The sequence below is a fragment of the Sander lucioperca genome, chromosome 20, assembly GCF_008315115.2.
Source record: "Sander lucioperca isolate FBNREF2018 chromosome 20, SLUC_FBN_1.2, whole genome shotgun sequence".
NCBI classification, from domain to species: domain Eukaryota; kingdom Metazoa; phylum Chordata; class Actinopteri; order Perciformes; family Percidae; genus Sander; species Sander lucioperca.
In genome coordinates this window covers 1,955,001-2,012,500 of record NC_050192.1, presented here as the reverse complement: position 1 = coordinate 2,012,500, position 57,500 = coordinate 1,955,001, and the positions used below count along the sequence as shown (strand labels likewise).

At 38.4% G+C, this 57,500-nt stretch overlaps 3 protein-coding genes across 8 annotated transcripts in view; 2 read left to right on the top strand and 1 right to left on the bottom strand.

Annotated features, from left to right (window-relative positions):
- Positions 1-13,896: 13,896 nt before the first annotated feature.
- On the top strand, positions 13,897-29,422 carry LOC116042104 (histidine ammonia-lyase-like). Of its 2 annotated transcripts, XM_031288236.2 has the most exons (20): positions 13,897-14,196; positions 14,284-14,317; positions 15,400-15,427; positions 15,557-15,631; positions 16,246-16,318; positions 16,408-16,474; positions 16,637-16,674; positions 16,934-17,059; positions 19,000-19,139; positions 20,178-20,225; positions 21,085-21,232; positions 21,768-21,863; positions 22,591-22,649; positions 24,030-24,110; positions 24,624-24,689; positions 25,814-25,979; positions 26,556-26,690; positions 26,773-26,881; positions 27,831-27,900; positions 29,170-29,422. In XM_031288236.2, the coding sequence occupies exons 1-20, from the start codon at positions 13,962-13,964 to the stop codon at positions 29,224-29,226; spliced, it is 1,851 nt and encodes a 616-aa protein (XP_031144096.1). In that variant the 5' UTR covers positions 13,897-13,961; the 3' UTR covers positions 29,227-29,422. The 2 variants fall into 2 exon arrangements, with proteins under 2 accessions (XP_031144096.1, XP_031144097.1); XM_031288237.2 differs by lacking the exon at positions 16,934-17,059.
- nfyba (nuclear transcription factor Y, beta a) lies at positions 29,294-40,751 on the bottom strand. 4 transcript variants are annotated; one of them, XM_031288238.2, is made up of 8 exons: positions 40,591-40,751; positions 39,075-39,168; positions 37,781-37,911; positions 35,846-36,043; positions 34,394-34,468; positions 32,417-32,495; positions 32,170-32,249; positions 29,294-29,875 (listed from the first exon to the last, which is right to left on the bottom strand). In XM_031288238.2, the coding sequence occupies exons 2-8, from the start codon at positions 39,166-39,168 to the stop codon at positions 29,843-29,845; spliced, it is 690 nt and encodes a 229-aa protein (XP_031144098.1). In that variant the 5' UTR covers positions 40,591-40,751; the 3' UTR covers positions 29,294-29,842. The 4 variants fall into 4 exon arrangements, with proteins under 4 accessions (XP_031144098.1, XP_031144100.1, XP_031144099.1 ...); XM_031288240.2 differs by having other exon boundaries at positions 34,394-34,465; XM_031288239.2 differs by lacking the exon at positions 40,591-40,751 and adding an exon at positions 40,290-40,557.
- A 9,781-nt stretch (positions 40,752-50,532) lies between these two features.
- The window catches only part of chst11 (carbohydrate (chondroitin 4) sulfotransferase 11), a 94,825-nt gene continuing 87,857 nt past the window's right edge, over positions 50,533-57,500 (top strand). The window contains exon 1 of one of the 2 annotated variants that reach the window (XM_031288232.2): positions 50,533-50,762. In XM_031288232.2, the coding sequence (XP_031144092.1) occupies positions 50,660-50,762 (103 nt within the window). In that variant the 5' untranslated portion in view covers positions 50,533-50,659. Of the gene's footprint in view, positions 50,778-57,500 lie in introns of both variants that reach the window. The other variant, XM_031288231.2, reaches the window with a different exon arrangement.

Below are 57,500 nucleotides of genomic sequence, written 5' to 3'. Positions count from 1 at the left end.
CGACATACTATACTATGGCTGTTTTCGACATACTATCGTATGGCTTTTTCATCACTTTTTTCGACATACTATACTACGGCTTTTTTAATCACTTTTATTGACATTCTATACTATGGCTTTTTTAATCACCTTTTTTCGACATATAGACTATGGCTTTTTAATAACTTTTTTCTACATACTATACTATGAATTTTTTAATCACCTTTTTTGACATACTAAACTATTGCTTTTTCAATCACTTTTTTCGACATACTATACTATGGCTTTTTTAATAATTTTTTTCGACATACTATACTATGGCTGTTTTCGACATAATATACTATGTTTTCAATCACGTTTTTCGACATACTATACTATGGCTTTTTTAATCATTTTTTTCGACATACTATACTATGGCTTATTTCGACATACTATACTATGGCTTTTTTAGTCACCTTTTTTGACATACTATACTATGGCTGTTTTCGACATTCTATACTATGGCTTTTTAATCACTTTTTTCGACATACTATATTATGGCTGTTTTTGACATACTGTACTATGGCTTTTTCAGTCACTTTTTTCGACTACTATACTATGGCTTTTTTCGACATACTATACTATTGCTTTTTTAATCACCTTTTTTAACATACTATTCTATGATTGTTTTCGACATACTACACTATGTCTTTTTTAATCACCTTTTTTGACATACTATACTATGGCTTTTTCAATCACTTTTTTTGACACACTATACTATGGCTTTTTTATCACTTTTTTCAACATACTATACTATGGCTTTTTTAATCACCTTTTTTGACACGCTATACTATTGCTTTTTTTATCACTTTTTTCGACATACTATACTATGGCTTTTTTAATCACTTTTTTTGACATACTGTACTATGGCTTTTTTAATCACGTTTTTTGATATACTAAAATATGGCTTTTTAATCACTTTTTTTGACATACTATACTATAGCTTTTTTATCACTTTTTTTCGACATACTTTATGTATGGCTTTTTTCAACATACTATACTATGGCTTTTTCAATCACTTTTTTCAACATACTATATTATGGCTTTTTTCGACATACTATGCTATGGCTTTTTTATCACTTTTTTTCGACATACTTTATGTATGGCTTTTTTCAACATACTATACTATGGCTTTTTCAATCACTTTTTTCAACATACTATATTATGGCTTTTTTCGACATACTATGCTATGGCTTTTTTAATCACTTTTTTGACATACTATGCTATGGCTTTTTTAATCACTTTTTTCGACATACTATACTATAGCTTTTTTATCACTTTTTTGACATACTATACTATGGCTTTTTTAATCACGTTTTTCGACATACTATACTGTGTTATTTTCGACATACTATACTATGGCTGTTTTAATCACCTTTTTTCACATACTATACTACGGCTTTTTAATCACTTTTTTCGACATACTATACTATGGCTTTTTAAATCACTTTTTTTGACATACTATGCTATTCTTTTTTATCACTTTTTTCTACATACTATCCTATGGCTTTTTTAATCACGTTTTTTGATATACTATACTATGGCTTTTTCAATCACTTTTTTCGACATACTATGCTATTGCTTTTTTATCACCTTTTTCGACATACTATACTATGGCTTTTTTAATAACCTTTTTTGACATACTGTACTATTGCTTTTTTATCCCTTTTTTGACATACTATACTATGCTTTTTAATCACTTTTTTGACATACTATACTATGGCTGTTTTTGACATACTATACTATGGCTTTTTCAATCACTTTTTTCGACATACTATACTATGGCTTTTTTAATCACTTTTTTCGACATACTATACGATGGCTTTTTTAATCACTTTTTTGACATGCTATACTATGGCTTTTTAATCACTTTTTTTGACATACTGTACTATGGCTTTTTTAATCACCTTTTTTGACATACTATGCTATTGCTTTTTTTATCACTTTTTTCGACTACTATACTATGGCTTTTTTATCACTTTTTTCGACGTACTATATGATGGCTTTTTTAATCACTTTTCGACAGACTATACTATGGCTTTTTTAATCACTTTTTTCGATATACTATACTATGGCTGTTTTCGACATACTATACTATGGCTTTATCAATCACTTTTTTCGACATACTATTCTATGGCTTTTTTAATCACCTTTTTTGACACACTATACTATGGCTTTTTAATCACTTTTTTCGACATACGATACTATGGCTTTTTAATCACTTTTTTTGACATACTATACTATGGCTTTTTCAATCACTTTTTTTGACACACTATACTATGGCTTTTTTATCACTTTTTTCAACATACTATCCTATGGCTTTTTTAATCACTTTGTTTTGACATACGGCTGTTTTTGACATTCTATACTATGGCTTTTTCAATCACTTTTTTCGACTACGATACTATGGCTTTTTTCGACATACTATACTATTGCTTTTTTATCACTTTTTTCGACATACTATACTATGGCTTTTTTAATCACCTTTTTTGACATTCTATACTATGGCTTTTTTAATCACTTTTTTCGACATTCTAAACTATGGCTTTTTTCGACATACTATACTATGGCTTTTTTAATCACCTTTTTTGACATACTATACTATGGCTTTTTTAATCACTTTTTTCGACATACTATACTATGGCTTTTTTCGACATACTATACTATGGCTTTTTCAATCACTTTTCTCGACATACTATCCTATGGCTTTTTTAATCACCTTTTTTGACACGCTATACTATGGCTTTTTTAATCACGTTTTTTGATATACTATACTATTGATTTTTTATCACTTTTTTCGACATACTATCCTATGGCTTTTTTATCACTTTTTTCGACATACTATACTATGGCTTTTTTAATCACTTTTTTCGACATACTATACTATGGCTTTTTTAATCACTTTTTTCGATATACTATACTATGGCTGTTTTTGACATACTATACTATGGCTTTTTTAATCACTTTTTTCGATATACTATACTATGGCTGTTTTCGACATACTATACTATGGCTTTATCAATCACTTTTTTCGACATACTATTCTATGGCTTTTTTAATCACCTTTTTTGACACATTATACTATGGCTTTTTAATCACTTTTTTCGACATATGATACTATGGCTTTTTAATCACTTTTTTCGATATACTATACTATGGTTTTTTTAATAACTTTTTTCGACATACTACACTATGGCTTTTTTAATCACTTTCTTCAACATACTATGCTATTGCTTTTTTATCACTTTTTTCGACATACTATACTATGGCTTTTTTATCACCTTTTTTGAGATACTGTACTATGGCTGTTTTCGACATATACTGTGGCTTTATCAATCACTTTTTTCGACATACTATCCTATGGCTTTTTTAATCACCTTTTTTGACATACTATACTATGGCTTTTTCAATCACTTTTTTTGACACACTATACTATGGCTTTTTTATCACTTTTTTCAACATACTATACTATGGCTTTTTTAATCACCTTTTTTGACCTACTATACTATGGCTGTTTTCGATATATTATACTATGGCTTTATCAATCACTTTTTTCGACATACTATACTATGGCTTTTTTCGACATACTATACTATGGCTTTTTCAATCACTTTTCTCGACATACTATCCTATGGCTTTTTTAATCACCTTTTTTGACACGCTATACTATGGCTTTTTAATCACTTTTTTTGACATACTGTACTATGGCTTTTTTAATCACCTTTTTTGACATACTATGCTCTTGCTTTTTTTATCACTTTTTTCGACATACTATACTATGGCTTTTTTAATCACTTTTTTCCGACATACTATACTATGGCTTTTTTAATCACGTTTTTTGATATACTATACTATGGCTTTTTAATCACTTTTTTTGACATACTATACTATGGCTGTTTTTGACATTCTATACTATGGCTTTTTCAATCACTTTTTTCGACTACTATACTATGGCTTTTTTCGACATACTATACTATTGCTTTTTTATCACTTTTTTCGACATACTATATTATGGCTTTTTTAATCACCTTTTTTGACATTCTATACTATAGCTTTTTATATCACTTTTTTCGACATACTATAGTATGGCTTTTTTCGACATACTATACTATGGCTTTTTCAATCACTTTTCTCGACATACTATCCTATGGCTTTTTTAATCACCTTTTTTGACATGCTATACTATGGCTTTTTAATCACTTTTTTTGACATGCTATACTTTGGCTTTTTAATCACTTTTTTTGACATACTGTACTATGGCTTTTTTAATCACGTTTTTTGACATACTATGCTATTGCTTTTTTTATCACTTTTTTCGACTACTATACTATGGCTTTTTTATCACTTTTTTCGACATACTATATGATGGCTTTTTTAATCACTTTTTTCGACAGACTATACTATGGCTTTTTTAATCACTTTTTTTGACATACTATGCTACTGCTTTTTTTATCACTTTTTTCGACATATTATACTATGGCTTTTTTAATCACTTTTTTCCGACATACTATACTATGGCTTTTTTAATCACGTTTTTTGATATACTATACTATGGCTTTTTAATCACTTTTTTTGACATACTATACTATGGCTGTTTTTGACATTCTATACTATGGCTTTTTCAATCACTTTTTTCGACTACTATACTATGGCTGTTTTCGACATACTATACTATGGTTTTTTTATCACTTTTTTCAACATACTATACTATGTCTTTTTTAATCACTTTTTTCCGACATACTATACTATGGCTTTTTTAATCACGTTTTTTGATATACTATACTTTGGCTTTTTAATCACTTTTTTCGACATACTATACTATGGCTGTTTTCGACATACTATACTATGGCTTTTTCAATCACTTTTTTCGACATTCTATCCTATGGCTTTTTTAATCACGTTTTTTGATATACTATACTATGGCTCTTTTAATCACTGTTTCATACTTTTTTACGACATACTATACTATGGCTTTTTTAATCACTTTTTTCCGACATACTATACTATGGCTTTTTTAATCACGTTTTTTGATATACTATACTATGGCTTTTTAATCACTTTTATCGACATACTATACTATGGCTGTTTTTGACATTCTATACTATGGCTTTTTCAATCACTTTTTTCGACTACTATACTATGGCTTTTTTCGACATACTATACTATTGCTTTTTTATCACTTTTTTCGACATACTATATTATGGCTTTTTTAATCACCTTTTTTGACATTCTATACTATAGCTTTTTATATCACTTTTTTCGACATACTATAGTATGGCTTTTTTCGACATACTATACTATGGCTTTTTCAATCACTTTTCTCGACATACTATCCTATGGCTTTTTTAATCACCTTTTTTGACATGCTATACTATGGCTTTTTAATCACTTTTTTTGACATGCTATACTTTGGCTTTTTAATCACTTTTTTTGACATACTGTACTATGGCTTTTTTAATCACGTTTTTTGACATACTATGCTATTGCTTTTTTTATCACTTTTTTCGACTACTATACTATGGCTTTTTTATCACTTTTTTCGACATACTATATGATGGCTTTTTTAATCACTTTTTTCGACAGACTATACTATGGCTTTTTTAATCACTTTTTTTGACATACTATGCTACTGCTTTTTTTATCACTTTTTTCGACATATTATACTATGGCTTTTTTAATCACTTTTTTCCGACATACTATACTATGGTTTTTTTAATCACGTTTTTTGATATACTATACTATGGCTTTTTAATCACTTTTTTTGACATACTATACTATGGCTGTTTTTGACATTCTATACTATGGCTTTTTCAATCACTTTTTTCGACTACTATACTATGGCTGTTTTCGACATACTATACTATGGTTTTTTTATCACTTTTTTCAACATACTATACTATGTCTTTTTTAATCACTTTTTTCCGACATACTATACTATGGCTTTTTTAATCACGTTTTTTGATATACTATACTTTGGCTTTTTAATCACTTTTTTCGACATACTATACTATGGCTGTTTTCGACATACTATACTATGGCTTTTTCAATCACTTTTTTCGACATTCTATCCTATGGCTTTTTTAATCACGTTTTTTGATATACTATACTATGGCTCTTTTAATCACTGTTTCATACTTTTTTACGACATACTATACTATGGCATTGTTCGACATACTATGCTATTGCTTTTTTATCACTTTTTCGACATACAATGCGATTTGCTTTTTTATCACTTTTTTCGACATACTATCCTATGGCTTTTTTCAACATACTATTCTATGGCTTTTTAAATCACTTTTTTCGACATACTATACTATGGCTTTTTTAATCATTTTTTTCGACATACTATACTATGTCTTTTTTATCACTTTTTTCAACATACTATTCTATGGCTGTTTTAATCACTTTTTTCGATATACTATACTATGGCTGTTTTCGACATACTATACTATGGCTTTTTTAATCACTTTTTTCGTCATACTATACTATGGCTTTTTAATCACTTTTTTTGACATACTGTACTATTGCTTTTTCAATCACTTTCTTCGACATACTATACTATGGCTTTTTTAATCACGTTTTTTGATATACTATACTATGGCTTTTTTATCACTTTTTTCGACATACTATACTATGGCTTTTTTAATCACCTTTTTTGAAATTCTATACTATGGCTTTTTAATCACTTTTTTCGACATACTATAGTATGGCTTTTTTCGACATACTATACTATGGCTTTTTCAATCACTTTTTTCGACATACTATCCTATGGCTTTTTTAATCACGTTTTTTGATATACTATACTATGGCTTTTTAATCACTTTTTTCGACCTACTATACTATGGCTGTTTTCGACATACTATACTATGGTTTTTTTATCACTTTTTTCAACATACTATACTATGTCTTTTTTAATCACTTTTTTCCGACATACTATACTATGGCTTTTTTAATCACGTTTTTTGACATACTATACTACGGCTTTTTAATCACTTTTTTCGACATACTATACTATGGCTGTTTTCGACATACTATACTATGTCTTTTTTAATCACTTTTATCGACCTTCTATACTATGTCTTTTTTAATCACTTTTTTCGACATACTATCCTATGGCTCTTTTAATCACTGTTTCATACTTTTTTACGACATACTATACTATGGCATTGTTCGACATACTATGCTATTGCTTTTTTATCACTTTTTCGACATACAATGCGATTTGCTTTTTTATCACTTTTTTCGACATACTATCCTATGGCTTTTTTCAACATACTATTCTATGGCTTTTTAAATCACTTTTTTCGACATACTATACTATGGCTTTTTTAATCATTTTTTTCGACATACTATACTATGTCTTTTTTATCACTTTTTTCAACATACTATACTATGGCTGTTTTAATCACTTTTTTCGATATACTATACTATGGCTGTTTTCGACATACTATACTATGGCTTTTTCAATCACTTTTTTCGACATTCTATCCTATGGCTTTTTTAATCACTTTTTTCGACATACTATACTATGGCTTTTTTATCACTTTTTTCGATATACTATACTATGGCTGTTTTCAACATACTATACTATGGCTTTTTTAATCACTTTTTTCGTCATACTATACTATGGCTTTTTTAATCACTTTTTTCGATATACTATACTATGTCTGTTTTCGACATACTATACTATGGCTTTTTTAATAACTTTTTTCGACATACTATACTATGGCTTTTTTAATCACTTTTTTCGATATACTATACTATGGCTGTTTTCGACATACTATACTATGGCTTTTTTAATCACTTTTTTCAACATACTATACTATGGCTTTTTTATCACTTTTTTCGACATACTATACTATGGCTGTTTTCGACATACTATACTATGTCTTTTTTATTCACCTTTTTTGACACACTATACTATGGCTTTTTAATCACTTTTTTTCGACATACTATTCTATGGCTTTTTCAATCACTTTTTTTGTCATATTATGCTATTGCTTTTTTATCACTTTTTTCAACATACTATACTATGGCTTTTTTAATCACTTTTTTTGACATACTATACTATGGCTTTTTTAATCACCATTTTTGACAAACTACATACTATACTATGGCTTTTTTATCACTTTTTTCGACATACTATACTATGGCTGTTTATTAACTTTTTTCAACATGCTATACTATGGCTTTTTTATCACTTTTTTCGACATACTATACTGTTATCTGTTTATAACTCAGAAATGATGTTTGGACACTTCAAAGATGACGACCAGTCCGATGAGTTCAAATCAAATGCATCTTTATTCATGTTATGGTTTTGTACATTTTCTGTTTTTTGTATTGTACATTTTCTGTTTTTGTGTACATTCTGTATATTTCTGTTCCCTGTTGTGTCGTTGTATCTTGTTGTGTCAAGTCTCTGTTTAGTTTATTTCATGTTTTCTGTCTGTTGTTCCTGTTTCCTGTTTTATCTTGATAGTCTGTTTTCTGTCTTGTCTTGTCTAGCTTTACTTTGTGTTTTCCCTCCTGTGTGATTGTCTGATGTGCTCCACCTGTTCCCCAGCCCTGGTGTCACCTGTCTTGCGTCTTCTCATTACCCCATGTATTTAACCTCTGTGTTCCCTTTGTCTCTTGTCAGATCGCTTTGTGTCTGTTTGTGTTCCTGTCCTGTCAGCGTGTCGTATCCTGTGCCCTTGTCTTTGGATTCCCTATTCTGTTTTTTTTTGTATTTTGGTCCTTTTTGCCTGTGCCTTCAGGACTTCCTTCGTTGTTTGCTCTCCTCATTTTTTGTTCATTAAACCTGTGTTTAACCTTCGCCTACCTGCCTGCCTGCCTCTCTCTGCGTTTGGGTCCTCTTTCCTCCGCCTCTCCGTAACAATTTAAACAGTGAACAGACTCTCATGACAATGAAACAACTGTGAGCATACAAAAGTGTGTGCCCAATGGTGACTAACATAAACATCAAAATGGATCCTTTTTAAACTCTTTTTTTTGTCCTCACATAGTTCAAGCTATCTATTTTAGTGGAACAATTGCTTTCAAACTACTCCTTTCATGACCGATGCTTCTAATTGATTTACACATTCTAGTCTATTTCTTTCTGTGAGATAATGTCAGCTGAAACACCAATCCTTATATAGAAGATCCCTAAAATAGTTGAAATACTTTTGAACACATGCATGCTAAACCTATCAATCCTCCCTTTTTTTTTTTTATCATGGTTGAGGTACAGTCTAACATGCAGTACACTGTGATAGGAAACAATCTTAACATATGGAATACACATGCAATACATATTAAATGGTGATTATACAATAATATATTAGTTACAGAGTACATAAAATAATAACATTGCTTGATCATGGCAGAGGCAAAAACCTGGTGGCTGTTTTCTTTACCAGGACAAAATTCCTCTGCGATCCCCTCATTACAGAATGCTGCCAGCCAAATCTTTGTGGCGATCACCAGTGTTGGGAAGGTTACTTTAAAAAAGTAATTAGTTATAGTTACTCACTACTTGTTCCAAAAAGTAACTGAGTTAGTAACTGAATTACTCTATGATAAAAGTAACTCGTTACCAGGGAAAGTAACTATTTGCGTTACTGTAAAAAAAAAAAAAAAAGCTTCTATATGTCAAAGAATTTGGATTTTTTTTTAGCAGTTTTTTTTGTCGTGAGGCAGAAAGATCTATCTTTTGCTGCTTGGAGGACTTTACTCCGAGTCCTTCTTTGGTAGTGGATGGCGAGCTATCATCTGTGGTGGAGGTATCGCTGTTTTTGGCCACTAGCTTTGTAGATGCGTGTGTCGTTGTGAGATGCTTCATTAAATTAGAGTTGTTTACAACGGATGTCGACAAAGTCTTCTCTCCTGGACATAATGTACACATTACATGCACGTTCTTGCCTTTGACCACAATGAATTTGAAGTAGTGCTTATATCTCCACCTTGAAAATGCCAACTTTTCATCGGATTGCTCATGACTCGCCATCTCTGCTGCTTCATCGAATCTCTGTTTAGCTGTTGTGTGTGTGTGTGTGTGTGTGTGTGTGTGGTGCGTGCTGGCATGTGTGTAAAAACACTGGCTCTGATTGCCTACCATGAAACATGACTCTGCCTTAGCCAATCATAATCGCTTACATCGTTATTAACCCAGCTCCTCACTAGCTGTGAGCCAGGGGTGCTTTCGGATTACACAGTTTATTCAATCAATGCATAGTAACGCACCGTATTTAACGTCCAGTAACGTTAACGGCGTTGTAACGACGGGAAAAGTAATTTGTTAGATTACCCCGTTACTGAAAAAATAACGTTGTTACCTAACGTCGTTCTTTTAAACGGTGTTATTCCAAACACTGATTAGCTGAGTGGACATGCACATGATTAACCGGATTCTGTACTATTGAAATGTTAGTAACAGACTTTGATATTAAATTTCTCAAGATCGGAAAACAACATCCTAACACGAAAATGACAACCAGGAAGAGAACACATGCATGCTAAAATATACCAAACCTATCATATACTATAGCTTTTTAATCACTTTTTTGAACATACTATATTATGGCTTTTTAATCACTTTTTTCAACATACTATACTATGGCTTTTTAATCACTTTTTTCGACTTACTGTACTATGGCTCTTTCGACATACTATAGTATGGCTTTTTTCAACATACTATACTATGGCTTTTTAATCACTTTTATCGACATAATATACTATGACGTTTTGATCACTTTTTTCGACATATGTCAAAATATATTTAAAAGTGAGAAAAGTATGGCTTTTTTCAACAAACTACGCTATGGATTTTTCATTTTTTTCAACATACTATACTATGGCTTTTTTAATCACTTTTTTCGACATACTATACTATGGCTTTTTATCACTGTTTTCGACATACTATACTACTGCTTTTTAATCACTTTTTTATCACTTTTTTCGACGTAATATACTATGACTTTTTTATTTTATTCAACATACTATACCATGGCTTTTTATTCACTTTTTTCAACATACTATTCTTTGGCGTTTTTATCACTTTTTTCGACATATGTCGAAATGTATTTAAAAGTGAGAAAAGTATGGCTTTTTTCAACTAACTATACAATGGCTTTTTTCATTTTTTTCAACATACTATACTATGGCTTTTTTATCGCTTTTTTTAACATATTATTCTATGGCTTTTCTCAACAGACTATACTATGACCTTTTTATTATTTTCTTCGATATACTATGCTATGGCTTTTTAATGACTTTTTAATGACTTTTTTCAACATACTATACTATGGCATTTTATCACTTTTTTCAACATACTATACTCTGGCTTTACTCAACAGACTATACTATGACATTTTTATCATTTTCTTCGACATACTATACTATGGCCTTTTAATCACTTTTTTCAACATATGTCGAAATGTATTTAAAAGTGAGAAAAGTATGGCTTTTTTCAACAAACTATACTATGGCTTTTTTGACATACGATACTATGGCTTTTTTATCACTTTTTTCGACATACTATACTGAGGCTTTTTAATCACTTTTTTTGTCATAATATACTATGGCTTTTTAATAACTTTTTTCAACAAACTATACTATGGCTTTTTTGACATACTATACTATGGCTTTTTTATCACTTTTTTCGACATACTATACTGAGGCTTTTTAATCACTTTTTTTGTCATAATATACTATGGCTTTTTAATAACTTTTTTTGACATACCATACTATGGCTTTTTTATCACTTTTTTCGACATATGTTGAAATGTATTTTAAAGTGAGAAAAGTATGGCTTTTTTCAGCAAACTATACTATGGCTTTTTTCATTTTTTTCAACATACTATACTCTGGCTTTATTCGACATACTATACTATGGCTTTTTTCATTTTTTTCAACATACTATACTATGGCTTTTTTATTGCTTTTTTAACATATTATTCTATGGCTTTTCTCAACAGACTATACTATTACGTTTTTATCATTTTCTTCAACATACTATGCTATGGCTTTTTAATCACTTTTTAATCACTTTTTTCAACATACTATACATGGCTTTTTAATCACTTTTTTCCAACATATTTCGAAATGTATTCAAAAGTGAGAAAAGTATGGCTTTTTTTTAACAAACTATACTATGGCTTTTTTAGACATACTATACTATGACTTTTTACGACATACTATCCTATGGCTTTTTTAGACATACTATACTATGGCTTTTTAATCACTTTTTTCGTCATAATATACTATGGCTTTTTAATCACTTTTTTCGTCATAATATACTATGGCTTTTTATCACTTGTTTTTGTCATACTATAGAATGGATTTTTTTGACATACTATACTATGGCTATTTTATAACTTTTTTTTTAACATACTATACTATGGCTTTTTAATCATTTTTTTTAACATACTATACTTTAGCTTTTTTTTTCTTTTTTTTCAACATATGGCTTTTTTTCACCTTTTTCTATTTACCATTCTATGGCTTTTTTATCACTTTTTTGATGTACTATACTATGGCTTTTGTAATCACTTTTTTCAACATACTATACATGGCTTTTTAATCACTTTTTTTCAACATATGTCGAAATATATTCAAAAGTGAGAAAAGTATGGCTTTTTTCAACAAACTATACAATGGCTTTTTTATAATTTTTTTCAACATACTATACTACAGCTTTTTGTTCACTTTTTTAACATACTATACTATGGCTTTTTAATAACTTTTTCAGCACACTATACTATGGCTTTTTTATCACTTTTTGTCGACATACTATACTATGGCGTTTTTTTATCATTTTTTTCGACATACTATACTATGGCTTTTTATAATTTTTTTCAACGTACTATACTATGGCTTTTTTTATCATTTTTTCGACATACTATAGTATGGCTTTTTTTGACATACTATACTATGGTGGTTTTTTTAAATTTATTTCAACATACTATACTACGGTATGGCTTATTGTCTTGAGATAACTCTTGTGATGATCTGATACTATAAATAAAATTGACATAAATTGAATTATGGCCTGTTCATTTTATTCAACATACTATACCATAGACTTTTTATTACTTGTTTAAACATACTATACTATGGCGTTTTTATCATTTTTTCTGACATACTAATGTCTTTTTATCACTTTTTCATGATTTTTTTCCAACAAACAAAATTTGACTTTTTTTATTACTTTTTTCTTAAATGCCTATACTACACTTACTAAAACTATTCCCACTTTTCCAACATTCCTCACTACTTCACCTTCTTCTTACGCAATTACACCAGCAGTCCAGCTTAGCTTTAGCAATTTAGCTTTTTAGCATTTACAAGCATTTTCTGCAGGAAATGCATGTTCTAGTTCTGTGGTCATAGATAATTCTACAGCTTTGTTGTGAACTTCTGTCTCCACTCTGCAGTAAATAAAACTCATTTGAACCAGCCACAGAGGACCTGAAGGAAGTTCCCCTCAAATGTAAAATCTCCACACTCACCTCAAGCTTTTCTTGCTGTCCTGGCTGTTTCCGTGGCTGACAGATAATTTACCTAATTTACCTAAATCAACGGTTGAAAGCTGCCTCACCAAGTTCTTTCTACCTTCAAGCTCTTGAGAAATAGCCAATTTGGCAAGACACAAAAAAATACATGATACACCATTTATCATAAATTATATTTATATAAAATGAAAATGTTATGGTTGGTGGTTTGGTAGGCATGTGTGAGGAAAAAAAGAATTGTGTCTAAAATTAAAGATTGACAACATGTGTAAGCGCAGGTACAACATTTACATGAAATGTTAATAAGTCAGAGAGGGACTGAGGGAATTTGCTTCCAGAGAGAACCAGTTCGACCTGTCATTGTTGAAGAGCCTATCTTTTTATCATCCAAGATATTAGTGTTTCAGCCTCAACACCTGTGAAGTCCTTTGCAACTCTCTCTACACGATGCGCGTGTCTCTGTATGTTCGGGGTGAGTGGTTCAGGGTGCCCTTTGGTGGTCCCTCGGCCTCTGTCCGTTCACTGGGGTCCGAGGCCCTACGGCGCTACCATCAGGCCAAGAAGCTAGAGGATGGAGACAGGGAGAGGGAGTTCAGCATGCGGCGGTGTCAGGGTGGAGAGCTCCTTCACCCTGAGGACAGGGCAGAGGACGTTCTGGAGGATGAAGACTTTGTGCAGATGGGTAAGGGTCTCCAGCTCATGTAACTGCAGATCACTGGAAGCTGATTTTCTGAGAATCATATGAATTTTCTTTTGTTTGTTTTTGGAGTCTTTGCAGGAGAAAATCCCATGGTAATGGCACTGTATCCTTCCACTGACTTTTACAGTAATTGAAATAGACACATTTAATTACATCCGATCCTGTGGATTTCATTTACAGGAATCTTTAGTAGATAGGCTATTATTTCATTGTGCAGTATTCTAAAAACTAGAAGTAAGTGCCATGTGGGCACTCTTCTCTCTACACTCTCTATTCTCTGCTCTTCCAACGTTTATACACAGATATGATCATAAAAATAATGCTCCACAATTAATAAATACATTTTTATTGAAAAATGAAAAGAAATTTGAGGAAAAATACCTAAACCCCGCCACATATTAAGTCTTCCACAAACCTAGGGAAAACACTGAATGTGTATTGTATTCGGATATGCAATTTGTTTAAAATGAAAACAAGTGAAATTCATAATAAATGTGATGTTTTATTTAGCAGAATAAGAAACAATAGCAATAAGTCCTCCCATCCACACGACGAAATGGGTTCTTCCTACCACCCTCTAGTAAAACCCACAGTAGCATTTTCTGCTCTCTTATCTAAACCAGACAATTTGAACGTAAAGATCGCGATTTTAAACACGTCTTTAAAGTCATTAGGATTCATCCTCTGGGAACCATGAATGTCTGTACAACGTGAAGTGCATTTACTAGATTTTGAAATGTTTCACTGGATCATTAGGCAGTGTTTCCTCTATGTTGATTTTGTAGTGGCGGCCTGCCATGGCAAAATTTCAGCCACCACAGTATCAGAAATAGGGCAGAGGCACAATGTAGTCACGGTTGCCTTTTAAATTATCCTGCCAACATAATGCACCTTTCACATTGCAGTTTAACATTAACGTTTGCTGTTCAGACAGACCTGCCCCCACTGCTAAAAAAAAATCCTAAAGGAAACGCTGTCATTAGGATTCATCTTCTGGGAACCAGACCACCTAAATGTTGGAGTTTCATGAAAATCCATCCAGTTGAAGTATTTTTTAATCTGGACCAACCTGACCAACCTGACCAACATCTAGTTGCAAAAACAGTCAACAGCAAAATGTACGAATGTGCTTTCAAATAATTGCACAAGCACGTGTTCACCTTTCCTTAACCCTGGTGCAAATAGGCAAACCTCTTACAAAGAGCCCAAAGAGGTGGGTGTATTGCTCTTTGTTATGCTTTCAAATATTGCAATTAAAAAACAATTAAAAAAAAAATTACCTGAGCGGAAAGCTGTTATTCTGTGCAGCTAACTGTTACCTCTCGTTGGTTTTTACTACCAGTACATTTCCCTGGATGGCAAAAGTCTGACTACAGCCGCTCTGGTCAGCTTGGGTCAAGGCTTGTTCAAAATAAAGGTGAGAAAAGTACCCTAGATAGATAGATAGATAGATAGATAGATAGATAGATAGATAGATAGATAGATAGATAGGTAGGTAGGTAGGTAGGTAGGTAGGTAGGTAGATAGATAGATAGATAGATAGATAGATAGATAGATAGATAGATAGATAGATAGATAGGTAGATAGGTAGGTAGGTAGGTAGGTAGATATAAAGATAGATAGATAGGTAGGTAGATATAAAGATAGATAGATAGGTAGGTAGATATAAAGATAGATAGATAGATAGATAGATAGATAGATAGATAGATAGATAGATAGATAAGCCGGGACCGCTATTTTCCTTCGACAAGGCTCAATTTAAACACACATTTAAAACATACAAAGCAGCAGCTGTGCAGTGTCTATTTTATGTTGTTCAGGGTGGCTATTGTAGAGGGAATGAAGGTTATCTTGTAAATGTTTTTTTTCAGGCTAGTGGCACTGTGTACAGTCTGCCTGATGGTAATAAAAAGAGGTTTTGTTTTGTGTTTGGTGGTGAGGAAGTTGGTACCAAGATGAAATGTTGAACACTTTTTTTTTAAAGTGAGAGAAAACGTGGAGACAAACCGATTGTTGTTTCCTTCGTCCCAGCTAACCCCTGAAGCTCAGGGGAAAGCCATAAAATGCCGAGAGGTTATTGATGCTTTTATAAGAGAAGACAGAGGTATGTATGGCTGTTGTTCTGCATTTTAAGAACTGAAACAGATAGCTCGTTTCAGATACTTCAACAGTGTTTGTGCTTTTTCATTGCAGTTGTGTATGGAGTCAACACTGGTTTTGGAATGTTTGCACGCACACTCATACCAAAGGAACAACTTGCGTAAGTAAAGTAAAGTAGTTATGTAACTATGGGCTGGCAGAAAACAACACCCAAACTGCGCCTGATTGAACACACAGGTTCCCCCCCTGAGGTGTTTCCACATGTCGGTATAATTATTTGATGCATGTGTAACAGTTTGCCTGCACTTTTCTCCCCCTTTAGGCAGCTGCAGGCGAATGTGATTCGCTCTCATTGCGCTGGTAAGTTATCACACAATACCTGTTTAATATAAACTCAAAGAAAAACATCTCTTTCCTCATGGCTTTCAATAACTGTTTTAAAGGCATGTACAAATCATTGCAAAATGTTTACAGTGGTAGTTATACATTTATAAATGTTGGCAGCACTATCACTATCTCAAATGCCTGTGTGTGTGTGTGTGTGTGTGTGTGTGTGTGTGTGTGTGGGTGTGTGTGTGTGTGTGTGTGTGTGTGTGTGTGTGTGTGTGTGTGTGTGAAGGAGTGAGTGCCCCATTGAGTGTAGAGAGGACCCGCATGCTGCTGGTTCTGAGGATCAATGTCCTTGCGAAAGGTTACAGCGGCGTCTCCAAGGAAACCATTGACGCTATGATCAAGGCTTTCAATGGTATACCACTACATTTTATTCTATTCTACGTTGCTACAGTAGCACTTTACTTGAACCCCCTTTTTAGCATTTATAAGCAGAATATACACTAGGCAAGGCAGCATTATTTGTAGAGCATCTTTCAAACACATGGCAACTGTAAAGAAAATGCATTAGTATATGGTGTATATAAACACTTATATACACACATACAACCACTGTATATAAATATAACACTAAAGTAAAGTAAGCAGATATGAGGACATTTCCAGGTGTTGATTTTTCATCACTTCTAACTTCTCCTACGAAGCAACCATAACTGGTTTATTAACAATTAAGGAATGACTGATTACACAATATAATGAAGCTGTAATCATATTTAATGTTGAATAAATGTACTCAAACTAATTCGTTCAGTTGCATCTTCTGGCCTTCATCAACAAATAGTTTGCTCAGTTTTAATCATAGACTGTAAAAATAATGGACCAAGCTTCCGGGCCTGAAGAGGGAAGCCAATACTTAAGTGCCTTAAAGCTGCATTCTGTCTAATTTCCAGCAGGGGGCGACTCCACTGTTTGCAAAAAGAAGTCAGTTTCTATAGAAGTCTATGAGAAAATGAGCCTACTTCACACTTGATTTATTACATTTAAAAAAAAAACTCCTGAAACACCACCACAGCCTACAACCTCTCTTAGTATAGCCACTGTAATTCTGCAGTGTCCTTGGGTTTCATGAAAGGCGTTATAGAAATAAAAGTTATTATTATTACATCAATTAACGTTTTCACACAACGCTTCTTTCAAGTCTTTTTCAATACAACATGATGTTTATTTAGTATATTATGGTCCCATTTATTTTAAAATGGATAAAGCAGGGGATGCTTGATGGTGGTCATCATGGCTTGGCATGGCTTGGGGTGGTGATGGCGCAGTGGACAGTGACACATGCCGTTAGTGTGGGAGACCTGGGTTTGATTCCCACTGCGATACATCAATCAATGTGTCCCTGAGCAAGACACTGAACCCATAGTTGCTCCAGAGGCGTGCAACCTCTGACATATAAAGCAATTGTAAGCTGTAATTGTAAAGCTTTGGATAAAAGCATCAGCTAAATGACATGTAATGTAATGCTTCATGGGCTTGGCTACACAAGGATCTGTCAATCATGACAGAGGCCTAGCAATGCTAACCATGACACTGTGTACATTAGAATAGCTGTTAACTTGTTTTCAGGGAGTTGTACGTGCTTAATCCTAAATTCTGACCCTCTCACTGTGTGTTTTCACAATTAATGAAAGTGAATTGGAACATTTGGTTGCCTTAAAATGTATTATTTAGCATTATGCCAACCAAGCTAGCTAGTTTGGGCTAGTGTTAACTAGCTGGTAACTTTTTGGGGGAAAGTTTGCCAATTTTCTGTACTTCTGTACATGCAGATGAATGAGGCAGTACTTGGAGGTCCGTGCTCTCCACTGGATGACTCGCTTCAGCCGGTTGAAAGTCTGTAACTCTCTTATTAGTGTTTAGCTTAGCGCAGCGCCATTGCAGCCTTAAACAACACTGGCTTGGCAGCTCCATACTCTCTCTTTTAAAATCGTCACAACCGTTTGCAAAAAAAAAACAAGAAGGCGACGCCCTTCTCTCCAAACTCGAGACTTTAAAACGGGTGATGTCATTGATGCTACGTCTACAATTTTTTTTACAGTCTATGGTTGAAATGGATAAGAGTTATTTATGAATTAATAAATATCATTCATTATATATATTCATTCATAATTTCTGCTATATTAATAACTATAACTGCACTAGATTAGTGTTATACTGAGTTAGGCCTATATTAGTCTAAATACAGTGAGTTTTGTAAATTGATTACATACTGCCTAATACTAAATTGTGTGTGTGTGTGTGTGTGTGTGTGTGTGTGTGTGTGTGTGTGTGTGTGTGTGTGTGTGTGTGTTCCAGCATCCTGTTTGTCCTGGGTACCTGAAAAGGGTACCGTGGGAGCGAGTGGAGACTTGGCGCCCCTGGCCCACCTCACCCTGGGCCTGATGGGAGAGGGCAGGATGTGGTCACCACAGAGCGGCTGGGCTGATGCCAAGGCTGTGCGTTTCATACTATGAAAGCCAAGCTATTTTTTGTACCACTTTTCTAATATGAATTCATATATTGTAACTATTGACTTAATTTATGGCCAATAGATGCTTTTACATGTCTGCAACAAGTCACAAGAAAGAACAACTTCTAAGTTGCCAGGTTGAAAAAAATCCTTAGAATTCATTGTTATGGCTTATCCAACCTGTTCTCACTCCCAACTCGTAAAACACTGACGCTTGGTCAGTGGCTCTCAGCGTCGGATACGACACTGAATGGAACGCAGCGGGCAGAGCAGCAGCTCCGCTGTAAGATGACGTAGTGATAAGAGCGACAACAGTAGCGAGTGTGCACGTATAAGGATGTTGGTTGGGGTGGGTGGTGGATGGATGACCGGGGTTCATGTCCCGTTCTTGTCCCGCGTGTCACTGAAACGTACATTTTATTACCCCAGCCACCATCTTTTCCTAAACTGTTCCGTTCTTGTGCTGCATGCCGGTTAAACGTACGTACCAACCCAGAGCGTCAAAAGTGACGTCAAGAGTCCCGACCAACGCCAAAGGCACATGCCCAAGCTTCCGTATTTTACACAATGGGAGTGAGAATGTGTTGGCTTAACTTAGTGAAAAAAAACCTCAACCCTTTACTTACTAGATACTTAATGACGAATGAACTGAAGGGTTTTTTAAAAGCATGTCATTAGGAATGCCACAAGAACAGGTTGTAATAAATGCCTATAAATCATTGGCCAATGTTTCTTTATATGTTATTAATAAACAGATTTTGGTATGGTTACTCTGCAGCTAGTTTTCAGCAGGTTAGTTGTCAAACGGTTCTTCGTTGGGATCTTCCTGATAGTTTAAAGACCTATCTAAAGATATAGAGGAAGACACAAAGTAGCTAAATGTTTTTTTTTTTGTTTTTTACAACCTAGCAAACTAAAAAGTTATTTTCTTTTTGATTTATTACTGAATTACAGCCGTGAAGACAGCTAGTTACTTACCCTTACAAGTACCTAACTATGTCCATCGTGTCATTTTTTTTTACAGGTGTTGGAAGGCCATGGGCTCAAACCTCTCATACTGAAACCAAAGGAGGTACTATTATTCTTAAGGGAAAACTACTGTTTATTAAAACTATGACCTACAAGGCAAAGCTCCGGGGACTGACAGAGGGTAGTCAAGCTAGCACTATCGCTAGCATGCTGATTTGCTAGCATGCTGATTTGCTAGCATGTTTACGGCAGGCTGCGGGCTGCAGGCTGACCATTATTGGCTGTACGAGCTACTACTATTTCAGGCAACAAGTACCTGTTCACCCGTCCAAGAGGCTCGAACAAGGGTGTAGGATTGGTTTCAACATTAGGGGGGACACATTACATTCCGTGCATTGTCTTAGATAAAAAGCAGCCATTTTCCTGGAACCCCTTGCACGTCTGTGTGTCCGACACTGGAACATATAGCCGAAATTTGACTGTACGTTTGGAGTTCACGTGACGTAAATCTTGTCATCAAGGGGTATACACGTAGGCTTTGTGCAGATCTTCGAGTACCCTCAATACAAATAAAACCGATAGTATTAATCAGTCAAAATTCTCAATATTGGTTAACAGCTAAACGGTTATAAAAACCCCTAGTTTAAAAATGTTACAATGGATGCGATTCAGGAACTGTCGATTGAAAATTATGTTTTCAGGCGCGCTCACTTTTGGTTTTACCTCCAAATAAAATTGTTTTCACAATCTGAAGTATGGACTTGTTCATACATCTGATTGTCTAACAGCTTGTAGATCTCAACAGTTATTTTGTGGAGAACATTGTTGTTATGATCGCTAATATAATGCCCAAACTACAATAAACAGTGGTTATGTTTAGTTAGTTATGCAGCTTTACAGATGTGTATTTAAAGTTCAGTTGATCAGTATGGATTTTTTGGATGATTGTGGTTGTTGAACAGGGAATCGCTCTGATCAATGGGACTCAGCTGATATCCTCTCTGGGTGCGGAGGCTGTGGAGAGAGCTCTGGGCGTGGCCAGACAAGCTGACATCATTGCTGCCTTGAGTTTCGAAGCCCTGAAAGGCACCACAAAAGCCTTCCACAGCGGTACCTAAAGAAGACTTTTAATTTCCCTGACTGTTACATGAAAGGCAGCCAATCATGAGCCATTTGTCACTCGTTCTGTCATAGAAATAGAAAAAAAAAAAAAATATATATATATATATATATATATATATATATATATATATATATTTATTATTATTATTATTATTTTTATTTTTTTTACAGCTGTTCCAAGCTGCCCCCAAGTGGCCAAAAGAATCAATTAATACTGCTTTAAGGAGGGAGAGCTGCCCTTTTAGACCATTAATATTCAGAGAACTCAATTCATGCCACTACATTTAAAGGATGGGCCAAGTAATCAATATGGCAATATACTTTTCTCAGTGTCCAAGTACTTTGAACTTGGCTTTTTTTTGAACATTTGAATGGTATCGATGACAGTAATTTCTGTTTTCTATTATTGCCTTTTGGTACACAGATATTGCAACTGTGTCTTTTAGAATCCCTGCTCATGTGCACAGGCACACTTGAGCACACTATAGACCACACAATTGTAATTAACATACTTGTGTTGTAGCCATCCATGCAGCGAGACCTCACCCCGGTCAGATGGAGGTGGCTGCGAGGCTTCGCTCTCTGTTGGACTCGGACGTCTTCCCTTCTCAGATCTCAGGTAGAACCCACATGACTACAGTGCAATATTGACCCCTGGCCTTTATGAATTCAGCGCTGACAATACAACACATTGACACATATTTGTCACACAGTTGTGTGAGGTCCTTTGTTACCAGCAAAACAAGGCATTTCCACTTAAGTTCCACAGAATGGTTTCGTCAATGTAGTTTTTTAAAATCAAACCGGTTACTTCTGCACAGCAATAAAAAATGACAACAACTCTCCTAAAAACACAATTGTCCTCCAGGAGGTCACATCAGGGATTCTCTTTCTTTGTCCTCCTTTTTCCTCCCCATGCACCTGTTTCTCATCCACCTTTAACAAGCACATCATTAGATCCTGTAGCCAATCATGAGCTGTGTGTGTGTGTGTGTGTGTGTGTGTGTGTGTGTGTGTGTGTGTGGGTGTGTGTGTGGGTGGGGTGTGTGTTGGTCCAGGCAATCACAGCTGCTTCTCATAATCCTAATTCCCAGTCCAACAAACAATTAAAAAAAACAGCAAATCCAAAAAAACATGCAAATAATAACTGTTTAAACATGCAAAACATCTACTAATAAAACCAAATGAAAAATACACACTGCTAAAAGTCAAACTGGGCAATTAACCAAAACATGCAACGTTGGGAACAAAATGAAAAGCTGCCTAAAGTCACATTCTGACATATTTTTCAAATGTTATTTTGGTGGTTTCCTCTCTCTGACTTCCTCATGATGTTCTTCCTGTAGAGAGTCATAGATCATGCGATCGTGTTCAGGATGCCTACACCCTGCGCTGTATCCCACAGGTATGTGTGTGTATGTTAATTCAATTTGATTCCATTTATGGTGTCAAATCCTAACAGACATTATCTCAGGACACTTTACAGATATAGTAGGCCTAAGTCACACTCTAATAATTTACAGAGACACAACAACTCCCCCCAAGAGCAAGCATTTGGTTCTCGGACAGAACTTAGCTCTTGGTGGGCAGCAATCTCTCACAACCAGTACGGATACAATGAATACAGAAATTTGACTCATAGTTATAGCAGTTGGAATAATAGAATGACATGATGAACAGTGGCAATTATAAAAACAGTAAAGATAATAAAAGTATGACTACTAATAATACTAATAGTAGTAGTAGTAGTAGCAGGACCACAGCAGCACCCGCAACCACGATCCACAGCCCAGTCTCATGGCAGGTCGTGAAATGGTTACGTTATTGAATGTATTGATTCGTGAACAGGACACGATTATGTCGTTTTTTTCGTGTGGTGATTACGAATTTTAATTTAATGTATTTAAATGGGAAGCATCTTTTGTAATCACAGCACGACAATGGTAGCGAGTAGTATGAAAAGCAGAAAATCCACATACAGAGGTTGATTGGGGTGGTGGATGGCTCAAACAATACAGGACTTTCACCCAGGAGACCGGGGATTGCATCTGGCGTGCTGCAGTTCCTTTCTGCGTTATTGTCTTCCTAACCACAACCGTCCCGTTGTTGTCGGCGTGTCCTGCGTGTGACGGTTCCTTTCCCTGTTCTTCTTTTCCTAACCTCACCCGTCCCATTGTTGTGGCGTTTCATGTCCCCGTTGTTGCGTGCCACAGAGACCGCGAATCGTGTTCCTGCGCCTGGGGATCGCGTCCCGTCGCGTTTAATTTCCCTGTTGTGGCGTTTAATTTCCCCTTTATTGCATCCCCCAGAGCAGCCCAGTGTCATGGCAGTTCGTGAAATGGTAATGTTCGAAAATCGTGACCTGTACATGAAATAAACGAGAAAATCGTAACCTGTACACGAATCAATAAATCAAAATAACGTGACCATTTCACGAACTGGCGTGAGACTGGGTTGCGATCCAGGTGCCACCACAATCCAAGGAAATCTGCGTGGCGAGAAAGCACAAGGACTCGGGGGGAAGACGCTAAGTTAGCAACATGCTTAAATGGGACATTGATGCAACATAGATGGCAAGAGAGAGAGAGAGAACGATATTATAGTACACACTTGGAGTTTCAAGGTGTCATTCCATTTCAGCTCTACAAAAACAGTGTTGAGCTTTTGACTGCACAATAAACTGAAAAATGTGCATTTGTCAAGGAGAAATCATAGCTGATTCACTATAGACAAAAGTCCTGAGCGAGTGTGGAGTTTTATGTGGCTGTGTCTCTGCTTGTTGCAGGTTCATGGAGTGGTTCATGACACAATCGCTTTTGTCCAGAAGGTGATTTCCACTGAGCTGAACAGTGCTACGGACAACCCAGTATCCTTGAGACAATATATTAATCCATTCATCTTTTATTACTCATTTTTCAAGGAAAAAATTCTAAACGTGTTGGTTGAAGCTTCTTAAATACGAAGATGTGCTGCTTGTCGTTATCGTATCTACTTGTAAACTAAAAAAAATGTAGGTTTGGACTGTTTAGTTTAATAGGATCCCTATTAGCAACAGCATTGCAGCAGCTATTCTACTTGGGGTCACCCAAACAGACTTTGAACAGTGACAATACATTAGAACTTACATCATAAATAAATGTCATTGTGTTACTTATGGAGGGAATTATAGTGAAAATAAATGACTACCCTTTTCACTGGGGACCCCCTGGAACCCCTTCAAGGAACCGTGGGGGTCCCCGGCCCTCACTTTGGGAAAAATTGATTGAGGTCATTTTCACACCAGCATGTGACAATAATAATTTACCACAAGGTGGCAGAGTTTCACAAACTACAAAAATTTGACTTAAATTCGACTTATGAACCCTTAAATTATCTAAAGCTGGTATTTGCAGAAACCGGGGAGATCATGTCTGGTGGGAATTTCCATGGAGAATATCCAGCTAAGGTAAGGTCACACTGAACTAACTAATAACATCTCTGCTTCATATATTGTCCTTTTTCCTCTACTAGCTCTCCGTCTCCTCCTGCTCTGTGTTTGGGTTGATAAGATAGGATAAGATCAGCGGTGGAAGAAGTATTCAGATGATTTACTTCAGTAAAAGTACTAATACCACACTATAGAAATACATTCTTACAAGTAAAAATCATGCATTGAAAATATTACTTTAGTAACAGTATGTAAGTATCATCAGGAAAATGTACTTAAAGTATTAAAAGTGCTCGATGCAGAAAAATCCTCCCATTTTAGAAACTGGAAAGGATCCAAACAGTTCTGTCAATCAACTAAGTGTTTAATGGTCTAATCATCTCAGCTGGACTTGTAGGCCTGTATATTGTTAGGTAGTTTAATTTATAATAAAACATCATATTTCATAAACTACATGTGTTTTGTGTGCAAAAATCTAAATTTCTGAAGTAACTAAAGCTGTCAGATGAATGTAGTGGAGTAAAAAGTACAATATTTCTCTCTGAAATGTAGCGGAGTAGAAGTAGAAAGTGGCATGAAAAGAAAACTCAAGTGAAGTACAAGTACCTCAAATTTGTACTTATATTAAGTACAGTACTTGAGTAAATGTACACAGTTACATTCCACCACTGAATAAGATAGATAGAGATAGATACATAATGTAATTCTGCTAAATAAAACCTCACATTCATTATTAGTTTCACTTGTTTTCATTTTAAACAAATTGAATATCCGAATACAATACATATTTACTATAGGCTCAGTCTGCCACTTAAAAAAAAAAAAAAAAAAAAAAAAAAAAAACAATTCCAGTGCGGATCCATGGTATCAGAATTTTGGATAGTCATCATGGAAATATTAATTGGTCATGTGACAAGAGCTGGGAAAATTGGCAGAACAGGCAGCCAAGTGACAGTACTCTGATCCAATGGAAATCAATCACAATTGTCAGATTGACAGCACTCTAGCCCAATGGATGGGGGGGGCATCAAGGGGGGCCAATCATATTTGAAGGTGGCCCCCCTTCTAGCCCCGTCCCTGCTTGTCATTCTTCTGTCGTCTTTCGTAAATGTTTTGGATTGAGTGTGACTTTTCTGTTTCAGGCCCTGGACTACCTGGCCATAGGTGTGCACGAGCTGGCCAGTATCAGTGAGAGGAGGATTGAGAGGCTGGTGAACCCGGCCCTCAGTGAACTACCAGCCTTCCTCGTCCAGGACGGAGGGCTCAACTCTGGCTTCATGATCGCACACTGCACTGCTGCTGCCTTAGGTCTGTCTCTATATAATTTCTAAGAGATGTTGCTATTGTCATGCGAAAACCTCATTCTGAAGACCCCTGGATATTTTCGTCTGGACCAAAGTGGAAGCCCAAAAGTCAGATTGAATATGACAAATGTATATTGCAATGGATAAGCTTACAGTACACCATCTATAAGTATTTAAAACAAAACACAAGGTACTCTCTCACAGTTTGAGCTCGGTGACTCCTAGCCTGCAGTGTGTTTTAAAGCTATAGGTCGTAGTTTCTGTCTCCCCCATGAGGAAGTAATGACAGCAACACTGTCGGCGCATCCACATGATACAAGCCTTCTGTAACCGCCCAAGGAGGACACGGAGGATTAAAAAACAGGATGGACTCTTCAGAAGAGGTCATTATCTTCACTCAGACGCCACAATCTTCTGAACATAGTCATACTGAGAAATCCAGAGAGAGTTGTGTGGAGCTGATAGTCTTAATTAGCTTTGTAGCAACTCATTTGGCAATGGCTGGAATGTAACGGACGTTCATTAATATCAAAAAGTTACGCACCAAAGCTTTAACGGTCCTAACTATCCATTTCTACAGTGTCAGAGAGCAAGGCTCTGTGTCACCCGTCCTCCGTTGACTCCCTGTCCACCAGCGCAGCAACAGAGGACCATGTGTCTATGGGCGGCTGGGCTGCTCGCAAAGCCCTGAGGGTGGTGGAGCACGTGGAGCAAGGTGACACACACACACCGCAAATCCTCACAGATCAACAGTATGCGCCTCTGGCAGCAACTGAACCCGTGTCTGTGTATTGCAGTGCTGGCCATAGAGCTGCTGGCTGCCTGCCAGGCTCTGGAGTTCCTGCGTCCTCTGAAGACCACCACTCCTCTGGAGAAGGTCCACGAGCTGCTGCGCTCTGTGGTCAGGTACAGAAAACTCAACCTATGCTACCTAATTTGTGGCCACAAATTTCCAAAAAAAAAAAGTTGTCGGAGCACGAATTATGCAGTCCCCTAAAAACAGAAATACATCTGTGAATCACGTTCTGTGGACAATTTCTGTTAATACACAGTTATACAACGGTTAATACAGAGATACTTCTTAGAGTGTGAGGCATGACTTTAAACTGTTGAAAGTTATCATGCTGAAATATTCGTCTTTTGTCAACAAAAACCTGGTCTAAAGTCAATAACGCAGCATTTCATTGTTATTTCAAAAGCGCATTAGTAAAATGCACCTAGGCTTGTGCACAGCGCACACACACTATGCTTGTTATACACATTGGGACAGCAGCACACACGCATGCAGAAGATTAAAAATAAAAATATTACAATGTGAAATAGTATTATGATATGACCAGCTTGCGTGCTTTCACTTCACGCACGAGCAGATCAGTTTCTTCTCCTGAAAATCTCATCTTCCTGCTCAGCAAATCCTCCATCATAATAGCAATGCTCCAAGGTCCAAACGTGACTGGCTTTTAAAGGGAACAGGAGATGATCTCTGATTGGTTTATTGCATGTTACGCCAAAAACACACCTATGATTAATGAAGACACTAAGTACAACCCTTTTGAACCATGCGCCTGGCGCATGGACCCTTTTTTCCACCGTTAAACTAGCAAAAGTGGATTCGTACACGCCCTAAACGCACTTGTGCCAGGCGCTTCATGCCATGCGCCGAGATCGTTAAAATAGGGCCCAGTATGTTTTATGGCAAAGCCCTCTGAATACAGCCATATAAGTTGCAGAGCGGTATAGATTTTTCCTTCCTAGAAGCAGGAAACTTCCAGGTTCTCTCTTGTCAGAAACACAGTATGAAGATACTATGGCCAGAGTTCTATGAGGATGTCCTTAATGATCTTTGTCTCTCCAGTCCTTGGGACAAAGACCGCATCATGAGTCCCGACATCGAAGCTGCTCACGCACTCGTCAGACAGCAAAAGGCAAGTCGGCCCCAAAACTAACATACCTAACATTTTACTGGAGTGGTGTGATAACGAGGGCTGCACGATATGAGGGAAATATCTAAGTGTGATTATTTTGATTGATATTGCGATAGCGATATGATTCACGATATTGGAGGGAATTATTATTCTAATTTAAATTGAAAAATATTAAAATGATTAGTGTGATACTTAAAGGGTAACTACCATTTTTTTTCAACCTGGACCCTATGTTCCTATGTTTTTGTGTCTAAGTGACTGATGGGAACAACAGTCTTAGACATTGGTCCAGTATTATATATGCAGTCGACAGCAGAGAAACAAGCTACAATGTAAGTTAACAGGACAATTGTCCAGCTCGTATTTACCTTCACAAAAGTGCTCGTTTTGCCACTGACAGACTCAGATTAGTATTCTGTGTCTGACAACATTATGGAAAGGATTTCTAAGGAGGTCGGCCTTTCTGTTAAAGGGTAAGATCCTTTTTTTAAATATAAAAACATCCGTGAAATTGTGTTCGCTAAAGTCACCAGACTCCATGTAAATAAACAGCAATTTTAGCAACGTAAATATACACTTCATTTAAAGTCGACAGAAACTAAATAAAACTATGAAAAGCTGTTTTGGGTCGTCTTTTCACTTTCCTAACCATCTTCCCACAACTCGTTTTGGTTGAAATAAACACACATTATATATATATACACACACACACACACACACACACAAAAAGTATGTTTTTTTAAATGGAGTCTGGTGGGTTTAGCGCTAGCGACTTCAGAGCTGTTTCTGGTTAAACAGAAAGGTCTTAAAGAGGTTTTAAAGGTCTATCTCTGCAGGGATCCTTTCAATAATGTTGTCAGACACTTGGAATATTAATCTGATCCTTTCAGTGGCAGAAACCGCACTTTTAGTGGACCAAACTGACAATGCACATTTGCCCCATTAGGTTACATTGCATTGTCTGTGGCTGCCGGTTACAGCGTTCACGCTTAATACTGGACCAATGTCAAAGATTGTTGTTCCCATCAGTCACTTAGACACAAAAACATAGGAAAATAGGGTTCAGGTTGAAAAGAAAATGGTAGTTACTCTTTAATTTAGAATGGTTTGACACATATTTTGCCTTTTAACAAATATTGCGCCCCCGCCCCTGCGATTTGGATATTGCACTAGTCCATATGGCGATTTTGGATAGAACCGAGATTCATCGTGCAGCCCTAGTAATAACATTACATTATGACGTCATGCTCTGTTTTTTTTTGCTCTCAGGTCTGGAGGACAGTTCAACCGTACATGGACGAATACAAGAACAAACTGAAGATATGATCATGTAAAGATGCTACATGCAAACTGGGGATGTTTAATGTGAGAAAATAAAGACGGGGAGACGTTATAAACATCACTTTTGAATTTTTATTCAAATGATTTACATAACATTAAAGCACATGGTAAACTGTGTCAACTTACAAAAGAGCTGCATGATCTGATGTGGCAGTAACAACGTGCCTTCTCTCCGTTCACACAGAGGTGTTCAAAAATAAACATCCAACACTTCCCATTATCCCCCCCCCCGCCCAACCTTTGCCGCAAATCAATTAAATGCATAAAAGCAAACACATTAACACACACAAAACGTATTCCGACCACTAAATCATGTCATAAAGACTAGCCTTTAAAATAAAGCCTCAATTTTGCCAACTGCTTTGGACTGCACTCCCAAAACATTTGGTACCTCACAACTAGGAACTAGACTTTCTACTGAACAGGTAGTGATTTCTCTGTACATGAGGGGGTTTCTGCAGACGCCTCCCACTCCCCCTCTCCCTTCTCCCTGTCTGTCTGTTAACCTCTAGCCTGTGGCGGGGGGTCAGAGGGTCAACCCGCCGATCGGTGCCTGGTGAAAGGAGCCGCCGTGTTCAGGCTCGGGGGGTGTCAGGCCTCGTCATGAAAACTGGATCTGCTGCACGGTGGGGATCTGCAAACACAGTCACAGAGTTCTGAGCTGTTAACAGTTCGAAATGTTTGCCGTACGAGTTCACTGTCTCAGAAATAATTGGGAGTGACAATATAATGGTCTCTTTCAGTCCAATTTAAAACTATTTAATTCAATTCAATTTTATTTATAGTATCAAATCCTAACGAGTTATCTCGAGACACTTAACAGATAGAGTAGGTCTAGACCACACTATAATTTACAAAGACCCAACAGTTCCAGTAATTCCCCCAAGAGTAAGTATTTAGCGTGACAGTGGTGAGGAAAAACTTCCTTTTAGGGAGAAACCTCGAGTGGTGAGGAAAACTTCCTTTTAAGGAAAAACTTGGGACAGACCCAGGCTCTTGGTGGGCGGTGAGGGGTGTGATGAACAGTGGCAATAATAGTCACATTAAAGAGAATGGAATATGACTAGAAATAGTAGTAGTTCATGACGTAGCAGGGCACTGCAGAGTGTAGCAGGACATAGCATGACATAGCTGGGCATAGCAGGGCACTGCAGGGTAAAGCAGGGCACTGCAGGGCGTAGCTTTTACTGCCTGCTTGTCTGCTTCAATTGTTAAGTTTGTATGTCTATTTTAAAGGGTTTTACCATGCGTGTCATTTCTAAAAGCATAACCAGGGACAAGGACTGTGAATTAGCCTACAGCTAGTCCCACGTGCATTGCATCGTTTGCACTTTATGGCGCTTTTCCATCACATGGTACCTACTCGACTTTACTTTTTTGGTTTTCCATTATGAAAAAAGTACCTGGTACCTGCTGACAGGTACTTTTTTTAGTACCTCCTCAGTCGAGGTTCCAAGCGAGCCGAAAAGGTGACGTGAAAGCGACAGACGGGGGTGTCCTGAACAAACCCGCTATTTTTAAATAGTTTAGCCAGCTGTTTTTTTTTTTGCTGCCTCCAGCTTCTTCTGAAATAAAATGTGTCTTCTGGCAACAACACACACCTTCCACGTTCTGTGTGTGTGTCGCGTTAGGTCACGGCAGTTTACTACGGCGCCGCTTGTTTTACAGTTCTGCGGAGGCTCCAGGCACAGCTTTCGCCGTATCCTACGTACACACACACATGCTGGCTCGACGCACACACCAGCGCATAAGTATAAACATCAGGCCACATATTACACAGGCTACGGCGAAAGCTCTGCGTGGAGCCTCCACAGAACTGTAAAACAAGCTTAAGTGGCCTGATGTTTATACTTGTGGCTGGTGTGTGCGTCGAGCCTACGCTGAGGTGGTACTAAAATCTGCAATGGAAAACGGATGCACAGTGTGCCGAGGCGAGGCGAGTCGAGCAGGTACCATGTAATGGAAAAACACCATTAGATGCAGTGTCCCTAAACTGATGAAGTAAAATAAAAATGTATCCCCTTTTCAAACTAAATAAAGTTTAGAATGAATCCCGGGATACATGGTTTGGTTAAATCACAGTCACGTGACCCAGATAATGTAATAACACAGATACACAGCCCATTATCATAAAACATTGCTGGCAGCTAGTTTAGCATAGCTTTAAACTGGAAAGCATCCACAATAGTCCACTGAACTCTCAAGCTACTTGGTTATGGACAGCATTTATTATAAGAGTAAAGACAGAACCTCAGACTTTTTGAAGATATGGCCATCTCATAGACGATTTGACTTTATGAATTTTTACATTCATGTTTGTGACTATGACAACAGTGTTATCGGAGGGCATTTATTGTGTTGTTTGATCCGTTAGAGGCAACAGAAACATCGCTGAATGTGACGCTAGTTAACGTTACACTCGACAGCAGGTAACGTTAGCCTAGCGTTAGCTAGCAGCTGGATCAAACAGGGTTAAGATGCTGACAGCTAAACGGTGTAAAGTGTGACTGTATTTCCCTGTAGAGGATTCCAACATGCGGGACCTCTAACAGTCTGCAGCTGCTGTTGAACTTGAAACTCGCCAGGCTCGAGGTGCATTCAAAGTTATTGTAAAATACCCTTTTCCCATCTAGTGGTGGTTGTTTTTTTCCTGGTGAAATGAGTTATTGTTATTAAACTATTACAAAATAACTTTTGACCATATGGCCTTAGCAATAAACAAGCTGTTCTTTAATGTCGCCCACCGTCGTTTTGTGCTCTTCTTCTTTTTGTTATTATTTTTTAAATCAATAGACGTAAAGGCCCTGAACACCCACACACCCACACCCACAGTAGTTAATGCGACAGATTGGACCTTTTCCAGGATAAAATAAACCGAACTGAACCCTATATAACAACTGTGCAGAGAGGACAGTATGTGGGCTTTACCTGTTGATATGAGGTGGTGTACACCATGACGTTCTGCTGCTGCCCGTCTGCTGTGATAATCCCAGCTGGCAGTGGGTTTGCTGGAAAGGGCAGAAATGTGGATTATAATCAGACTGAAATTAAGATGCAAAAAGAGTAGAACGCAGTCATAGAAACTTAAAAAAAAAAAAAAACATTTCAAAAGAGGTTGAAAAGAAACAAACATTAAGGACCGATTCTCAAAGACGTTTGAGCCATTGATACTCACTGAAGCTGTCGTCCGTGAGTTCATCTCCCAGGCCTTCTCCCACCGACACCCCGGGGATCCCCTTCTCGCCCTTCATGGCCTGGAAAAAAAAAAAAAACACCAGAGCAGCGGCAAACGTTACACCCATGACCACGGCGACGTCTGGAACTCAACAAGAATGTGGTGCGTCAACTGGGAATTAACTGATTCCATTCTCAGGCCTTTGCAGTCAAACGTAGAAACCTTGAATTAAGAAGGGGGTCCAGCTTCAGCGGATGAAATTACAAACAGCTTTTCAGACATTGTTTTCTGATTATTGATGCAGGGAAACTTTGGTATTTTTCCACCTGGACCCTGTTGTCCCACGTTTCTGGGTCTAAATGAAAACGGCACTGAACTTTTGTGCAGCGTGCAGACGTTACCTGTTCTCCACTGACGTCGTTTTCTGATGGCCCTTGTACCGTACCTACGTGACTAATGTGAACAATCATTCTTGAAACTGGTCCAGTGTTGGGCAAGAGAGCTCTGCAGTCTGCAGCCACGAAAAAATTTGAGCTGCAATGTATTTGGGGCAAAGGCACATCGAGTGCTGTTTCTACCACTGGCTTGTTGTAGTCCAAGTGTCTGGACAACATTATGGAAAGGATCCCTACCAGGGAGCAAAACTGACTTTTTTTGTCCACCAGCCAAATAGCTAGAGCTCAGTGTGGATTATGGAAGTATATACACATGTAAACATAAAAATGATGAAGCTTTACTGTGCCACTCTACCCATTAACAACTGTGTATGGGACTGTTTTTACTGATTTACAATATAATATAATAATTACAAAATAATTCAATTTCAAGACTACATATAATTGTGAGTAAGCATTTCATTTGGCTCTCAGGGTTACAAGGTTGTAGATTATGTCCGTTACTGCATGTAGGTCCAATAGGATAGACCATTTTGAACAACTGCTGGCGGACATTTTTTCAAAATGGCTGCCACGGCAACCAGGCAAAGTCCCAATATCCAATTTTGCGCCCTAATGCAATCAATACATCTGACAATTCTGGTGCTTTTATCACAAAATGAACTGTTACAATTTGTTGAGCTACGCCGCCCCACTACAGTCAAAGTTAACAGTTACCTTTGTTTTGATGGCTGCTGAGTGAAGCCCGTCTACCAGCCACTAGCATCTTCATCAGCATTTGGCTGGTAGATGGTGCTCATTTTGTACCCCGATCCCCACAGATACCTTTTGCCTGATCCCGTCTGTTCATTTTTGTGTCTTAACCCTTGTGTTGTCGTCCCGTCAACCACGCAACTTTTGGTTTTTCTGGGTCAAAATTTAAAATTCAAAACGTTTTGCTAGTCTTTTGACACTTTTGTCGCTTTCCCCAGATGTTTTTGAAGCTTTTCTTCAACGTTTTTGTCACTTTTTTCGAAGTTTTTAAGCTTTTTCCAAAGTTTTTAAGCTTTTTCCAACATTTTTGTCACTTTTATCCATGTTTTTTCCCCACTTTTCCCCGATGTTGTCGATTTTTTGTCTGTGCCTTTGACGTTTTTGTGGGGTTTTCCCCACGATTTTGAAGCTTTTCCCGACATTTTTATCAATTTTTTCAACGTTATTTTTCAAATGCTATAAAACTGAATAAAACACCCAAACTTGAAAGTAGTGAACTGATAAGTTGTTTTACTTGTGAAGAGCGTTGTATGGAACAATCCACGTTACATATTTTTTTATTTGGTTAAAAAAAAAAAAAAAAAAAAGGGTCAAATTTGAGCCACAGGAGGGCTAACTAAGTCTCACTCAAGAAGAAGTCTGAAGCACTCTCACTAAATACTGGACCAATTTCAAAAGTTGTCGTCCCCATCAGTCACTTAAGACACAAAAACGTGTGAAAATACCAAAGTTTCCCCTTTAACCAGAGGAATGCCATTGTCTGTATTAGGGTAATCAAGGTGATTGTATTCAAGCATTTTAGACAGTTCAACACAAGTTATGACTCTACCCAGTTTCTTGCTGAAGTTCCCAACACATCTGGAAACCCAGCTGCTTGATGCTCTGCCTGTTGCCAGCTAGGCTGCTTTTTTATTCACAGTGGGCAGAAAAAAATGTTAGTGGGCAGACAGACAAACTGGGCTGTTTAAGATGCTTGGGATTATTGTATATGTGCTCAAAACCTTCTACTGAATTATGTTATCATACAGCTTTTTTTAAGATTTGGAATTTATGACCCGATTTAAAGCTATAGTGCGTAGTTTCTGTCTCCCCCAGGAGGAATTCTAAGTAATAACAAAACTGTCAGCGCGTCCGCATGATACAAGCCTTCCGTGATCACGCACCCCCCCCCACCCCTCCACGCAGTTGCCTAGTAGCCAAGGAGGACACGGAGGATTAAAAAAACACGATGGACTCTTCAGGAAATTATCTTCACTCGAGTTTCTGCGCGGTAAAGTCACCGGACGCCACAATCTTCTGAACATAGTCATACTGAGAAATCCAGAGAGAGTTGTGTGGAGCTGATGGTCTTAATTAGCTTTGTAGCAACTCATTCGGCAACGGCTGGAATGTAACGGACGTTCATTAATATCAAAAAGGTTACGCGCTAAAGCTCTGACCATCAGTGGATACACTTTGCGCAATTATTAGACTAGAATTATTATTATTAGATCTGGCAATACTACAACGAAACCTAACCTGACAGAGTTTTGTCACCAAAGTTGCAAATAATCGATAAACCTGAGGCCTCTGTTCCATGGAACGGGCTGAACGATTAATCGTTTTCAAATCAAAATCGTGATTTGAAAGAATACCGATTAGCTAATCGTGAAGATCGCGATTAATCGAATGTTTGGTGTAACATTTGGTTTAACATTTTTTATTGCTCTTTTTGTTATATTTATTGTTTTTTCATAAGACGAATGCCGGAATAACGTTACATATCACAGATTGTTAACAGAAATGTCCTATTTTCTGTGGATTTTTGATTTATATTGTATGACTATTTAAAATGATGGTAGAAGGTATAATATGTAGATGCTGCTATTGAACTGAGGCAGATCAGACATTTCAGTTTACAATAAGGTATTATTATAACTTTAGCTTTTGTGATAAATGTTCTGTGTTTGACTCTTCAATGTCCCATGCTTATTAAAAGAAAAACACTTATTGCTGGCTGTTCATATCCATGTTCCATAAGAATATAGAGCAGTTTGGACAGTGTCTCATCTTCTAATGCTACATGGCATCTTTTATACGTTACACAGTGAATATTGAACTTTATCTAAACTTTAAAAAAAAAAAATAATCACATATTGACATAATCTTAATATCTGGCAGAAAAATCCCAATTATTTTTCCCCCCAATCGTCGAATAAAACATCAAATGAGTGGGACATTTTCAACAAGTTGACTGCGGTGCGTGTCCACGCGGTCACTTAGACCCCGGTGTGTGTCTCACCTCTCGGAACTTCTGCAGGTAGAGCTTCAGCGGCTCCACGTACATGTCAAAGCCCAGCGTGGACATGGCGAACAGGATGTCCTCCCCGTTGATGGTCTTCCTCTTCTCCTGGTGGCAGCGCTCGCTCGCCTCCGACGTGATGAAGCTGATGAACTCGCTCACGCACTCCTGCACGCACTCCTTGGCATCTTTCGCGATCTGGCAAGAAGACGGGAATGTACACCAAAAAAAAAATCATTGCAGGAGAACTGAAAGCATGACCCAGAGTGCTTCCATTTTGGCTAACCAAAAAACAAACACACCCTTTTCCCAACTTGTATACATTTTAAATATTTGTTCTTGTATTCTATCCTATTATTATTTCATGTATATTGTATCCTAGTATTTCATGTATATTCTGTGAGACTGATATTTTGCTGCTGTAACACTGTAATTTCCCATTTTGGGGATCAATATCTATCTATCTATCTATCTATATCTTTATGTGAACAAGTAAGTCAAGGTTTTCCCCCAGGAAAGTCAAGGTTCCCCCAGGAAAGTTGCTTAGTGTTTTTTTGATGAGGGTCCGGCTGGGGGCCAGTCACAGACTGATGACAGCATTAATGTAGAGCCAAATACTTTCTGTGATAACAGAATCATGGGAGGGAATCCAAAAATTGACAACTTTAAGGGTAACTACCACTACTATTTTCCCATGTTTTTGTGTCTAAGTGACTGATGGGAACAACAATCTTTGACATCGGTCCAGTATTAAGAGAGATCGCTGCAGTCGGCAGCAGAGAAACAAGCTACAATGCAAGTTAACAGGGCAATTGTGCACCTTGTAAGAATGAATGGTTTATTTTCGTGTCTGGCTGCTTACACAGCCCATCCATTATAGGATTATTTCAGACACATTTTAAATAAACACTTTCCTTGTGCTGACACGAGCAAAACAAACTAAAATCAATAAAGAGTAAATACAGGTAGGGTTCTACCATAAAAGTTAACATTTCAACATAAAACCCCTTACAGACCAAAATAAATAATAGAAATTATTTATTGTACAAGTACAAGGGACCACTAAGGCCTATATAAAAGAGACTTCAGATACAGTATTAGGGGACCACTAAGGCCTATATAAAAGAGACTTCAGATACAGTATTAGGGGACCACTAAGGTCTATATAAAAGAGACTTCAGATACAGTATTAGGAGACCACTAAGGTCTATATAAAAGAGACTTCAGATACAGTATTAGGGGACCACTAAGGTCTATATAAAAGAGACTTCAGATACAGTATTAGGGGACCACTAAGGTCTATATAAAAAGAGACTTCAGATACAGTATTAGGGGACCACTAAGGTCTATATAAAAAGAGACTTCAGATACAGTATTAGGAGACCACTAAGGCCTAAGCATCCAAATAGCAGCATGTCATAGGACCTTTAAAACCATTGGTTCCATTTATTTCCATGAGATCTTAGTTGGGTTTCCAGACAAATCACTGCTTGTATGCCTGTGTGCTGTTGGTGTCAAAAACAGTATGTGCTTCCGTGTTGCACCTGAGGAACCAAAGCTTGGTTCCTATTTATACCAAGGGCACTAATTGGCTCTTACAGTCAGTGTATAAGCTACAGTAGATGGCGGTAGGCACGTCCCCCGTTTGGAGAAGCAGACAGGAGTACCAACACATAAGCTAAGCAATGTCCTGCTGTGGACGGGGGCAGCAATTAAACAAAAAAACAATACCAGAGGTGTATGCTATATTCAGAATATTTTCACCGCTTTACCTTGCTGTCAGACCGCCCCTTTCTGACGGGGCAGTGAAGCACAGCGGTGAATACAACTGCATGCTCGTGTTTTGCACGTGACCGACAAAACGGGGAAGCACTCTGTAAAACTGCTCCGTGGCGCTACAAGAGGTCTGCTCCGTCCCTTCTCTCTTCCACTAACCTTTCCAGTCTGAGGAACGGCGTTCTTCATGATGCGAGCCACGTTGGCAATAGGAAGATAGATGTCCTGCTCCCTGAAGTTCTCTTTGATACCGCTGTCATCGTGGTCATTCAGACTCTCCTCGCCGTCATCTGCAGAAAACAAACACACGGTTAGAATCGGCTCCGTGGAAACCTGAGCTGAAACTAGGGCTGAACGATTAATCGCTTTCAAATTGAAAATCGCAATTTGAACTAATGCGATAAGCTAATCGCAAAGACCGCGATTAATCAAATGTGCAATATTTAGTTGAATGTTTGGTGTAACATTACTTATTCCTCTTTTTATTATTATTATATTCACTGTTTTTTTATAAGATAAATGCTGATATGTTACATATCACAGATTGTTAACAGAAATGTCCTATTTTTTGTGGATTTTGCATAATTTTTTTTATGACTTCATTTAAAATGATGGTAGAAGGTGCATTATATAGATGCTGCTATTGAACTGAGTCATATCAGACATTTCACTTTATAAGAAAGTAGTGATATTTTTTTATTGGAATAGTTTATTATTATTATAACGTTTTAATGTTATATGTTCTGTGTTTGACTCTTCAATGCTCCCATGCAACTCGGGGAGACTGATCAGTCCAAGTGCCTTTTCTGCCGACGTTTAACCGTCGGCTCTGTGTGTCCGGGCCTTTAGAGAGGCAGCGGACTTTTATTTATTCCTTTTCTTCATTCTGTCTGGTTTGTGCGTTCGTGAGGAAAACTTGAGTATCGTACATGTGGAGTTTGTTGTGTGACACCATGCAGGACAAATATATCTGTATAGTTTAACTATTTAGATCGAAGTTATGGCAGGAGTTGTCATGAAAGCCTTATTTTCCTCTCACACTCGTTAGTCTACTTAGTTAATCATCGCTGTTAATATGCGATAACGCCGGTTTATATCACACTCTGCGTGCTCTGAGTGTTTATACGTTAAAGTTAACTTTTATAATATAGGAGGTTATTGTGTAGTGAATCTCAGTGTCTGTGCTCTGTAGGATATGTGCATTTAACCACCTCGTGATTTATTCAACGCTCCATGTCTGTAGCCTACTTGTAACATTGGTGGGGGATGTTGTTCGGACAGACTTGCCCCCACCGCTAAAAAAAAAAAATCCTAAAGGAAACATTGTTAATCGTAATCGCAATATCTGGCAGAAAAATCCCAATTAGATTTTTTCACCCAAATTGTTCAGCCCTAGCGTAAACACAACACTGACGGTTGTTTTCTGAAGATCTACACTTTGTCGCCTCCTCACCATCTTGAGACTGGAGAACGTAGTGACCGGATGCCATGTACTCTCCGGCGATGCCCAGCTGGGAGGCGTCCGTGGTCGAGCTGTCTCCGTCCATCTGCAAAATAAAACCCACAGCTCTCTCATTTCAACATCTAAAAGCTAAAGCAATGTACCGGCAAAGGCTAAAATGTACCAAGCATCTCAAACTCACACCATGGAATCACACTGAACGATTGACTTGAGTTATTTACAAAGCTTCCTACACCCACAGTCATCATGGAGCAAATCTACATGTAGATACAGCACCAAAAATATATATTTTTCCTAACTAAGGAAAATGTAAATTAGATTTTCTCAACTCCTAAGCTGTTTTAATGTTTGAGTTTAATCCACAGGCGCATCTTGCCATTTAAGTGGTATACTACAGATAATGGGGGTTTCCTTTCCTATATTAAACACATCGTAATAGCCATAAATGAATGCCGGAAAGGGCATATGAGTGTTTTGATGATTACTTCCATGTAATTCAAAGTTTAGTTCAGAAGTTGTTAGAAAGGAACCAAATGTGTGTTTTTGGCTTTGTCTCTGTGTGTTAACTAGACCGCAGCTGACCTCCTATTCATTAACGTTAGCTCACTGACTTGGCGAAAAAAGCGGGTCTGGTCTTGTGCCAGATGTTGCATTCAGGTCATTAGCGTTAACGTCATTTACACGTTTCTACTTTAAAGACACTGACTAACGTTAGTTGTGTTGCATCTTTTAGAGAACGGTGATATTTTCAGAGGTTGACAATGAATGTTGGCACAATAAACCCCCCTCCCCCCTTCACATTACACGCAGTTTTGTATGATGAAATATATGTATTTGCTGGCACGGGGGAATACATTCTGAAGCGATATTTTGGCACGGCACTGGGATTGCGAGCTAGCGTTAACGTTATGTTAGTGCAGTGAGCATTGTAATTTACATGAAAACCGTGCTAGTTACACAGCTGTGAACCCGCAGTGAGATCCGTTAACGTTAGCAACACGCTAAATACATTGTTCTATGTTTAGCTTTAGTATGCTAACTAGCAGATGTCAGCCGCGGGTATGTGAAATATTTAGCTAACGTTAGCTAATACCAACCCACGAATGGAGCTAGCTAGCTAGCCAGTTTCCCTGTATTAATACAACTAGCTAACGTTAACTTAATCAGTTCAGCTTAATGAAGAGAGGCTGTCCAGTGGGCTGTTACCTTCTGTAGTTAACCTTAACCTACTCAGGTACATAGTGTCCCTTGAAAGCATGTTCATTGTAAGTCCACTGCAATTCGCGCCTGCAGAGGCAGGCCTGTTCTTTGTCATACCGAGCGGAGCAAGACGTGGCCGGGGCCGAAATGTTAAATAATCGTTTATAAAGTTTCGACCGCTAGATACTTCCTGATGAGCAGCCCTCATTCACTCAGACAACAAATAAAAAATCAGACAGAGACGGACATTTCCATTCGAGCTAACGAGAAATCGGTTAGCAATCATTGGCCGGAGCCAGGCACAAACCTGCAATGAAGCCCTGGTTGGTTACCTTCCTGAGACGGCTGTTTGGTTGGACAGAAAATGGCTGCGAAAGGACCAGTCCCAGCGCGTAGCCGCGGCTGCATCACCGGCGCTTGCCGATAGAGGGCCGTGCTGTGTTTAGGGACTCCTCGCAAGCTCCTACCTTACAGCTTTAAAGCAAATTTAGCAGTGCAAATGTACATTAGTCGCTACTGTGAACATGTAAATATCGCTTGTGTTTCAAAATCTGTACTTTAGCTTCTTTGGTTTATAATCAAAGCTAATCAAGTCTAAGTATAGAGTCACTGCATTCTGAACCGACAGAAAATACTCAATGCAATTTGCACTTTCAGAGGCACGTTTTCTAGTCGAAATCCCGCTGTATTATCATAACTCCTACATTTATGGCTGCACGGGAATGCATCTCTTCTAGCCAACAAGTTTTCCTCAAATGTGTCACCTTCCTTCGGCGTTTCTTCCAAGAATACAGCCCAGCAGGCGTCTGAAGTTCTGCACTGAATTACCAAATACCCACAGAGAGCCTATTTAGGACTATTCCGAGCCTATTAAGTGCAATGAGGCTGAGGTTATGTGTAGAAAACTGTTCCGATAAGTGCTAATTTAATTTCACCTGTCCTTTTTGACAAAAAAGAATGTAGACTATGTTATCCTAAACATCTTTTCCTGCTAACCAAAAATAAAGTTTTGGCCAACTGTTGTATCTATACTACGCCAAAATACTGATTATGTGTTTATTTTTTTTTAACTGTGTCCAAAGTCTTAAATTTTGTTCTTCCCATTCCCAAAAAACACAAAACATCTTTTTTGGTGCAAAAACATAACATATTTTGATTAGTTTTTTTTTTTAAATATATTTATGTTAGCCTATATATAAGTATGAACATTCAAAAATGTTATCCAGTGCAATACACATCTAGCCGTCAGTCAGAAAGAGCTCCGGGCACCCTTTTAACATAATCTTTGTAAACGTTATTCCGTTATTCTGTGCTAAGTGTGCATTTTAACATAATTTTTGACCATCATGGTAAGGGACACACTGAATTATGTAACTAGAAAGACACCAACATTTCTGAGAAAACTTCCTTTAATGCTGAGCCATAGGGCCACTACTACAAAGGTGAGGTGGTATTACAAATGAAATCAGACATTTATCCATGGAAAAGCAGACATTTCCAAAATGCAGTATCAATAACTTTTGAAAATTAGAGATTTATGCGGTTTTGACTAATGGCTCAGATTTTTTTTCTGAATGATCTCGGCATCTAGATTATCAGTTTGGTTTCACGATGCTGGGATATTCCCAGAGCGGAACTCCTCAGCTCACAATAGATTAGTCTCGCATTGTCAGACCTTCCTCCACAGTGCTGCGGAGGAGGGTCTGGCTAGTCCACACAACAATTCCGGGATGTGAGAAAAACGTGCTCTGGCTTATTGGCATTTCTTTAAACCAATCACAATCGTCTTGGGCGGTGCTAAGCACCGGACGGAGCAACGGTGCCTCTTCAAAATAGGCTCGGGAAGGAACTTGTTTTGGTGGAACGTGTGTACGTTCAAAAGTTGTTTTCACAGAGAACACAGATGGGAAGAGTTATATTTTGAATGTGCACAAAGTTTTGAACATGAGCAGAAATCTTGCTCAAACATCTGAAATATTACAGTCCAGGGCTTTATTAATTCATTAAAATGAATGAATGTATTATTGAGGTGAATAATTGTCAAGTACTTCCCCAACAAAAGACACAAAAGAGGAAGGAAGAGTAAATTATAGGCTACATGTGTGCTGACTCAGATATAATTAGAAAAGTCGATCCACAGGAGAATAAATAGATGAAAGCAATACAGAATGCCTGAGAGCCTTACTGCAAAATATTCCATTATGTTTTTATATTTCGAATTGTCTCCTATGTTTCCCTTTACATATTTCCAGCATAAATTGATCCAGAAAAAGGTAGAAATAGGTGCATAAAAATTCACCTGAATGCAGGAAATGAAGTTTAATGTTCAACATTTTCTCCCCAGACCCCCCCATCATAGGTCTCCACACAGATCTGGAAACAAGACCTTGGCCTTTGGGTTGCCAGGCCAGTTATGATTAGGCCAAATGTTGGTGCCATCTAAATAACATCTACAAACTGGAAGCTGAAATGAACATACACTGGCTTTTAACAAGCTGGGCAAGCCAAACGCTGTTTTGCATTGCATTCAGTTTATTTAAATGGGTCCAGGCTAAGCCCCGAACCTCCACAAGTCCTGGAAACGCCCCTGCTCGACAGGGTTTTCCATAGTAACAAGGGTCTCATTCATCTACATAAATAGTCTGTTCCATTAAGGCGACGTGTACATTGTTTAATGCTTCGTTTATTATTGTGGATTAATCGACAGTGTTTTCCAAAGTTCCATATTGACATGCACCTTAGCTACATAGGCCGACTGATAGGCCTATCAGATAGTGATACTGATCACTCATAAAAGTCACTTTTATGATAGGCTGATAGGCTTTTCAGTTAACCGCTTTGTTCACCTGTCTACCATATAAGTTACGGAGTGGATACATATTATATCAGGCCGTTTTTCACCTGATATAATGTGTATCCCCTCCCCTAACATGTAAAGGGTCTGTCCTGTCATCATGTGTGTTATTTTCTAATATTCAGCACCCCCTAAAAAAGGGCTAAAAACGCCCCTGGCTCCAGGGCCAAAGTCCTTCCTCACTGAGAGTGTTTGTGGCTTTGATTTATGTGTCTGTGCTTTTAGGACTAACACCAGAGATAGGAGTTCGCATTGGTGTAGTCTACGTGATACACAGGTATACGCAGTATACCCACTAAGAAAGCTCCAGGATTTCCACATACCCACTTAAAAATGCCCAACGACACGCAACAACATATTTCCATTATATTTTGGATATATTTTGAATTGTCATCTGTGTTTTGCTTCTTCACATAGGCTAAATAAAGATATTTCCACTGTAAATTGGTGCATAAAAGTGTATCAGAATGCAGGAAATGAAGTCGTTGATGCTCAAAACTTCCCTGGGGGAGGACACCCAGACCCCCCCCCCACTATGATATGGCCCCCCCTCCCCCAAAGGCAGCCTCCCCCAAAGGCAGATTATGGCCAATATACAGTACAGTATACCCACTACAATACATTAGACTACACCACTGGGTGTTCGGACCTGTAGCAGTAAAACATGGACCCACCAACTGCGCCCTCACTGGGTCCTTATGACTACGACCTGCTGGGTATTGGAGGGGGGGTCATCACAAGCTCTGCAGTCAGTATTTACATGCTTTTGTTTCCTACTTATTTAGCTTATTTTGCTTTCTCCTTGTACTTCTATCTTCTCCGAAGCTTTAAGATTAGAGTAATGACAGAAAGAAAGTATAAATCCATGTAATCTCATGTATATTCAATATTGACCCAAATAATTGTGATTGTGGTCCCCCCCCCCCATAATCGAGCAGCTCTAAGTTCCTCTGCATGCATCTAGCTGTAACTCCGGCTTCACTCCACCAACTCAACCTCATAATATTACATATTAATCTGGTCAGTGAACGCACCCTTTGCCAAAGCCCGGCTCAGATAATTATCATATTAATAGGCTTTATGGTAATGGGATGATCTGTGGGCAGCTCTAGAGGAAAAGTGGAAAATGAGATGAAGGGTGCAGGAGCTGGGATTGTTGAGAAGGACAAACGCTTTAACCCGTTTCAATATTTCATTTCCCAGCTCTTTCTCTTTTGCCGTCTGACTCTGTGGCTCTCATTTATTCCGTTTTTGTCTTCTCTCGCTCCTCCAGGAAGCCGCGGCGTTGAGGAGAAAGGTGCTGATCCTTGACCCTGTGGCTGACGTTTGAGTGTTTAATCCTCCGAGTCTGGAGAGTGAGCGTGATTATGAATCATTTCTCTTCTCTTCTCTATGTTGTTGGCTCTATGTTTCATACACAGTGTTGCTACTGAGTTTTATTGATGCTTGACGTATAGTATTTTAGTCAGAAATTCTCTTATTTTCTCACGTCTCATTTAGTCTTTGTTGTCATGTTTTTCTTTTCTTTCTTTTCCTCTGGTGTCTTTCCTTTTGTCTTCTGTTTACTCTTTTCTCCTCCTCTCTGATTCCTTTCCTTTCCTTTCCATTCCTTTCCTTTCAGTTTGTTTCTTTACTCCTCTTTCCTCCAGAACTGGGAGGTTCCAGTCTCAACAATGCACTGATGGAGAGCATCAGGACATTTCTACGACATCTCTGCTGAGAAAAGCTATTCAAGACTCAGAAATATGGCACAAGATTGAAAGAGCATGGTAATAATATATATATATATATATATATATATATATATATATATATATATATATATATATATATATACATGTATATTTATACTGGAATTGGAAATTGTGTGACTACTAATTTTGATCATCCACATTTGAAATCCAAATTTGAAGTGAAAAACTTGAAACATGATTTTTTTTTTTAGGTGTAAAATGTGTTCACAGTCCACAGCAGGACATAGCTTAGCTTCCGTTTTCGGTACTCCCGTCTGCTTCTCCAAACTGGGGGCGTGCCGACCGCCATCTACTGTAGCCAACACACTGACTATGGAGAAGCGGCTCATACAACCCCACTTCAAAAGATCCAAACTATCCTTAAAACTACATTTCATACTAATACTTCTGTACTTTTACCTAAAGTACACTTTTAAAAGTGGAATGTAATGGAGAATTTTTCAAATTGTGGAAATGATGTGAGCACTTCTTCCCCCACGGCCCACGTGTTGCACAGACCCTTTGATGTTCACCATTACATGATTTATACAGTTGATCCAACCCACATCACCCTACACAAGCTTGTCTTTCATGTTGCAGTCCAGAAGCCAGTGTTTCCAAAGACCAGACTGCATCGCAGGGAGAAATCTCCAACAAAGATGCAAACTACCCCTAGACGTTCTAATTCAGGTGAATGTTGTAGTCATAAAAAGTGGCATCTTGGACTTGAAAATGTATCTTGGTTTAGATGTAATGTAATGCTTCAGGAGGAAAGAGTTGGTACATTGTGGTATGCAATATGACACTGTAGATGTGATGTTGTAAAAATCTATTTAAAGAATAAAGATTGACAATATTCTACATTTTCTACATTGTCAACATGGGTCAACAAATCCTATGAAAAGCACTGTGCGAGGATTGTGTCTGTATCAAAGCCTGATATATCTTCTTCCTCTGTGCCATAGAACTCCATTGTGTCCAAAAACTATTAAATCACATGAATGTGCCACACTGTTGCGCTGGCTGATATGTTCCATCATTACCATGAACACACACACTGTAGTTTATTTTCTCTCAACAATGTCCTGCTGCCACAAATAGTCCAGAACACCCATTGTAGATTAATTTGCCGAAAATAGTCCCCAACAAATATTTTCTCCTCCTGTTTGAATAACGTTTGATAAAACTACAGTAACCAGCTGTTTTAGGAAATGACTGAGCCTTTATACAGCCTTTATCCCAACCCACCAGACTCCATTTAAATAAACAGTCATTTTATCATTGTAAAACATACTTCAATCAAATTCGACAGAAACAAAATAAAATAAGCCAAAAGCCGCCTTGGTTCGTTTTTCCGCTGTTCCAACAATCACTTCTCTGATGTGGTTGAAATAAACCCTTAAGTCACACACTTACATGTGAAAATATGCTGGCTCTATACACGCTAAAGGTATTGATTATTTGAATGGAGTCTGGTGGAGTTTGGCGATGGGGATTTCGGGGCTGTTTCGGTTAAACAAAAAGAATCTTACTCTTTAACAAAAAGGTCGACCTCTGTAGGGATCCTTTCCATAATGTTGTCAGACACTTAAAATAATAATAATCTGAGCCTGTCAGCGGCAGAAACAGCACTTTTAGTGGACGGAAATTGAAGATGAACATTTGCCCCATAGGCTTCCATTGCAGGCGGTTCGCAGCTGACGGTAACAGCGTTCTGGCTCAGTACTGGTCAAAGATTTCTGTTCACATTAGTCACTTGGACACCAATGCATGGAAAAATAGGGTCCACGTTGAAAAATACCGAAATTAGCCTTTAAGGCACAATATGGCTCCAGCACCAGCTTCTAATGACATATATGGATTTCCCCCCCAGCGATGAGATTAATTCACTGTCACTTCCTTGATGTCCCGTCACACTCTGTTTGAGGTACTGTGCTGAGAGGTTAGTTTTCAGATTTTATGTTCAGTCCTTGGAAAAGCGCTGCTGTCTGGGGTCAATGCCAGAGCAGCAGATTTAAATGAGCTTTCTGCTCTGAATGCTGCCTGTGTGAATTATTCATGGGCAATATTTAATAAACTTTGCAGTCCATCTCCGTGGAGACTGACCTCAGAGTACATGAGCAGGTTAATACTTGACATTTTCTAAACTTAATTAATAAGGCATTCAATGGAGTGTTAAATAGAGGTCGCTGGTGCTGGAGATGTCAGCTAAGAAGGGGTTTGGGGCTATTGTATAATAATCTAACCATAGACCAGCTGGACTGATGGATCAGCTGGATTGATTGCTCTGTAATTATGATTTTTTTTAAAGGTTAGAGCTCAGAGATTTGATCTCAGATTTCAAACTTATAAATGCTTTCTAAACCTTTTTTCCTTAATACATTGAATCATTTTGATGTTGCTGCAGTTTGGGCACAGATCATTGGGCTTGTCAATTGCCTTCCCTTGTTTTGAAAGATTACATTTTTTGTTTTTTATAAGTTCCCTTATAGCAGACAAAGGCTGCTAGGTAGCAATCATCCTAATATGACATCCATTTGAGGCAGTTCGTAATTATGATTCAGTTACTTCAGATTTGAAAGCAATGAGTGACTTTTATGAGTAAAACTGTGGGAAGTGTGTATTGCATTTTATCTGTTTAACCAATGCTTAAACCGATGGACTAAATGGCTTGGGGGCACTTAGGTTAGGGTTAAGGTTTCTTCTTTTTGTAAGCCGTAAATTATATTGTATAATACATGTTTCCTTTTGTATCCAAACAATATGATAGTATTTATAGTGTGCACTATTTGCTAGTGTCTGGGCCTCTTTACACAAGCTTCAAATAGCTTACAAGGGTGTCCCCCATTTCAAATATCCGCATCATGTCTAACAATTGTACTGGTCTTTTAACTTTTGTGAATGAAATTGAACATGAACATTAGACAGGCGGGCGAGGACTGATGCCATGGTGCTGACACACGTCTTGTTTTCCGTGTACTTGTGTCTGCGCTGCTTTTTGTGTTTGTTAGGAAATATACATAACCATTGATGCATTTTTATGGCTCTCAGCTTTGAGCAAGATAAGATGCTCCCTAGGGTTCTTCTTCTGAAAGCCTCTGTAAGCTTTAATATAGCTGAGTTTTTAAAGGCTGCAGGAGAGTGATAAGACTCTGGGATTTGATTTGCATTTACATGGAGCAAAAGCTCAGGCTTATGCTCTGTGTTTTTATCGCTATGGCACGAGCCTCCAGGGTGTTATAGCCTTAATTTCATGTAATGAACTAGATGGGGATTATGGAATCACCCAAATTAATAAGTGTTTATTGGCAAGTGCTCTCACTTGAATTGATGCATTTGGTGTCCTCATTGAGAGAAAGGCCAGAGTTCCTGTTATTTGCTTTACCTCTTTTATATTCTCCCTCTGATTCAGTGCCGCCAACCATAGCGACGGTTGCATAACAACTGTTGAATATTCATGCAGATCATTTAGTGAAGTGTCTCATACAAATGAATGCGGGGACCGGAGTGAAGATATTTCTTGAAAGCATGACGCTGACCCTTTGGATGGTTTGTGGTATGTAACACTTGGTTGGTACCCCTGAAATCGCATGTGGCCCCAGCCTGGCCCCCCCATTTGGAAATGGTCTAGAACTGCCACTGGACTTGGCCTCTCCGTGCCTGTACTGCCGTGTATCGTGCTGTTGCTTGCTGAACATGGCAGCATTAGATGTACATTTTTCGAGGTTATCCTCCAGACAGGGGCGGGGCTAAAAGGGGGGGGCTCGGGTTGGGACCGGCCCCCCTCAATCCATTGGGTGTGTGATGTGGTGAGTGCTGTCAATCTGACAATTGAGTGATTTCCATTGGATCAGAGTACTGTCACTTGGCTGCCTGTTCTGCCAATTTCCCCAGCTCTTGTCGCATGATCAATTCACGTTTCCATGGTGACTATCCAAAAGCCTGATATAATGGAACCATCACTTATTGTTTTTTTTTTTTTTTTTAAACGGCAGACTGAGCTTATAGAAAATGTGTATTGTATTCGGATGTACAATTTGTTTAAAATGAAAACAAGTGAAATGAATAACGTGATGTTTGATTTAGCACAATTACATTTGTGTTGTTCTAAGCAAATGTTCAATGATGTATTCTGATGAAATGTCCCACCCCCCACCCCCTCCTGACTGATTATTGGTCCCCCCCTGAAGCACCCCACTTAAAAAAATAAAATCCTAGAATCGCCCCTGCCTCCAGACCGCCTTCTGATTCTCTCCCTGACCGGGCTGCTTGTTTAAGTAAGACAGATATCCTAATTAGAAAAAGTGCACAGGAGTTTCTCTCTCTTGGCAGGTGCCTGGAAATGCCATTAGAGCATAATTTGATCAGCTGCTGTGACTTTGTGCCGGTCTCGCAGCAAGGTTAAGATGCTGCGCAGAGGTCTATCTGGCACTGCCAGCCTGCGGTGAACAGTGAATGGGGGTGCAGTGTGTGCTGTTACACCACTAGATGGCACTATAGCTGTATGTGGAATGAGGAAATGAAGCAATGCTGAGGGAAAGAAAAAACTCCTGATAATTAATTTTTAATTTTAATTTATACTCTTTATTGATCCCCACAGGTTCCCAACCCAACTCCCTACAGACTGAGCTACTGCCACCCCTAATACAATGATGTGTGGGTTGCGCAAACCTATAACAGTATAATACTGATTGTAATGTTTCTACTGCTACTATTATTATGTGTAATGTCTGTTGAACATCATATATTTACAAGTTTTTTGTGTATCAATTCTTAATGTGCAAATGAACTGACTTTCTTGGAATAAAAAAAAAAAAGTTAGAATCAGAATTGTAGTGAAGTCTTGAACTTACAATTGAGTATTTTTATTTTGTGGTACTTAAATACTTTTACTTCAGTAAATGATCTGAGTACTTATTTCACCACTGACGAACACATCTGAAGATGCAATCCAGTACCGGCTCATTTGTACGTGTTAAAAAATAGAACTATTTATGGATACGATTTTTTTTTTTATCTGTAACGTGTGTAAAACATTATTCTATTACTTTAGCTTTCTCCTATAATAAGAACAGTTTTTTTTTTTTAAATGTCTTTATTTAAACAACATTCGAAGACAGGCAGTCAGAACATGAAAGAGAACACGCGCACGCACACGCGCGCGCGCGCGCGCACACACACACACACACACACACACACACACACACACACACAGGTTGATGGTTTTGACAGTTTTCTTGTTTTTAGAATATTGCATTGATGAAATGCAATGTTTGAGTTCGTTTTCGAAAATTGTAAAAAAAAAAAAAAAAAGATGGTTTGTGGCTGGAGAAATGTAGGCCTAGACTCATGAATATGAAATGTAGCGAGTAACAGTATCAAATGAATGACGCGGTATACTTTTATATATTTTTTTTATATAATTATTTTAGTTTGTTTTGATGGAAGCGTGAGAAAAGAACACAAACTTCCATATGAGGTTAAACAACGGGTTTCAATGTGATGCTGTTGAATAGAAGCGCACCTCTGGACGCGCTCATTTACTCAGAGAGAGGGAGGGGGTGGGGGTGGGGGGGGGAAGGGGCTGTCCCTGTTCTCCCTGCTTCCCCCCCCCCTTCCAGCAGCCCAGAAGTGGTACGCTCCGCGCTGGCTGCGTTCAGTCTCATTGACCGGCGGACAATCCTCATCAGTACCAGCAGAGCCCCGGAGCTTCCAACACACCGGCCCGTCATCCCCCCCCCTCACAGAGCGAGCAGCAGCAGCAGCAGCCTCCAGCCCCCCGTCCCGAAATGAAACAGACCCTTAGCGAACTGATGAGGATGAGCCGGATATGCCGGATGGTATTTGCCACTTGTTTGGGATCCTTTATTCTGGTCATCTTTTATTTCCAAAGTATGTTCCAACCAGGTAGGTTCTGCCTCCTCTCTTATCTCTCTGCGCGCGCGCGTGTGTGTGTGTGTGTGTGTGTGTGTGAGACATCTCGCCTGATAACCTCTCCTGGCATGTTGTTGACATATCGATTTGTCCAGGCTGTACAGTAACGCAGCGAATACATAATTGATATAGTGTACGCGTGTGAACGCGTAAGTCATCCAGCCGGAGTACACCGTTTTAAATAAGTCTTTCATGTGGCACAATTTGTCCGGATTGATTGTCTTGTTGCGCTTTTTGTCTGGCTCTTGTGGAGCGGGTTCTTTCTCTTTATGTGCTGGAAGTGTGGGTTTGTGTGCGTTTGGCTGTGATTTGCATGTGTGCAACGAAACGTCCATGAGCCGTTTGTTTCCTTTCCCCTCAGCTGACAAGTGGCATGGAGATGGTGGTGAAGGCATTTCTTTTTTTTTTGTCTCTGGAAACGTGGCTTGGCGACGGGAATCGCCTGCATGGGCGGCACTGACTGAGGTTTGGCAAAGTGGGCATTTGCAGGCTGACGCGATCCACGTAGAGAGTGTTACCATCTGGATCGAGAGCAAAGACCAAGGCTATGATAGGTCATAGGGGATATCTATTTGGACCCCGTGTCTTACAAGAAACCCCATATTTAGAGAGCATTTCAAACCGTCATTTCTAATCTGTGCGCGTCTGGAGACCCGTTTAAGAATTTATCACACAATTAGAATAATCCTCTCCGTGCCAGCGGCGGTTCCGTGGGGAGAATTTTCATCCAATTAGGCCTGTGTTACAGTAAATGAGGAGATTTGACATGTTGCTTTGCCAAACCTTTTTGTTTTACTGAATCAACGCCCCATGGATGATATCCGTGCGCTGCATTGTAACTGTAACAGCAGTGTATCTGTGCGCCAAAAATCCGAGAACCCTTGCGTTCAGACGCGCAAAAGGAGGAGCGCGCGCCGCCGACCAAACAGCGGTGTTGAGTGCTGCTGATGACCCACGGTAGCCTACAACAGGTTTACTGTACGGCGCAGAAGAAGTAGAAGAAAAAAAAACTGTCTGGGTATTTGGTTTCCATTAGCAGAAAGGGCATCATTCCCAAGCAGAAATGATAATCCCATAATGTTGCTGTTGGAGACAGTGTGTCTGAGAAGGCTCAGTGGCTGATTTCCCATAGTCATACTCTGTATCATTATAGGGCCAGGTTCAAATAATAGATTCTCTAATTAAAATCCATTTTAGTTTGAGTGATCTGATATGTCTTCCGTAAGCTCAGAGCACTTTCTGTTGCTCCACACCTCCTGTTGTTACTTAAAAAAGCAGTACCGTATAAATACTGTATAATGTATTTAGGTGAATCATTGGTTATAAAAAGAAGAAAAAATTGATTAACTGTCGCAAAAGCAAGTCACAATACATGTGATTTTCAATTTTTTTCTTTTTCCCACCCCTAGTATCCATGTACCATTGATGCTCTAGTGTCGGTCTACAGCAGTGGTGGAATGCACTGTACTTAAGTACAATGTTGAGGTACTTGTACTTCACTTGAGTCTTTTCTTTTCATGCCACTTTCTACTTCTACTCTGCTACATTTCAGAGAGAAATATTTTACTCCACTACATTCATCTGACAGCTTTAGTTACTAGTTACTTTACACATTAAGATTTCTGCACACAAAACACATGGAGTTTATAAAATCTGATGTTTTATTATAAATTAAACTACGCAACACTATACAGGCCTATTAGTCCAGCTGAGATGATTAGACCATTAAACACTTAGTTGGTGGACAGAACTGTTTGGATCGTTTCCAGTTTCTAAAACGTGAGGATTTTTCTGCATTGAGTACTTTTACTTTTAATACTTTAACCCTGGTATTGTCTTCCCGTCGACCATGCACTTGTTGTCCTCTGGTTCGGTTTGCCTGTTTATAAAGCATAAAGTGGCCTCTTAATGATTACCCAATTGTATGTTATATCTTTTTAGCCAACTTCATAAGTTGTTACCACTAGTTTTACACTTCTTTATGGAATTGATGGTGAATAAACATCATTTACATGAAATTATCGGTCATTTTTGAGTAAAAGGAGCAGAAATTAGGAATTATCTTGACTAATAGTGAAGGTCAGAGAAACATGTGTGTCAATTAGCGGATTGAACCATTCATGTTATTTTTGGGAAATTTGGTTGAAGAGAAAGCCATATTTCTGATGTAGAAACTTTGAAAACGGGTCAAATTTGACCCGAGGACAACATGAGGGTTAAGTACATTTTCCTGATGATACTTGCATACTTTTACTTAAGTAACATTTTCAATGCAGGACTTTTACCATGTATTTTTACAGTGTGGTATTAGTACTTTTACTTAAGGAAAGGATCAGAATACTTCTTTCCACCGCTGGTCTACAGGCGACGATGTGAAAACAGAGTACAGTTCTTGACATGTGTGAGTAACGGGGCTGCTGAGGGATGAATCATACAGTACACCAGAGAGAGAGAGAGAGAGAGAGAGAAGGACATCATCCACAGCAGCGTGAAACCACAGCAGCCGTGCAGTCCCATCTCTGTGATCAGAAGGTGTTTTTCTGTAGATACAGCCGCTCTGTGTGAGTCACCGGTGTTGCTACCGGCAGCGGTGGACAATAGACATTTCTAATCCAAAGAGAATCTCCATGACACACATCTGCAGGGAACCTGTAGTGAGATACACAGCCAGACTACACTGTTCACTTTTTCCACTATGTGTGATAATATAGTGACCTTTCTGAATCAATCTTTGGAGGGTATCAAACCTCCTGCATGTCAGCAGACTGCCAAACACCTCAGTGATTGGACCACATACTATTTTGTTGACATTGGCTTTAATTTCAGACCCCACTGCTGTATGTGTAAAAATAATAATAATTGCGAACCTTTTTCCCCCTTTACTTGTAATTTTTCCTTTCTTCTGATAATAATAAACACCCAGTATGTAGGAAAGTAGTGAAGGGGTAACCCTGGCCTTTGCTACAAACTGGGCTTTTAAATCTCTCATAAACAAAACTGTTTTAAAACTCTAATAACAGAAATTGAATTAGTGCTTTGCGAAAAGTATGGCCGACACAGCAACCTTTATATTTAACCATGTTCACGGCTGGGGCCATTTTTCTGTCATCAGTTCCAAATCGTGTTTAGAAGCAATTCTCAGTACATTAGGAAAAGTCATGAAATATTACGCCAAAAGGGTTAGTCGATGAATTGATCGGAACAATAATATGCAACCACAGATTAGTTGTTTGAGTCATTTTGAAGCAAAGATAGGGAAAAAATGCTACATTTTTTTTCCTCAAGCTTGTCATATAGTGTAAAAACATTGCTGCATTTAAAGGGGCGGTACTTGAAATACTGAAGAGAAAATAAACAGCTGCCTCCACACGGCTCTCACAGATTGTTCCCCAATATGTGAAATACCTACGTTTTTTTCAACACATTCTCACTCCCATCGCGTCATAAAGTGCTGTTTGGTCAGGTGCCTTTAGCGTTTGTTATTGATGCAAAAAGTCTCCTTTACACCATATTTAGACGCGGTTGGTTTGGTGCTCTGGGTCTGGACGTACGTTTCACTGACATGCGGCACAAGAACAGGACAGTTAGGGTTAGGAAAAGATAGTGGGTGGGGTTACAAAATATACTGTACGTTTCAGTGACACGTGGGACAAGAACGGGACACGAACCCCCGGCCTCCTTGGGGAAAGTTCTGTGTTGTTTGACCCATCCACCACCCCAACCTACCTCCTGTAGATATTAGCAGTTAAAGTTATATTTGTGCACGTTGCAAAAGAAGCCGTGTGCAGTCATTGAGAAAGTGGTTCAAGGAGATGTCACTGATGCACAGAAAGTTAAGCTTAAGTCATAAAAATAGTTGCACCACACAGAAGGCCCCGACCTTGGCATGTGTGTCTGTGAAGATACCAGTTTTCTGTCTAGAAACAAGAAGAACCCCCCCCCCATAAAATCTTGAGGGAGAGAACAGATCAGAGTTCATTTTCAGACGAGATCTTGGTGGACCAGCTCTGGCTTAATGTCTGTTGCCAGGGAAACTTAGATGCTGTTTGTGAACCCACAATTGTGTTGTAACCTCTTATGTTGGACTCCGTAAAATTTGCTTAACTGAACTCTTCGTCTCAGATTAATCCTTGTGTTCTGGTAAACTTATGTCCGATGTAAGAAGGCGCGGGAATTAATAAACTGGAGTCAGATTTGACAGGCCTTAGGGCCTTATTTTATACATAACTCCCTCTACACTCCTTACGTGCATTATCAGTCTTTACTCGTTACCATTGTCAGTCTAAATACTACATCATCTTACAGCGCCGCGGCCTAGCTGCTGCTCTGCCCGGTGCGTCCCATTGAGACGCTGTAGGGGGGTTTTGCGCCAGTATTTTACAAGTTGGGAGTGAGAACAGGTTGTTTTTTTTTTGCGTGGACTGGCTATGAAAACAAAGAACATGTGATGGGTACAGCCCCCTTTAAAGGAAACAGGACTTACAAAGACTTGGGATCTCGGAAGTTGTGTTGGCCATTTTTTGACCTATATTTTGACATTTCATAAAATGAAGAATTAATAAAATAACCAAAAAAAATAACCAACAGATAATGATAATACATCCTAGTTGCAGCCCTGTTAGGATGTTTAAAGTTAAAGAGGATAAAGTAGGGTTAAAGGGTAAGTTCAGCGAACTAGTACTAGTATTAGCCTCTATACTAATTTAGAGTTTGGGTTTTATCTGCTGAGCCTCTGAGATTTTTGAGTTCAAGCCAATTAAATAATTAAAAAGCATTAATAATTTAAACCCAGTTCTCTTAGGAATATCTCTCTAACAAAGAAATGCATGTTCTATGAATTATCCAGGGTAACGGGAAAGAGATTATGTACAGAGTGAGACCACTCCTCTACTGTACATTAAATGAGCTGAGTCTCTTTCTCTCTCTCTCTCTCACTCACTCACATGCACACGCACGCACGCACGCACACACACACACACACACACACACACACACACACACACACACACACACACACACACACACACACAACGTGGATGTTTTATTGTGTGGTGGTGATGACAGGGTGCTGCATGCAGGACGCTCTGATTGAAGAGGAGATGTCTGCAGCAGGGTGTTTGTGCAGGAGCTGGGATATAACTTTTAATGCTGCACTGTGTATTTATGCGTGATTGCACAGGTGAGACGGATACTAGTGAGCAATGTGTGTGTGTGTGTGTGTGTGTGTGTGTGTGTGTGTTGTTGACGTACTTTACAACCCTTCTTATCGCTATCTCAATCTGTTTGTCTTCTTTCTTAAATGACTTCATCCTCTTTCGTAATCCTCTTTCTTGATTTTCACTCTCCCTATTCCTCCCCGTTTTCCACACACACACACACACACACACACACACACACACACACACACACACACGCACGCACGCACGCCCGCATGCCCGCACGCACGCACGCACGCACGCACACACAAACGGCAGCACCATTGTTGTCCATCAGATAAAGTTCCAGGCAGCGTCTCCCTGCTTCAGGCATGTTTAGCGGGCCTGGGAATCCCGTCTACCCCCCAGTGCAAACTCTCACCTCCCTTCCAGGACCTGCGGGGTTGTGACCTCTTGTTAAAGAGACAGAGGAGGAGGGGGGGGGAGACAGTGGTATCACACTGTGGCCTTAGCTAACACACACACACACACTGAGCAAGGCTTAAAGACTTGCAGAATGTCCCAAATAAAAATGAAATAGTCCTGTTAAGATTTTTACTTCTCCTCTTTTGTGCAGGGGCGGGGCAAGAAGGGGGGCACGGGGTGGCACTGGCCCCTCCCCTCTGGTGCCCCCCCAATCCATTGGGCTAGAGTGTTGTCAATCTGACAATTGTGATTGATTTCCATTGGATCAGAGTACTGTCACTTGGCTTCCTGTTCTGCCAATTTTCCCAGCCCTTGTCACATGACCAATTCATGTTTCCATGACAACCATGCAAAATTCTGATGTCATGGAAGCAGCACTGGAATTGTTTTAAAAAAAAAAAAGTGGCAGACTGAGCCTATAGTAAATATGTATTGTATTTTATAAGATGTATTACTGACTTACTGACAGCGGTCCTGCCTGCCTGCCTGAAATATTGAGTCATGAGCAGCAAAAAGCTTTTTTCCAAAATGAGGGTTTTTGAAAGCAAATCCCAAGACACAATAGATTCCCTGCACACAAAGTACACAAAGCGGCAGACACACAAATACAAGCAGTCTGTTGATGAAACATGGGCCATCCGTGCCAAATGGAGGCTGCCACCCCCGTTGTTATATTTCAGCCAAAAGGGCCGGCTTGTTTAGTTTTAGCCGTTGCCCGGTGCCAGCTGTGAAGGAGGACCTGTGCCCTTCCACCTCCATCCTGTCTGTCTGAATTCACTTTGAGCCTGAGGTTACTTTGTGTGTGTGACAGATCTCTGAGTCAGAGTCTCTGCTACCCATTTAAAGGCATTGTTGCTGCTGAGATCAGCGCGGCTAATAAGGCAGTTTGCTCTGTGAAGCTGCTTGTTTGCTTTCTTTGTGAAGTGCCTCTGGGATATTTTGGACTCTGTGTGTGTGTGTGTATGTGCTGAGGCTGCAGCTGTGTTCACCCACTACACTGTGTCATTTTTTTCAGCCTGCGACTGCTAACCTGCCTGTGCACCCAAGCCTCAAAGTCGCCCGCTCACACATTATG

What these genes read in the sequence shown, in the direction of transcription:
- LOC116042104 (XM_031288236.2), top strand. Translation starts at nt 13,962, where the DNA reads ATGCGCGTGTCTCTGTATGTTCGGGGTGAGTGGTTCAGGGTGCCCTTT. An exon ending in TGAAGACTTTGTGCAGATGG is followed by an intron (nt 14,197 to 14,283) that starts GTAAGGGTCTCC and finishes TTGTTTTTGGAG; the next exon opens with TCTTTGCAGGAGAAAATCCC. An exon ending in CCCTGCGCTGTATCCCACAG is followed by an intron (nt 22,650 to 24,029) that starts GTATGTGTGTGT and finishes TGCTTGTTGCAG; the next exon opens with GTTCATGGAGTGGTTCATGA.
- nfyba (XM_031288238.2), bottom strand. Translation starts at nt 39,168, where the DNA reads ATGGACGGAGACAGCTCGACCACGGACGCCTCCCAGCTGGGCATCGCC. An exon ending in CCGTTCCTCAGACTGGAAAG is followed by an intron (nt 36,044 to 37,780) that starts GTTAGTGGAAGA and finishes TCTTCTTGCCAG; the next exon opens with ATCGCGAAAGATGCCAAGGA. An exon ending in ACACCACCTCATATCAACAG is followed by an intron (nt 29,876 to 32,169) that starts GTAAAGCCCACA and finishes CTGTGTTTGCAG; the next exon opens with ATCCCCACCGTGCAGCAGAT.